Raw genomic sequence first — 69,277 nt, 5'->3', positions numbered from 1 at the left:
TGGTTCTGAGTCCTCTGTGATGACGAGGCTGCGGTCTTCACCACACCACTCAGGAGAGCAGGAGGAGGAATAGCTGCAGCTTTAGCTGACATAGGAGATGGCTGAACGCTAACTGCAGTTTAACTACCTCATCACTACAGCCTTAGTCATTTGGGTCTGACCATTCAGAGAGATGCACTGCGGCAGACCCTGCAGTGTGTGTACGTGTGTGTGTGCGTGTATGTGTGCATGCATGTATGTGTGTGTCAGTATGTGCGTGTGTGTGTGTGTGACGGTGTGCGTGCGTTTGAAGGTATGTGTGTGATATGTTATTTTTGGAGGGCTGGGCCCAGCAGGTGTACCCGTGTCTTGGCTGAGTCATGGTGGTTCTGGCAGGATGTGGGTGGGCCGAAGTGGGCTGGCCTGGGACGTGGGATCCCTCTCCACTGTTCTCCCATCTGCTCTGAGACACAGCAGGGTGGGGATGGAGGGGTGGAGGGGTGGAGGATGGAGGATGGAGCCTCAGGGACACAGATGGACAGGAGAATGGCTCGGGCTTCCTGAGGCCACTTCCTGTTCTCCCTCTGGCTGTCTGTAGACTACCTGGTAAGAACCTCCTCCTCCTTCTCCTCTTCCTTCTTCTTCTCCTTATCCTCCCTCCTCCGCCTTAACATCCTGTGCTCATTTATCACCTGGAGGGGGGAGAGAGAAAGAGAGAGTGAGGGAGAGAGGGAGGGAGAAGTAGAGCGAGAGGGAAGAGAGACAGGGAGAGAAGAGATGGAGAGAAAGGAGAGGTAGGGAGAGAGGCAGGAGAGAGAGAGAACATTGCAGTCCAACCGCAACGATGACACACGACCGCTCTGTTACCAAGGCAATCTCGGAGAATGCTGTCTCCATCCCACCTGTCTCTATCGCTTTCCTTCAGAAACGACCAAACCAGTTCAGACAAGGTGTTCTCCATACAAAATGGGAGACGGAAGACACATCATACTCGTGCTGGATTATAATCTCACACAGCCCTCAAACTAATCCCAGCTACATCAATAATGAAGCACACATCATGGACTCTCATCTGAGACACTTCAGTGGTTTCTGACTGAGAAACATCCTCTGGCTGGTGTGCTTGATAATCCTCCTATGAGTGTGTGTTCGTTTGTGCATGTGTGGGTGCGTCTGTGCGTGTGTGTGCATGTCTGTGTTTGTGTGTGTGTGTGTGTGTGTGTCTGTGTGTGTGTGTGTGTGCAGGTAGGTGACAGGACAAGGAGTGAAAGCAGAATCTGTCTCAACAGATGGGACCTAACCGAGCCTGCCAGCCATCACAGTCCTCTGGTGGGCGGAAAACAAAATGGCCACCCAGAGCATCAGGACCCAATCTCCATTATCTCCCAGGAGGAGGAGGAGGAGGAGGAGAGGAGGAGGAGTAGACCGAGGAGGAGGGGGGAGTAAAGGAGGAGGGGAGGAAGGGAGAGGGAGGTGTACGGAAATTTGAGTCATCCGTCCCAAAAAGGTCCGTGAGTAGAGACAAGACCAGCTTGTTTTAACATGGTGTGATGGAGTGTGTGTGTGTGTGTGTTGCTGCTGTCCCTGTGGGTTTGACCAATTAGGGCAGGCCAGAATCTGCCTGAAGAGAGTCATCCACACAAAAGATAATATAGAAGCACTGGGTGGTTTCTCAAGCTTAAACTTTTGCAGAACTGCCTTTACTGCAAACATGTCTCCATCTGATAGGAACAAATGCTTTTCTGAGTGTTTACACTCAACCGCAAAATTCAATTGGGGGCTTCAGTTGAGAGTCTTCTTTCATTCATTAATTTCTACACAGGGACATCTGAGGGAATGACTTTTCCATTCACTACAGCTCCACTTTAGAAAGCCATCTCTCCTGGTGGTGTTGACATCATGAAGATGCTTGCATGTCAGTGTGTCTGTGTGTGTGTGTGTGTGCAGGCTCGGACCTCACAGTGTCCCACTTTACGTGCTATAGATTAATCACGCTACTTTCACATCTGTACGTTCCCTGCTGAGGCTGCATTTAAGTTATGCAGAGAGAGAGGGAGGGAAAGAAGGAGAATAAGGAGAGGTAGAGAGAGAGAGAGAGAGAGAGAGAGAGAGAGAGAGAGAGAGAGAGAGAGAGAGAGAGAGAGAGAGAGAGAGAGAGAGAGAGAGAGAGAGAGAGAGAGAGAGAGAGAGAGAGAGAGAGAGAGAGAGAGAGAGAGAGAGAGAGAGAGAGAAAGATGGAGGAGATATAGATATTCCTCATCTTCCTCTTATCTTCCTCCCTTTCACATCGTTGTCTTCCTCTTCTTTACCCTACACTCCTCTTCCACCTCTCTCCCTCTCCCACTCTCCCGTTCTCCCACTCACTACCCCTCTCCCTCCCCCATTCTCTTTCTCCTCCTCAACCCCATCTCCCTCCTGCCCTCTCTCTCCCCCTTTCCTTCTTCTCCTCACCCTGTCTCCTTCCCCCCCTTTCCTCCTCTCTCCCTCTCCTCCTATCCCCCTCTCCTCTTCTCCCCTTCTCCCTTCCCTCTCCTCCCCATCTCCACCTCTCCCTCCCTCCTTCCCCCCTCGGAGGACAGATCTGTCAGGGCTCAGCTGATGCCCCCCCATTGGGACGACTGCTCCTTTCGTGCCTGCTGAGAGGGCGACGGCAGGCAGAGAGGAGCGGGCATCCATCACCGGGCGAGCGTCGTGCCCGCTGCTGTCACAGAGATTTCAGTCAACCCTGTTCCCCGTCAATTATCCCTGCGAGAAGCTATACTGCCTGTACTGGGCCCCTTGCCCCCACCCTCACCCCCTCCTCCAACCAGTACCCCCTCGCCTGCACCCACCTGCAGTTTCACCCCCCACCTCTTGCCGGCCTGCTCCCCCTCACCCCCTCACAACTGCCCATAACCCCTGGTAGCTTAGCAGCATGTCCCCAATTCAACACATGCAGGCCCACACATACACTCACACCAGACACACACTCACACTAGACACACACACATTCACCAGACACACAGACACTCCCATGTGCAGACACAAACACACACACCAGACACCCCCCTCCCTCCCACACACACACACATCAGCCCCCCCTTCCAGCCCCCTTGCCAGCCCACTGTAGTCCAGACTGTGTGGGGCGCACAGCAACCCAGCCCACCTCATCTCTCCTTCAGCACCATGGCAGTAAGGAGACAAGAGAGGATGATGTGTTTGGAAGCTCAGGGGAGAGTGAGGCGGAGCTACACTGTAACAGCCACAGCCTTCTGTAATGGACGAGTATATTTAGACACAAACGGAAAAAAAGAGAGCGAGAAAAAATCGTTTCTGCCTGAGGACATTTTCTTTTCAAAGGAGGATTTCTAAAAAAGCTTTCCCCCCTTGCTCGACAAAATAAGTCTAGTTTGGAACTTCTTACAATTCGTAGCGCCAACCTATTTTTTTATTTATTTTTTCATTGAAGTTGGGAAGGTGATTCCCTGATCTCTTCTACTATGGTAGAATCCTTTACTGTAGCTCCTGTTGGTTTTTAATGACAGCTGAATGGTTAGTCATACAGTAGGTTCTATGCAGAAGAGAGAGGCCCTGGGGGTGACGAGGAGATGGTTATTATTCATGCTCTTCTGGTTCTACCCATTGGCACTTATTTGCTTTTCACAATGTATGCTTCATGTTTTGGCTACCCGCAATCTCGTTGTTTATGATCATTGACCTATGCACTTTTTGTAAAGCTCTTTCTTGTAATTCGCTTTGGATAAATGTAAAATGTAAATGTTATTATGTCCATGCTAATGTAGCATCTGGGCTAATGAGTCTCAGACAGGCACTAATGGGAAGCACCACACCCCAGGCAGAGGTCCTAAACATGGGATTGGGTAATATCAATCTTTTTTTACTACTTTATTTCATATTAACATTTTCATTTAGCAGACACCTTCATCCAATCAAAGGCACCCATCTTTGCATAATTTATGCAACCATGTACCTGAAATTTTTTAACAGCTATATGTATAATCATAACGCGTGTGGGAGACCAGAGGATTTGTGACTGGAGAATAAGTAGCCTACAGCTCAGTGGTAGAGCAATCAACTGTCAATCAAAAGGATGAAGGTTTTTGAATGCTCTCAAAGCCGCTTTGGATAAAAATGCCTTCTGAAATTAGGCTCAGAAAACTACATACTTGAGTTTACCCGTTTTTGGTTTGAAACCTGACTTTAAACTGTAGCAGAGGCTACTGTTTGTTGTAGACTGATGAAGGGGAAATCGAATTTAATTTAACAGTAGGCCCTATATTTCCAAGCAGAAAATAGTACCCTTAAATCTTATTTAAATATAGCCTATGATATGAGAGCGTAATCCGTTTTCATAAATTTAATATTTTTCTGGGCAATTCGAAGTAGGCCTATACTTAACCTGTTCAAATGTAGCGATAATTTCACTTATCACATACTTGTTGACAACTTTAATTTACGTAAGAATGCTTGTCCTTGCAGCTTTGTAAGTACATTTAAAGTATAATATTTTTTAGTTTGGGTTAACAAGGCTGAGGTTGGCGTCTCTCCGCCAGGCCCTGGCAGCGTCTTGGTGCCAGTCTCCACAGGAAAGCCTCGTCAGCCATAAAACAGACGGGTACAGAGACAGGCGCCGTCGCCATGCAAACAGGATTTTCCACTTGGAAACGAAATTAGATTATTTTTGCCATTGAGATTATTACAGGCGCTGTTATTGTCTCTCTCTCTCTCTCTCTCTCTCTCTCTCTCTCTCTCTCTCTCTCTCTCCCTCTCTCTCTCTCTACAACGCCAGTGAAGAACAATATTTTACATCCAAGAAGAAAGAACACTATAAAAGAAAAATAATAGTGAGGGAAGGTCACCATTTAGTTTATATCTATTCTTCATTTACAGTTCCATCCACAGGTAGCCTAAAGAAGACAGATACCTACTTAATGGTATCAAAACCAGCTGCAGCCTGCATTTAAAACAACAACATAGTCTGCATATGCCAGGTAAATATTCCTTACCATTCGTTACAGCCTCAAACTGGGCAGATTAGATTCATTTAATGTGCATACCATTTGTAAATAATTTGCCTCCAAAGCAGTGCAATAATTTCCTTCACGACAGCCATGCGCAGGATCTAGATTCGCGACCATTTTAGCACCCCCTTTTGACTGTTGCGTGGGACTGCAGAAATAGCAGGATTCGTTGGCTGTATTTGCTCGGCGACCACATAACCTGCGAGGTCGGGGGACAAGGCCAATCGCGGGAGTCCATCTGTCTGAGCGATAGAGAAAGTGACTGTTACTTCTGTAGTGAGAATTCGTGGAAAACTATTAAGGGCGATAACTATTTTTGCTGTGATAAAAAAAAGTTTGCGTCATTGATGAGGACTGCTCTATTGTAGCCTATTGTGCTAGGCTTCTTGTTCTCCTCTCCGAATATACTCAACCGACTTCCGAATATACTCAACCGACTTCCGAATATACTCAACCGACTTCCGAATATACTGAACCGTCTTCCGAATATACTGAACTTACTTCCGGATACTGAAATGCCTTCCGGATATAGTTAAAATGTTCTCACACTCTTATATTCTCAAAGCTTCTTACTCATCCTTATGAGACTTGAGCGTTTCAAATATGAGTGTGTGAATGTGTTTCACATATGCCTGTGCACGCATTTCTGTGTTCAGCAGTATGAATGTGTGTAAACATTTCACATGTGAATGCGTTTCATATGTCTCGATGCAGGCATTTCACGTATGTGGATGTGAGTTTTCAGTAGTATGAATGTGTGTGCAGTGTTTCATAAGTGTTTGTGTGAGGACAGTCTTATTGATTTCCTAAATGGCCCCTCATAGAAAACTGGCTACACAGACGTGAGTAGGACTGTACGTGTACAGGTCAGTGTATTCTACGGGCGCTGCAGAAAACGATATGACACACCTGGTATGATATAGAATAAGAATATACTGAACCGTAACGTAATATCAAGTGTGATACATGTAGTCAGTTTGACAACTAGGTGGCGCCATTTAACTGCAAAATAATTGAGGTGGTCTGAGAGGCAGTTCGATGGGAGAATTAAAGGTTTCCACAATCCCTAAATCTTCCCTGTCCCCCTGTTGTTTATTTGACATCACACTTCATATACCCATATTTAAATCCCTTTGTGCTTTAATGTGAAGATGTCCTTTATTTTGTGCATGTCCTCCTTGTGACTGTCCCTCTCTTGTCCCTGCTTGCTGCAGTTATATTCCTGCCTGTCACCTCCCTCTGACTTATTTCATGTGTTTGTGTGTTGTTACTGTTGTGCACTTAAAACTTTAGTTTTGATCTTCCAGATTTTCTGGGGTGTGAGTCTAGGGCTGGTGTGGGGGCAGGGGCTGGTGTGGGGGCAGGGGCTGGTGTGGGGGCAGGGGCTGGTGTGGGGGCAGGGGCTGGTGTGGGGGCAGGGGCTGGGGCCGGTGTGGGGGCAGGGGCAGGGGCTGGGGCTGGTGTGGGGGCAGGGGCTGGTGTGGGGGCAGTGGCTGGGGCTGGTGTGGGGGCAGGGGCTGGGGCTGGTGTGGGGGCTGCTATGGGGCACTTCAAACTTCCTCTCCTATTTCTCCCTCTCCCGTCCCTGAATGCAACCCCGCTCTGTCTCTCTCTCCCTCTTTCACTCTCTCAATCCCTCTCTCTCCTTCTCTCGCCCTCCCTCCACTCCACCTTGCACAAAAACAGTGGGGGTCTGAGGCAAACTCCCTCCCGCTCAGCTGACCTGCCAATCACAAGGAAGAATGGATGTTGTCTATATGTCATTGGAGCATGTTAATGACCCAGGCCACCCAGGTGGATAGCTATAAATAGACTTGACACACAAAGATCTGCTAAATGTGCTGGGGCCTAATCAGAGCTCTCAGAGGAACCAAGTTTGGAAGCGAGATCTGAATAGCAGCTGTTTTCCAAACGGTGAAGTCACTGACGGTCCTGCTCAATCACATGTATATCTTGAGAACTCATCTTGAGAAGCAATTTGGCTCTTCAATGACGGCCCATGCTCACTTCGGGGTTTTATTTCTGAATGGGGGAGTCATTTTGTTCAAACTCTAATTCCTCTTTACCGTTCCCTCTTGTTATCTTACTCAATCGAAATGCTTTGTCTGTCTATCTGGCATCTTTCTGTAGTCAAAAAACCCAGTCTGTCCTCGCTCCATCTGTCTGTCTGGCAGTCAGTTGTCCTTGTAGCATACATGGCCAGTGACGAGGGTGTGTACTGTACATTCTCCAATGTGATGAGGGAAAAGCAAGGCACTAAGCATGAGTCCATCCTGAAGATAAGGATTATTCCAATCAATTTAACACTTTTTAAAAGGCATGCAAGTTTATGGTGGCATACATATTTACTAAGGGTTTACCTAGAGCACTCTCTCTCTCTATCTTTCCCTCCAGCTCCCTTCTCCTTATCTCCTCAATGTTCCTGACACAAACCACAACGCTTTCAAACTCAAATACTTCCTTATCACCCCCTCTCCCATCTGTCTCTCCATCCCTCCTTACCTCCACAAACTGCCCCTCCTCCCATCACCGCAGAGCACAGGAACACCAACCAGGGTTTTTATCATGACTCCCTGGAGAGCTTTTCACCCCCATCATGAACCAGGAGTCACAAGGCCACACCCCTTTCCAGGTCATGTGACCCAAACACTTGACCTGCACATTGCCATGGGAACAGCATCTCCTTGAAGTGGCGGGGCTTCATCTGACTGTAGGGGGTGGAGAGAGAGGGGGAACAGGAGGATGAAGGAGGAGATGAAGGGAGTCTAAGAAAGAGCTTTGATTTGATTCCTTATCTGAGGTATTTTTCTAGGTAGGTATGATTAATTTGACTGAAAGGTTTCTGAGAAACTCACTATTTTGCATCACAGAATTTCTCTTTGGAAGCCTACCCTGTTATGCACTGATGTAAACACTCACTACTCCGTATCAGTCAGATAGATGTGAAGGTGAATATCAGTCTTACACCTTATATACAGTCTATAAGGGAAGTTGAAGTTAGTATAGTACATGTACTTCCAAGCATCAAATACAACACGATAAATCGAATCAGAATGATTGGTGTGGAGAAAGAAAGAACTCTCTAAGCTGAGCAACAGATCCCCTACAGAAAGATGTGAACACAGTCTGCTCTGCCTGCCTCCCATCTCTTCCCAGCACTCCCAGCTTCCTTACTTGGCAGACAGCGCTCCCCGCGCTGCGCAGCTTTGCAAGTCGCTAATGGTCAGCACCCAGCTAAGGAGGGAGGTCCATCTCTGTCGCGCTAATGAGGGAACAATCCGTTTATTTGCCGGTGGATCCCTGGTCTGACGGCTGGCTAATATGCACAGGCCATGTGATTCTGCTGGCACTAACAATATTCGGGCCAAGAAGTTACATCTGTTTCATTTTTACCGTTCCAGCTCCTCCTCTGGTTTGTGGCTTTGGTGCTTTGCCTCTCGGAGGAATCAAGAGATTCTTGTGCTGCCTCTCTGTGACCACACTCCTTGATCACAGGGTCTACATGAGGCCATAGGCTACTCCTGTCCAGTTGAGCTGGACCAATCGGAAAAAGGAGACTGTGTCTGGTCCTGATGTGCACAAGCCAGGACAAGACATAACATATGTTTATGTCTTTGCCGTGAAAAGTCAACACTGCACGTCTTTTGGGCTGGAACCATACAGCTTTACACAGTGCTCAGTTCTTGATAATCGAACAACAAAACACACTCCCACACACAGATTCCTTGAATTATAGTTAGTAGATACATCTCAAATGCTGGTCTGCAGTGACATCATACACTACAAAATAAAGTAAAACATTTCTCTTGTAGGCCTATTACGCCTCTTATCCGGTATGTCTGCATGCCTGCAAAATGACTGCTTCGTTACTGGTACTTTCTTTTTTAAATGTATTATAACCCTACCTGCTGTGCCCTAGATTGCAATTACAATCAAGTACGCACTACAAATAAACTGTATTTTTATCATGATTGCTGTATTGTATGAGATGCATGCTCTCACACACGCCCATGCAAGTGTAACCGATGTGGATTGGTAAACTCCCATGCTCTCTCTAACCGGTGTAGTCGAGCGGCTCATCAGTGACGATTCATACCGATCTTCCCCGTACTGGGATCACCACCTTTACATGCACCGCTGTTCCCAGCCAGATCGAAAACGTTGCGGCGCTGGTGGGCCGTCATCTATTGAGGGTTACATACACACATGCTTGCTCAGTCATATCACCTTTTTTAATCTCCCAGGTAGAATGAGACAGCATCCTTTTTTATAGTTTCTTTGTTAGCTTCGTTACTAAGTGACTTCATTAATCACTTGCCTTAAAGCACAACTAGAGAAGATTCTCAGAAACTCTGCTTGTTCTTTCTCCTTGTTGCCAACCAACAGCCAACCTACCAGCATCAACACCTTCTCCTAGGAAATAAGACCTACCCAATCAGCAATCTTTAGGAAACCATGGCGATGATATTTATCTACTGAACCGCCTTGTCAAATGTTAAACTTGATCTTAGTGATCCACCTGATGCTTCCTTCCAAACACACCTTGCATTCCACACACACACACACACACAGACACACACACACACACAGACACCCACGGACATAGAACACACACTCACCAACCTTTGAGGAAGTTTGTGATGTATGAGTGTAGTTTCAAGGTACTCTGAAGCATTACGGCCCATTGGCACTTATTTGCTTTTCACAATGTATGCTTCATGTTTTGGCTACCCGCAATGTTTGGGGGCTATCTCGTTGTTATGATCAGTGACCTATGCGCTTTTGTAAAGCTCTCTCTTGGAAGTCGCTTTGGATAAAAGCGTCTGCTAAATGAATACATGTAAATGTAAATCACGGGGAAGGGGTGTGTATGATAATTAGCTGTGTATGTATTACTTTGAGCGTTTGACGAGGCCCCAAAATGTTCATAAAAAAAATCTGATAGAAATGTGGGTTTGTAATTACACTTCAGCACTGCCTGAGTAAATGACAGAGCTGCCAAACAACATGTAATTTAGTTAAGTTAAGCAGCACATAATTGTTGACCAGATATTTTCCAGCATGCATGTCAAATCCATACGAATGACTCAATTCAGCCGTGTCATCACTTTGGGCTTCTCTCATTGGTTGTTCCCTGAACTGGAGGGTACACTCTGAAGGCAGACGTACACAAAATAAATGAATCATTAGTAGGTCGGAATTGCACTGGAAACGTCAAAGGAACAATATCAATCTGGTCTGAAAATGGAAAGATAACAATACCATGAAGTCAACTTGTTATACTGCACAAATCATTGTGTGTAAGTGGTTTACTTTATGTGATAGTGAATGTAGGTCAGTTTGAACTGGCACAGAAAGCCCCTCCATCTCACAAATTCATCTCAAGGGCATTGAAGAACAGTCCATTGAAGAACAGAGCACTGATTACACAACCATTTCCTCTGGTGAGGTCTTAAACTTTGCCTGAGAAAATGATGGTAATAAATTAGATACATTAGAATCAACCTACTTGGGTTGTTCACTTTGGCCAAGCTTGAAAACCTTTCATCTCACTGATTTCTCATGAATTTGTAATTGTCTCATCACAGCCAATTCTCACTGTCAGAATGCATCCAGGAGATTTGTGTTGTGTGATGCCTGAGAGTGAGGGTGTCACAATGAGATGGCACTTCTTTTCATTTTGCATGATGAGAATCCCATAACAGGACCCATGCCTGTGGCTCTGAAATGTAATTTCCAGCCATGAACGCTGAAACAGACCCTGGTTATGATGAGGCTATGCCACTAATTATGAAAGACTGTGAATTGTCATGAACATAGCCAGCCAAAGCTGTATGACCATGTATCTCTTCATTCATTTAATCTTAAACTTGAAGTACCACAATTTTCATTTTATTTTGCTTTATTCTTTAAATTAAACAGGACTTTTGAATTACTGTCCCTGCCAGAGATATGTGGTCTCTTGACAGGCTAATATGGCAAATATGAACATGTTCTTAATTTCCTTATTGACTTAACTGGTAAAAACAAATAGGTAGTCTCAGGTTATTCATAGGACAAAGAGCACAGCAAACCTTCTAGCTGACTCTTCATTCATGTTTTATTTTTCTGAAATGTTATCAGTAATAAACACTTGCAGAGATTCTGAACATATTTTTATGCAATTTTTCTTGGCTAATTTATTTATGTCTTTATCTCTACCTTATTCTTATTCTAGCTGGCTCATTTTCTCTCTCTCCCGTTCTTTTTTTCTCTCTCTCTCTCTCTCTCTCTCTCTCTCTCTCTCTCTCTCTCTCTCTCTCTCTCTCTCTCTGTCTCTCTGTCTCTCTCTCGCTCTCTCTCTCTCTCTCTCTCTCTCTCGCTCTCTCTCTCTCTCTCTCGCTCGCTCTCTCTTGCTCTCTCTTGCTCTCTCCCTGTCTCTCACCCAGCTCATATTAAAACCTGAAACAGTGACAAGTTCTTTACAGACTTGTTAGAAGTGTGGTTACGTGCACTGAGAGCATGAAGCGTGTGTTGCTTGGTAACTGCCATGTCCTATCATTCCTATATGTCCAATGGGGAGGTTATGGTTTAGTAACAAGCTCACACGATCACACCTGACCATGACAAGCCAGATGTCATCACTCATCCCCAAAGACAGCGTGGTGTCTTAGACAGACAGGGACTGAAGGGGACAGAATGCATGGACAGCCCGGTCATTCTGGGTCACATTGCAACAGTCCTTCTTAACAGCTACCCTCATTATTTCCTCTGACGACAGACATTTACATTTACATTTAGTCATTTAGCAGACGCTCTTATCCAGAGCGACTTACTGTAAGTACAGGGACATTCCCCCGAGGCAAGTAGGGTGAAGTGCCTTGCCCAAGGACACAACGTCAGTTGGCATGACCGTGAATCGAACTGGCAACCTTCGGATTACTAGCCCGATTCCCTCACCGCTCAGCCACCTGACTCCCACCAGACAGCTTCAGAGGCCTCGGCCTCCTGTTGGCTTACGAAGCAGAGACTGCTTCATCACTCGACAATTGCCTCTGTTAGAAAACAGTGGACTTCAAAGGTCTGTGGTGACACTCACATTCACTCTAACACACACACAAACACACACACACACAAACACACACATACACACACAATAGTCAGTGGATCTTGGTTTAGTGTGACTGCTTAAATTGTTTATTTGAAGTGTAGGAAACTAATAAATGAAAATGTGTGGGTCGGATGGAAGGGTTCCGACAGACTGATTATTAACAATCGACATGATGGGCTTTCTGACCTTCTATAGTCTAGATTATGTTGGCTATACCCTGGGCAGCAACAGTTCATTTTTTCTTTATATTTTGGGGTGCATTTATTGAACAGCTGTCTCAGAGTTATTTGAATGGCATGATCAGTGACATTTGTTGCTGTGACTGGTGGTGTGTGTACGTGTGTGCATGTGTATGTGTCTGCATGTGTGCGTGTGTGTGTGTGCTAGGCGGATGTTCTGTTCTGAGATGGATGAAGTGGGTTTCCTCGGGCCTGTAGTGGCTGGTAAGACTGGAAGGCTGCGACCTTGACAGACTGCAAGGTAATGGAGCAACACAAGAGGCCAGCAGCCCAGAAGAGTCGTCTGAAACCGAAGGACACCCAGATTGAGAAAATTGACATTGATTTACACGTTAAAAAAAAAACGCAATAAATGCACTCACTTAAATAGTCTTTCGCTTCTTTCATCTTGACAAACGTCACATGCAGCTACCCTCAAAGCCAGGTTTATATAGTCAAAGAAATAAGATAAATGAATGAAATCATATGGATACAGAAAAGACCCTACATGTCCGTGATTGGCCGCTACGGTTACTAAGAAAATCGCTGTCCAAGGTGCTGATGTGTTTCGATTTTAGTTGGCTTTAGCCAGACTGCCCCCATGATGTCCCATACAGGATTATAATCTCTTACATCAGTCAGAAAGCTCGTAGACTGCTTTTGACCATGCAATCAGTCAGTAAAAACTGGAGCAACCCTCTGAATAATACTGACCTCGTATTCGGTGAGCTGAAATGTTTTGGGATATTGGTTTCCGGGATTGTGAAAGATTCGATCTCCATTGACACGCACAGTAGAACAGGACAGATTGCGAGCTGTTACGAGATAATTATGGATGTGACTCATATATTTAGTTATAAGAATAGCTCTCTTTGTCTCCCTATGACTTTGAATAATACATTTCGCCCTCGCAACATGGTGACATTTGCTCACATAGTCTCTTGGCATCTCTGAACAAATGCATGAATCCTCAATCCAGACTTGAAAGGTCATGTCATATTGATCCATATCTGAAGACGCAATGGAGCATTAGTGCTGTAGAGAAGAATGGTTTCAAGAGTTGAAATAGTGCCCTTCTTTATTAGTATTAATTTAGTTCAGCGTCCTGCTAATTTCTCATCAACTGAACAGCCTTTAGTTAAAGAATAGTGTTAGGCAACTTCACATACTCCCGGGTGGTTTACATGCGATTTTGATTTATGGTTTTTATTACCATCTGAAGAGACATTGAATTAGATAGTTTTCAGGATCTTAAAAAAAGTCGGAATATTTCCACGTGCCAAGGGTTTCTCCTTCTCTGGCTTGAATCTGCCGGTGGTTAGGAAGGATGAAAGGGTGTCGGTCTTGTTCCAGACTTCGAGCCCCCACCCTGACGCCTCTCGAGGTGGAGGTCAGAGTCAGCGTCTAACCGTGTGCGCAGACGATCATAACATCTGCCTTGCTGGTAGCCCTTGGCATTTGTGTACAAAGATAAGGCTATTGCTAGGAGAAACTCTCCATTGAAGACGTCTTTAAGCAGCGCTAACGGGAGGAAAGCATTTGGAAACGCTGGAAAGGGACTTTAACGTGCGCTAAACTCTGTCCACAGGTTTCTGTTCAGAAGACGACCTGTCAGTCTGTTTTTGAATTGTTTTCTTTGACGAGGTAGGCTTTCAAATAGCCTAAACTTATTGAACTGCGCAAACAGGCGCCTGTCTCTTTTTTAAAGAGGATGTTAACATTTGGTTAAATTATGCGACGGCAGTGTTGCGGCTTTTGAAAAAAACATCGTGGATCAGTCAGATGATTCTGGAAAACAGGCTTTTGCTCTCATTCGGAGCAGTATGCTAATTGCAAAGTGACAGGTGCACAGTCTCCGCGAGGTCGCTAAACTTGCTTTCCACGGCACAGGAGTTTCTGTCATGAATTGGCTCGTTATCATCCTCAAAAGCGAGGGATGGATAATGAAGAGTGTGTGCTGAACATGAAACCATGCCGCGGGTACATCACACCTGTTCACTGGTGACAAGATAATGGCTTGCCGGAGCGGCTGCGGCTGCGGCATCGGTCCACTGAATGAAGACAACGCTCGGTTCCTGATGTTAGCGTTGTTCATAATCCTCTACCTCCTCTGCGGGGCCGCTGTCTTCTCAGCTCTGGAGCAGCCCAAAGAGCGGGAGGCAAAAGAACGATGGGAGCAAAGGTTTGAACATTTCAGTCAAACCTACAACCTGAGTAAGAAAGAGTTGAACAACTTCCTCAAAAACTACGAGGAAGCGAATATGGCCGGTATTCGTGTGGACGCTATCCGACCTCGTTGGGACTTCCCCGGGGCGTTTTACTTCGTGGGGACCGTTGTTTCAACCATTGGTGAGATTATTTGAAGGGTAGTCTGCATCATCTTGTATCAGAGTCTAGCCTATTGATCAACACAGTACCGTTGGTATTATTTTAAAATCATGCATATCATGTGTTTGATATCAAGTTTGATTTATGAACTCAGAAGCTTGTCCATGCAATTGAAATTATAAGGTCAAGTGCTGAACGTTCTGAGTGACACCCTCCACAATTAGGCTCGCGCCAGAATGACTAATTTTGCTAGAAGGAAACTCTTCTCTTGAATAGTCAGTCAGTTTGAAACCTGCTGTGGCTGAACTTCAGTTTTGGTGACTGGTGACTATTGCGTCTTTTATCGCCAAGTAGCACGGTTCCAATGTGTTTTTACCACACCCGTGGTGAACGTAGCTCTGTAGTGAGTGTGTAGGCCTATAGAGCTTATTTTCCCGTAGGTGTTGGGAACATTATACATTCAATTTCATTTCAAGACGCGTTTGTCCAAAGAGATTTACAAATATTGTTTATAGAAAGTAGGCCTTCAACAGAAGATCAAAGTTCAAAAGTGCATATTTGGTATTTATTTACCTTTTGGGAAAGGTACATGAAACCTAAAGGATAATTGAGAGACTTGGAGGAGGACGGGAGGGGGTGTGCAGAGGCAAAAAGGCCTTTCATGCCAGAGTAGACAATGTTAAATGACCAGTGAAAGAGTGTTACAGAACATCTAGCAGCTTATAGTCGATGGCCTTCATCAGTCTTTATCTATGGACTTCCACTCGCACCAAGAGACCACAAAATGAAAAACCGAAACCTAGGCCAAATTCTTAGTGGAGGAACTTCTCAAATGTTCTAGATGAAAATCGTGTACCTTAACCTATAAGGTGCACAGGTGAGATGATGTCACTGCTGGTTGGAAGAGGAATTGACTGGGAACGTACTGTAGGTGTAGTTTACGTCACGTTACATTTCAATCTTCTTAAATGGTTGAGATACAACACTCCGTCGCTTGAAACAAAAACAATCTATGCCTCGGACAGGATTGCATTGATCCGCGAGTCAACGAGCTGGAAAAACCATTTCACTTTACACGTAGGTAGGGGCTGATGGAGAAAGCATCAGACATGAAAAGAGAAATGGGAGATATAGACGAAGGGAGAGAGTTGGGGGGAGGCGTCAGGATAACTGGAAACCGTCACCAATAGCAACCCAGATCAGGGAGAGTGCAGTGGGCGTGCAAAGATGATGAGGATGTTTCTGAAGAACTGTGCTCTGTGCTCTGGGGAAAGGTGCACATGCTGCTTATTAAGAAGCAATTATAAGCATCAGAATTGGAACCATCAGTTCCCTTTCTTGAGAGCAATCACAGCTGCAAGCTGTCACAGTCCACCCTCTGCATGAGGTTGAGTCCAGTAGCAGGTACATACTGTACACACACAGCTGCACACTGCCAGTTCACCCAGAGCATGGGGATGGTCTGTGAGCGTGCAGGGGAACATGCTGTACTGCATGTCAGTACAAACCATAATAAGTCAAAATGATGTGTGTGGATGCGTGTGTCTGTGTGTGCGTGTATGCGTATGTGGGTGTGTGTACATGTGTGTGTATATTTGGGTGTGTGCACAGGCTTCGGGATGACCACGCCAGCAACCATCGGGGGCAAAGTTTTCCTGATCTTCTACGGCCTTGTCGGCTGTGCCTCCACCATCCTCTTCTTCAACCTCTTCCTGGAACGTGTCATCACTGTCATCGCCTACGTCCTCAAGTTCTGCCACCAGCGGCGTCGGCGCATCGCCGTGCTCCCCCCAAGGAGCCGGCGACTCTCCGAGGGCTGCGGAGGCAGCCGGGGCGAGGGCCTAGCCGGCTGGAAGCCCTCGGTTTACTGCGTGATGCTGATCCTGGGCGCGGCGGCCATCTTGGTCTCCTGCTGTGCCTCGGCCATGTACTCAGCGGTGGAGGGCTGGGGCTACCTGGACTCGCTCTACTTCTGCTTTGTGGCCTTCAGCACCATCGGTTTCGGGGATATGGTGAGCAGCCAGAAGGCTGTGTACGAGGGCTCGTCTACGGCCTATCACCTGGGGAACTTCCTGTTCATCCTGACGGGAGTGTGCTGCATCTACTCGCTCTTCAACGTCATCTCCATTGTCATCAAGCAGGTGCTCAACTGGCTACTGAGGAGGCTGGAGGCACCCTGCAGTTACTGTCCGGGGAGGGGGGAGGGGGGGCAGAAACACCAGGGGAATCCCCGCAGGAACGTGGTGGGGCCCGGGCACCCGCGCATGCACCGGGATCTCTCCATTGAGACGGACGCGGTGAACGAGAGCGAGGCGGACGGGAGGAGGATGTCTGGGGAGATGATCTCCATGAGGGATTTCCTGGCAGCCAACAAGGTAAGAGGAAGGAAAGCGTGAACGAAACTAACGTGTTTGACGTTTTTATTCATTCAAAATCAAGGATCAGAAGTGTTAACTTCTAACAGTATTTGGGTGGGAGAGATGTGTGTATGGACCGAACTTAAGGTTGTCCCAAATGCGGTCATTTAAATCACTGAGATCTTCCATGTGGTCTTTGTTAAAGCAAGTGATGCAAAAACAAACGCAAGAAACAACAGTACTTAAATAATTTTTTTAACAATTCTGTGAAAAAGTACCTGCGTTATCACTTTTAGAAGATTAGGTCAAAAGAATATCTGAGTTCCTGTAATTACTCTTCGCTCCTCCTCGTTCCTTTCAGGTGAACCTAGCCATCATGCAGAAGCAGCTATCAGAGATGGCTAACGGGCATCCTCGCCAACCAGGCTCCTGCTCCCGCCATAACGGCTTCTCTGGCGGCGTGGGTGCACTGGGCATCATGAACAATCGCCTGGCCGAGACCAGTGTGGACAGATAGATCTGGAAAAGACATGGTGGGGGGTCAGACGAAAAGGAGATGTCCTCCCGTCTCTCAGAGAGAGAGAGAAAGATATCATCATTTGAAACATCCTGTATTAAACATGTAGACGGTTACACAGTGTCACAGCTCCATCAAGTTGTCTATCTCCAGGAAGACATCCCGTGGGAATAGAACTACCATACTGTAGAGTTCATCACTAGGAGACCAACCAGGCTTCTGACAGACCATGAAAACTGTAATGCTTTCAGGGTTGCTGGAAACACATCTGGTCTACATGACTGTACTGAAATGCTGAACTTCAGACTCAGTTTCCATGGTGATGGAAACTGCCCCAAGGATCTGTCGTTGAGGGTTACCAACCAACATTTTCCCTGCTGTATGGAACTCATCACGGTAGCGGTCGCATGTGTTTTAAATCTGACCTCTTCGCTAAACCCTGTCAGGAGAGACAGTTGGAGAATGTTGTCCCGAGAGGATAGAGTGGAGAGCTACCAAACGGGTTTTTTTTTTTTGCTCCAGCTGTAACTAACTTGATTTATCTTACAGCCGGCTAATTAACAGAATCCTGCTTGCTTAATTGAGGTTTGAGTGAAAACCTAGAGAGAGAGACAATGAATGCTTCACTGAGGTGTTTACGATGCACTCGCAGTGTCTAGAGAAATTTCCTGACATACTTACATAATTTGTCACCGTAGATGTCTGAATGAGACATACAGTGAATACAAGAGTATGATTAGACCGATGAAGTCGGCTAAATAAGCTCATTATGCTCGTCGGCTCTAATGGATTCTCTTTTTCATAGCTCCAGTCCATAACTGTACTTAAACACAATGGACATGACCGTCGAGGCTGCGACCAGACAACAACAGCAGAGACGCGTAACAAATCTGAGAACGCATACACAGTTTTAGAATGTGAGGCTATTACTAGAGAGACGGTTGAATATTGTGGTTAATATAATCCAACCAATGCATTGTAGAATACGTTAGGCCAAATTTACATTTGAAACACCTCTCTTTTGTCCACATCTGCTCTGCATCTGCTCTGCAAAGTTTTTTTTACAATGCGGTGATGCAGTCAAACAAGGCTATATCCAGTGCTTGCACCTTGGTGGTTTCAAAGAGGTGTTATGTTCCTGTTCTCCTGTGGAAACTGGGAATGGAGACTCTGACAGACAAGTCAGTGAAAGGTGCATGCGCCGAGCCACAGCTGCCAGCAGAGACAAGCTGAGAAAGTGTTTGGAGAAGCTGCTATAATATGCATGGGGCTGGGGAGATAATGTACGCCTCTTTGCGCTCTTTGAAAACACTTTGGAGAAGCTCAAATTACAGGGTTCCACTCCTCCTGGCACCGGCAGTGATGTCACTGAGATTCAGTGCCTGGTGTGAACTGCTTTAGCAGACCGGATATCGAACTGGTCATGCCCTCCCCAGTCCCCACGGTTATTAGTCCCAGATACGATACATAACAATGATTTAATTTAGAATGTTATACAAAGCGACGTACAAGGGGGTATTTGAACCTCATCCTGCATCCTTCATACTGCAGTCAGATGCTCTACCGGTGAGCAAAACCTATCATCTATATAATAAAATGATGGGCCTCTTAGTTTTAGATACGGCTTTCATCTCCAGGATACTGTTTCTTAGCAAGAAGCATTACAGATCTTCAACAAAGTGTGAGTGATCTTCTGTAGTTTAATCCAGCAGATGAACATCTTCCTGTATTTTTGTATGAAATGGAAAATGAATATGACATTTTCAAATTGTTACCACACTGAGCAAACGTTTAAATTCTGCTTGAAATAATTTTTGCTGTTGCTTACTATTGACATCCATTCAAAGTGATGAATGCACATTATTAGATAACTATACTTCTGAGATTCACCAAAAGTGTAGAACTGTCTAAAAGATGAATAAATCTAGATTTATCTTGTCTGAATTGTTGCACATTCTTCATAATGTTACATTATTTTAGCAGTCAAACAGAGAGCCAATTTTTTATAAAACAACAACATGTAGGTATTTGCCAGACCAGTGCACATCTTTAACAACAATGAGTTATTTAGCTGACGCTTTCATCAAAAGCAACATATAGGAAGTTGTTGAACCTGCACTTGGTCTGCAGTCAAATGCTTTGCCACTGAGCAATATCTATCCAATAAATGCCCAACATACCTAACACAGCAACCCAAACAGTGTCCTCTGTGACAGATCTTTGAGTGTGCTAGATTTTTAAACATGTTGAATATGTATGTAAAATACATGCCACTGTGATGAAAATCACACTGCAGAAACAGTGGTCACAGACCAGCCATCTACTTACAGAATAATAATTTGGTGTTGGATGTCCCTGGACACCAACAGCTGAACGCTCTGATATCTCTCTCATACCCCCTCTCTCTCCTTGTCTATCTGCCCCAACCCTTGTTACATGTAAGCACACACACATGTTCTATACACTCACCAGGGGATCTCAGCAGCTTCCCTCTCTCTCTCTCTCTCTCTCTCTCTCTCTCTCTCTCTCTCTCTCTCTCTCTCTCTCTCTCTCTCTCTCACACACACACCCACTCTTTTACTCTCTCTCTCTCTCTTTCCATCTTTCTAAACCTCCCCTCTCTCTTCCTCGCATGTCTCTGGTTCTTGCTGGAGGTGTTAGAAAGTGAGTCAGAATACTTTGTTGGACTGCTTCAGAAAAATCACAATGTCTCGTTGTTACGGCCACCCACTTTTCCTTTTCCCAATTGGGATAGTAAAGAGAGAAGATGCACGATATTATTTGCGTTATAGCCGAGTGATACGTTTGCCGCCTTGTGGAGAATTGAGATAAAATTATAGAAGGCCTATAGGTTACTGGAGATCCTCGTTGCATGTCAGTCAACCTGTGAGGACCGCAGCCGGAGAGGAGTTATTACATCTCCAATACGTAATATCCAAGCTCTGTTTTTAAAACATAAAACTTTAATGTAACAACTAGGGATTAGATGTTTATATGCTGAAAATCCATTTTACCGCCAAAATAGGCAGGTACAACACATCAAAATATTTACGATGCAATTTGAGTATTTGTAGGTTGCTTTGGATAGAAGAGTGCTAACAAAACAGTAATATAAATGTAAATCTATAAATCAAAAGGAAAGAGGTAACTGGCACTGTTTGGTAGACTACGTCACTGACCATTAAACCACAAGTACACATCTCAGTAATACAAATGAAAAAAAACTACACTAAGTGGGTTAATCACTCTTCAGAGGGTAGCCTACGGTGTGAAATGAATTTTCTGCCTTGAATGAGCTTTGATCGTGATATGGGGAGACACACTCAATAGTTGCCTCTTGAGTATATCCACCCACGAAACACAGCTTGAAAATATTGTATTGTATTGCAAAGTATAGCCAACTGTAAACTGCTTTCATCTTTATCAGCTTGAACCGATGTTCGGATAGTAGATAATGGATTTAATTAACACTTTAACATGGCGTTATTTTTGAATACCTTAAAATAATAAAGGTATGTTTACAACAATGGAATGTCTGTGGTAAATTGCTATCTTACTGAAGCATGTTGTTGATCTCATTCTTTTTACAGTCATTGATCTCATCTAGTTGACTTAATTACTTCCTAAATTAGGTTTAGGGCATTCGCCTGACAATTTGTCCTTCACGACTTGCCGTAGAAATACGTCACTTTAGTGAGACAGCAACAATGGTGAGTGAGCAAGCAAATTTATTTCTTACTTATGTTTTCTTAAAATAGTTTGCGAAATGGCCTGATAATTCACTGCGATATTGGCATTTTGGAATCAAATTTGATCAATTTGCTTGACTCTGAGACACAATACTTCTAGACATTGAATATTGTCAGACGGACAGATCATGTTAGCCAACAACAGCTAGCACTAGCTAGCTAGTCATACAGCACATAACAACTGACACCCGTTGTTGGGAGTATTTAGAGCTAGTTGTTTTACATTAGAACATTCTAATTTCCTAGCGTCTGTACTAACTCGTCGATAGGCGACTACATTTATTGTCACGCTGTTTTTATCATGTAAAGCTCCAGGATAGGTAGAAGAGGAAATAGCTAGCTACCTGTAGATGATAGTTGTCGGGAGATTGCGTGAACACAGCGATGAACGTGTAAGTGTCGTTTCTAATGGACTTGTCTGTTAATTCAGGGTCAAAGCCAGAGCGGAGGCCATGGTCCTGGAGGGGGCAAGAAGGATGATAAGGTAAGTGGCCGGAGAGAGCGAAGTCCCAGGGTCAGGGTTACCCTCCTGGTGTGGGATTCAGTAATAGGAGTGGCACGCAAATATTAAATGTACTTCATCTACACAAATCATTGTAATCCAAGGTAATGTGCACCATTACATTTCTGGACAATTATGGAACCACAACATACAAAAATAGCTATTGCCTGATTTATCATATTATCTTGGGTTGTCAGGACAAGAAGAAGAAGTATGAGCCTCCCATTCCCACCAGAGTTGGCAAGAAGAAGAAAAGAACCAAGGGACCAGATGCAGCCAGCAAGCTGCCTTTAGGTAGCCCAGCCCAGCCAACACCTCTCTCTCTCTCCCCACTCTCCCTACCCCTCCCTCTCTCTCTCTCCCCACTCCCTACCCCTCTCTCTCGCCCTCTCTTTCTCATCACTACTATCAGCAGGTTTTATACGGACATAATTAATATTCTTAACACATTTTGTTTGAACCTTTTTATAGTTCTTCCACTTACTACTTTAATAGTTCTTCCACTTACGTTATCTGGTGAAATGACTGTAACTGTGTGTGTGTTTGCGTCTCCAGTCACCCCACACACGCAGTGTCGGCTGAAGCTTCTGAAGCAGGAGAGGATCAAGGACTACCTCCTCATGGAGGAGGAGTTCATCAGGAACCAGGAACAGATGAAGCCTCTAGAGGAGAAACAAGAGGTAGGCCTGCTACTGACACAGTACTGTCACAATACTGATGCAGTACTCACATAGTACTCTCGCATTACTCACACAGTACTCTCACATTGCTGACACAGCAATCTCACAATACTGACACTGTACTCACACAGTACTGACACTGTACTCACACAATACTGACACCGTTTCATTACAGCATTTGGCTGTTGGGTTGGTGTTTTCTCCACTTAAAGGTTTTCTTGACTTGGTTAATTTCTGGAAGTTTTTGGTACGGAGGGATTTTCACCCAGATCACGATGGGTTTCTTCCCCCAGGAGGAAAGGTCAAAGGTGGACGACCTGCGAGGGACCCCCATGTCGGTGGGAACCCTGGAGGAGATCATCGATGACAACCACGCCATCGTGTCCACCTCGGTGGGCTCGGAGCACTACGTCAGCATCCTCTCCTTTGTGGACAAGGACCTGCTGGAGCCTGGCTGCTCTGTCCTCCTCAACCACAAGGTAAACAACAACAACAGATTCCTCTGGAACCAGAGTCCCTGCTCCTGCAGTCTCCCTGCAGACCCCCCCCCCCCCCCCCTAGACCCCCGAGAGAGCCACATCCTGCTGCTTCTCCATTCTGCAGGTCCACGCTGTGATCGGGGTGCTGATGGATGACACGGACCCCCTGGTAACGGTGATGAAGGTGGAGAAGGCCCCTCAGGAAACCTACGCTGACATCGGAGGGCTGGACAACCAGATCCAGGAGATCAAGGTTCAGATCACAGACCAGCCTTTCACGCATTCTGCATCTGACAGGAATCCAATCGCTCGATCGCGACGGGATTACTTGGCTACGCTACGGGTTGTTTTTATTGTGTCTTTAAGCCTTGTCTTCTTCTGTGGTGTTTGTGTGCAGGAGTCTGTGGAGCTACCTCTGACACACCCAGAGTATTATGAGGAGATGGGCATCAAGCCGCCCAAGGGAGTCATCCTGTACGGAGCCCCAGGCACAGGTGGGTTAGACCCCAGGGACAGCAAGCGCACGGAGGCTGGATTCATTTAGCAGATTCTTGGCTTCATCTTCTTTAAGCAGACACTTTCACGCAAAGCCTTCTGCCTCCTGAACTCTTCCACTGAGCTAAACCCATCCTATAATACACAAATAAATACTGAGGATTTGTTTAAAATAAATATAAGGACACATAGGAATCATTATGATCTCTTACTGATTGCTCCCCCCCCCCCCTCCAGGTAAGACCCTACTGGCCAAGGCGGTGGCCAACCAGACGTCGGCTACGTTCCTGCGTGTGGTGGGTTCAGAGCTCATCCAGAAGTATCTGGGGGATGGGCCCAAGCTTGTGAGGGAGCTGTTCAGGGTGGCCGAGGAGCACGCGCCCTCCATCGTCTTCATAGACGAGATTGACGCCATCGGAACCAAAAGGTGGGAGTGTGTGGGTGTTGGGGTGTGTGGGTTAGTAAGTGTGTATCGTATCTGGGAGTGTGTGTGTGGGGTGGAGAGATGTATGTAAGGGAGTGTGTGAATGCGTGCGTTTACTTGTGTCTGATGACTCGGGATGAAGGCATGGTGCTAGCAACACCATGTGTCTCGGCGTTAATTAGTTGGTACCGTCAGGTGACTGTGAGTTAGTGTATGAATACGTGTAAGACAGGCTTGGGATGCTGCAAGTCAGAGAGAAAACATGAGGAGAAAGTTTCCCAGCACTGTAGATGCTGTGGGGCTGTGTCTGTGGGGCTGTGTCTGTGGGGCTGTGTCTGCTCTAAGCTGGTTGTTCACTTCTGAGATCCATGATCTGCTGCTGCAGCCTCTTTTCTGTATGCGTTGTTTGAATATTGTTGTGGATAAAGGCATTTGCTGAATGAATACGATGTCTCTGCCTTAGATACGACTCTAACTCTGGAGGAGAAAGGGAGATTCAGAGAACCATGCTGGAGCTGCTTAACCAGCTGGATGGTTTTGACTCCAGGGGGGACGTCAAGGTCATCATGGCCACCAACAGGATAGAGACCCTGGACCCTGCACTTATTAGACCTGGTGAGGATAGAAAACACACACACACACACACACAACACATTCCTTCCGCTCAATCGCACAAACAAACTCTCCTCCTCTCTCTCCCCGGCTCTTGTGCTCTTTCTCACGCTCTTTTTCTCTTCCTTCCTTCCTTCCACCCCGTCTCTCTCCCTCCCTCTCTCTCTCCCTCCGGCAACTTTCTGTTGCAAATCCATATTTCTAATTCAGGGAGAATCGACAGAAAGATCGAGTTCCCCCTGCCTGATGAGAAGACCAAGCGGAGGATCTTCCAGATCCACACCAGCAGGATGACTGTGGCCGACGACGTCACCCTGGACGAGCTCATCCTGGCCAAAGACGATCTCTCCGGAGCCGATATCAAGGTGCGCGCCAGTCTGCAGCCGAGCAAGGAGTTCCCAATGTGTTGTGCTCTAGCTTACTGTAGGGGTTAATGCATTGGTTGTCATATCATATATTTACTTAGTAGACCCTTTTTTTCCAAAGCGACGTACACAGAGATCTGAACTTCTTTGTTCTGTAGGCATATGCTCTGCCACTGAGCTGTACCCATAAGTAGCATGTCTGTTCCTTTGCATTCTGAGAACATCCACGTCAGCCCTCTAATCATGATGTGTTTCATGTGCGCTACCCTAACATCATCAAACGGAACATTTTCCATATCCCCTTTATGTCATAAAGCTTCATCTGCAGGGATGGGGTCCCCAGTACACGCTCTGATACAGCTGTGCTGCCCTCTAGTGGCAGTGCCCGGCGGCATGCTGGAGCCCCAGAGCGTTTTATTGAGAAGATGCTTTTTTATCCGTAGCAAGGCCAGGGGTGGAGTTATGCCTGCGGCCTCTTAATCTGCAGTGAAGTCCTCTACCACTAAACTACACCCATCCCAGACTGCTTGGCAAGAGTGTCCAGCATTGTAGTTTCACAGTGAAGCCTTGTTTTATTTCACCTCAACATAATAACCTATATCTCGCTCTTGGTCTTCTTTTATCTCTCTTTCTTCCTTATTCTTTTCTCTTTCTGGTTCTTTCACTCTTCCTCGGTCTTCCTCTCTTCTTTTCCTCTCCTCTCTTCGTGGCTCTTCCTGCCTCATCCTCTCTTCCTTGCTCTTTCTGTCTACCTGTTCCCTCTCCTCTCTTGTCTTCCTCTCCTCTGGTTCCTGTCCTCTTCTCCCAGGCTATCTGTACAGAAGCAGGCCTCATGGCCCTCCGAGAGCGCAGGATGAAGGTCACCAACGAGGACTTCAAGAAGTCCAAGGAGAACGTCCTCTACAAGAAACAGGAGGGAACCCCCGAAGGACTGTACCTCTAACCCCTGACCCCTCCCTGTGTGAAAGAGAAGCCAGGCTCCTGCAGTTTGTCTACCCTGAGAGTTGTGATATATTTTGTGCATGGCTTAATGTTTGACTTCCCACCTTTTGTTACGTTTCATGTGGTCCGTCTAATATGACAATAAAAAACGTTGTACTGTGAGCATGTGTTGATATGTATCCATGTTTTATTTAATATTGGACATGTGACCAGTCTTCCTGTGTGGTTCAGTCGATCCATCAGTGTTTGAGCCATGTAAGAATGAACCACGAACTATTGACCCAGACAGGGTCAAGACGGTTTAGTTTTACTCATCATGAGAAGGACGAGACAAAACCGAGAAAATCTTTTTGCAATTCTCAAATGTGTAATTATTCACTTCTCTACGTCCTCCATGCTGGTGCAACAAATTACTCGCGTCGCGTGCGCCTGGCTTTCCCAGGCCTTGCTGGATTAGGATACTTATGTCCGGGTATGAGCGGCGGTAGATCCAGCTGGTTCCAAACTCTCACGGCTCACATGGTTATCGACTTCCCTGCTGGGATCCCAGGTTTTGCAGTGGGGCTGTAATGTCCATGGAGAGCAAATCGCTGCGCACGTGTTGCAGAGTTGTACGGTTGCCTAACGATTTCACATCTTGTCATAGTCCCTTTACAAGTGCCAACAGCACCTCCATCTGTTCGTCACCCCGGGATTTCTGGTCATTTACGTCTCGCACTTTCGTTTCTGGTGCAAGGTGGCCCTGCTCTTCACTACTAATTAGTTCTGAGGCTAGGTTCATGGCACTTTTTAACGTTTGGGGTTTTAGCGCTGCGGACATTTAAACGTAAATCACCACTTTCAACATGAGTCATGAAATAATCGCGGGCCAGTTTTGGCTGACCTGTTAGCGACTCTGCCAGCAGAGGGTAGCCTACTGCAGAGTTTGTTTTTCAAAATACGTTTTTCTTCATTATCCTTATAAGTGCATAGTTGTGCGTTTTACGTAAGTTATCAGTGTGGGGTAAGGATGATTAAATGAGGCGTGTGGGCAAATATGAATCCAGCCCAACACTCCAAGCTCAAAAACGACATCCACACTTTAAATTGTGTGAAAACGCTATGAAACAGCTTCTGCCCGCTGCCAGAATTTGATTTCTTGTGGGGTTTATCTCAAGAACACCCTTATTCCAACATAGCGAGCTGCTTAATCCTGCTAAACCGCTCAGGCAGTGGCGCTGCAGTTTGACACTTGGAGAAAAGCAACATTGATTTAATTCCACTTGATGTGAATCCATGTGTAACTTTGTACTCAGCAGAAAGGCCCATATGCAGCACCCCCGTTTAGGCTTGAGTGAGAATGCTGCCGCAGCCTCTGCTTGACAACTCTCAACTGCATCTTTATTAAATCAGTCACGCATTTCAACCGCAGCTCGCACATCGTAGCACATTCAGCAAACAGTGAAAAACTAAATTAATTCAAGCGTGGCGTGTAGGCCTGTGGTGGAGATTGGTTGGTGAATGGACAGAGGAGGAATATTCTAATGACACTATTCCTATCAGACTATGCCCAATCAATTCAAGGGATAGTCTGATAAGTAGTTTGACACACGCGTGCATGAGAATGTAATGATGACGGCTCGGAGTAAGATAGGCCTATATCAGAAGCATTTGAACTAGCCTCCAGAAACTTGTCGATGCCAAGTTTGTGTATATTTTCACGGGATAGCCTAATATACACTGACAAAAGTTCCTTTAGTAGCCTATGTACATAGGCATATGCCTGGCTATTTGAATTAACACTGAACACTTGGTGGTGCTTTGGTTTATCACTCCATCATAGGCTACAACTTCACTCTGTAAAAGTAACTCACCGGACAATTCTCGACACTTCACCTATAGCCTTAAGATGCAGCATTCAAACACAATAATGAATTAACCGAACCTCCATAATCATTTGAATGTTGTCTTATCTTTAGCAAATTTAATAACATGACATTAAGAGATTACATTTTGATATGGATGTGTCCACGCTATAAAATACCGCTAAAACGAATCAATTCTAATTCTGTCCCATTTACACTACCGCAGTTCTCTTTCATTCTTAAATTCCGCGTCTCCACTAGCACTTCTGGTACTGTCCGCCTCATCCAATGGCAAGTCTCGGTATTTTCAACTCTCCGCACTTGTCAGCCTCCGATTCACTATTACGCTACATTTTCTCAGAGTAAAACATTTCAATTGAACTGATCTGACCACCATCGGCACTGAGATACATTCGATTTAATGTTATTGTATTTATGGTATCTTGATGAAGCCCTACTGCCTGGTGCAATGCAGGTCCGACGTAGCCAATAATTGCCTGCAATACATAGAGTATAATATTGCGGCTCTGTTGTAACCAATCAGACGCGCTGTCACAGAACAGCATAGCAAATTCTCCAGTGTCAACGAGGAAACCTTTTTATGCACTGGAAATATCCATCCGCCAAAAGTAGTTCCGCCCATGTGGTGATTCTTGAGGCCTACTTTTCCTATAGCCTGTGCTGTCAGGTTTGATATGTGCAAAATGCAGACACGGAAGAGATATTCAGTGGGTTGAAGTGTGTTGTATAAACTTTAACTCGATGTAGGCCTATTATAGGACTTGGGCTCAATTGGGTTGTAAAATATAGTTAAAAAAATGTGTCATTAGATCCATTAGAGAAATGGATCGAGAAGGTTTCACTGGTGTGTCCTCCGCCTGGCCAAAAAAGCAACATTGCAGTAGCCATGCCATAGAAGTATTAGCATCTTATATTGAAACTCGTGAACCTTCTTACAGCTTTGTATGTATTGTACATAACGCCATTCAATATACAGACATAACACTTTTGACCAGATTGTGGCGCAGTCTGACATGGCGTAGGTAGGCTATATCTATCGGGAAAGCAATCTGTATAACCGTTCTATAGTAGGCTCGTCCACCGCTGCTGGGTCTGTGGGTGACGTGTCTCCGCCTTTTTAGGGAGGGAACTCCGGCCAAATATCTGCAGCATAGAATAAGGAAGTGAGTGATCAGTGCTAGTGTGGCGGAGGGATACAGAGCTAACCCCATTCTAACCACGGCGAATATACACACCTCTATCTTGCTGATAGAACTCCATCTAAGGAACGAGAGCATTCGTAGTCTGCTTCTTAGATAGGCTAATCAGCTCAGACTCGTCAAACATGGTATGTATTTTAATTACATAGTTTTACCAAATTATTTCAATTTCACCGTTTGGACAAAAAAGAAAAGTGTCGAAAGTGTTATTTGAACGTCATTCAATGCTGCATTTTACATCGGGGTTTCATCAGGGGTTTGAACTGGGACGATTATAAAGCTGGTTATTGTGTTTTTATTTAGTATATACTTGTTGCCAAGAGTAAGCATTGTAGTTGGACTATGCACTGGGATAATTAAATTGTATTCACCGTTTGTTTATCTAGGGCGATGCAACTGTCAAAATGGAGTGGGATTCCGTGATAAGTGCGCAATTCTGAAGGCATAGGTTAGTCGGGTCCGTGGCTATATCGGGCCATGTAGCTGGCTCTAGGGTGCCATGGTGCAGATTGAATTAAACATTGAACCGGATTAATAGAATCTGTATAAATGACAAGCAATGCTCTACGAGCTCAGTTTGTTTATGCAGTTTAGGGCTATCAAGTAAACCAGGAGAATCGTTGTTCCTGCGAATTAGTGTAGCCAAGACCAGCCTTACTACCCTGTAATTTATATAGGGTAATGCGGTTTTATTATGTTGTTTGTCCCTTAAAGAATGCATGTCATCGGCCATAATTAAAAATGTATTTTAGGGAAAATTCGAGTTCAAATTGTAGCCTAACCACGAAGAAAATATCCTCATTGTATTGTCAATGTTCCGCAACGGAAATCGCTCATCGACTTCTAACTGGGAATGTGGCAAATTTAAACAGTGTAGCCGATATACCATTGGGCCAGATTAGACTGCGAAATGGTTCTACTGTTTCTCGTTGACTGTTCTGAGCTATCTCGACATATGCTGACTTTTGAATTTGCTTGTCTTGTACAAATTTAAATCGTATGCAAATGCTGTGCTTATTTTTCAGAGCTCACTTCGCTGAGCGCTCTGACCCTATATAAGCTTCAAGTGTTGAGTTCTGGTCATAACTAAATCCTTTAAAATTGACAATATTTAAACAGAGCAATGCATCACTTTGATATATGAGTTCAAATATTGGATGCTTGTTTGCCAAGATGATGTAACACACTTCAGACACAATTCACAGAGAGAGGGAGGCACACACCAACACGGTCACTGACTCTTTTTCATATTCATTCATTATCAATATGAGGGGTGAGAAATCAAGCAAAATTAGGTGTGTCTATTAGGAACAGTCAGCCTGGTGTCACAAATCGATCAGAGACGCAATGGAAATCAGGATGTGAGAAGGGGCCTCCCAGCTAATGTATTGACCATCATCACTGAATGAACATCCAGGGCTCAGGAGAGTACAGACATAAGCTACATCTCATTTGTCCCCTCAGTGATCCAATATCCCATATCATGAAATCCGGCTGCATGTGGTCTCACATTGCACCCTGTTATTATGTCAACCACAAGGGGTTTGGATCTCTCCATCTCGTTCTCTTTCTTTCTACGTATCACTTCAGAAAAGTTTAATCCACAAGCCTTAACCTTTGTACGCTTGACTACTGCCCACTATTGAGATGGAAGTATTTACTAAGTAGGCCTAGTGTACTAAGGCCTATCCTATTCCAGGTCCAGTTTTGTTTGCGGGCCCATGTTTAGTAACTTGGAGGACATCTGATCCAGTGCATTGAATCATTTATGATTTTGGCAGCCAGCTCTTCTCCTGGGCAAGGTAAACTGCTGTCACAAGTGGAGCCTTCAGTCCGCTCTAAAGCCCGTATAGTAGCCTGTAGGGTGGAGCTACTGGGTCCACCCCCACCATCTAGAAAGAAAGTGTTCAGCATTATCATTAAGCTTTTTTTTTCTTTCCCTTGTGTGTGTGTGTGTGTGTACACAGAGGCAAGTGTATGTGACATATGTAAATCCTAGCCAATGTTTACAGTTGATCTCTCCACACTGACAGAGGACTAGTTGCTTTGCAAATTTTTATGAGGTGGCTCATAGAGGCTTAGCTGCTGTGCAGAGCCATGGCCCAGTAAACTGGTTTTCTGCTCCATGGGAGGGATGGACAGACGAGTGGTTGACCGGCTTCTTGGCAACTCTGTAAAGGCTCATGCCAGGATCCTCCCTCCTACCCCTCTTCAATCTGTCTGTCCTCAGAGAGCTAGTGCTGGGACAACACTGTCTCCATAGGACAACATGAATCAGGGGGAGTTTCCTGTGTGTTTTATACTCCTGAGTGTTATGGCTTGTCCTCGCGGGTAGATCCTGTGTAGAATCAGTTATCCGCTGACCGCCCATGGTCCTCAGACCCGGCCCACGGTGGACCACCTCCCCACTCAGGCTGCGCTGTGCAGGCAAGGGTGATGGATTCAAGATGAACTTTATTGTCCCACAAAATGGAAGTACTGGCTTGGGATTTCACCCCATGCTGCAGCCATGAAAGACAAAACATTCCACACTCAAAAGTGAATCAGAACATCCAGCAATGTTCCTAAGAGAGGTTGTAGGTCTCCCAAAGGGTGGCCCTGAGGGGCCGAACTGGAACAGGACAGACTGGGGTGTTGGTGTCTTCCCGGAGCTAAGCTCCAGTGCTGGGGGGGGGAGGGAGGATGGGCAGGGCTGGTAGTAGACCTGGTCATGCAGCTGGACTGCGAGGACTGGGTCTCTTCCAGAGGTTTGGCTCCACTGAGTCACTGAACTCAATGCCCAGGAGAGAGAGAGAGAAGGAGGGGGGGGGGGAGATTGGGGGTGATACAGGGAGAGAACAGAGGCCTGGGAGGGGGAGGGGGATGGGGGTGAGAGAAGGAGAGAGCAGAGTCCTGAGAGGGGGAAAGAGTAAGTAAGTAAGACTTCATTTATATAGCACATTTCATACAAGAATTGTAGCTCAAGGTGCTTTACATAAAATCAATAAAAACAATAATACAAGTGATAAACAATTCAAACAAAAATAAAAATCCCAAAAAGATCTCTGTTCAAGAGAGAACAACTTTAAACATGCATCTTAAAAGTAACATATACATTTGGTTCACCCCTGGTCTATATATATAAAACCATACACTCTGTTAACAGATCCTTTCCCCAGGTCAAGAGTATGGGCCGTATTCTCTTAACAGATCCTTTGCCTCAGATCAAGAATACAGATTGTTTTACATATTTGTTTAAATACTTCACGCGACCAGAGTTCTTGTACGCTATCAGAGTTCGCCAACTCTGACCTAGACAAAGTAAAATTAGCAAGTCAAATAATGACCCAAATTTACTAAACCAAGATTCTACAATAATATAACTAATAAAAGTAGGAAAACCCTTTTGAGATAAAATGACTTAAATGCTTCGGTAAAAAGGTAGGTTTTAAGCTGTCTTTTAAAAATGTCTAGTGTTTGCTTCCCTAATATTTATGGGTAATTTGTTCCATAGTTTTGGGGCGTAATTGACAAAGGCCAAATCACCAATCTTCTTATGACTGCTTCTGGTGACCTCTAAAAAGAGAGGGGGAGGGGTGAGAGAGGGAGGGGGATATGTGAGCGGAAGATAATTCATAGCAATGTGCAGTCGCATTACCCCCACTCCTCCATAGTAAAATAATTTTATTTTGCTAATCTCCCAGATGGAGAGAGGAACCGAGGGAGGCAGAGATGGCAAGGGAGAAACAAAAACCCAAATGCTATTGTGCAGAGTTTGACTGAATCATGTCAGCTAATCATATTATGATTGTTGAAGTTATCCTTTGCAGTCTGAAGTCATGTCGTTACTGGAATCAATATATCCTCAGTCATGAAATGTGTTTTGTCTTGGACTTCTGATGAGCTCTACAGAACTAAACCACACGAGCGAAGATCCACGGTCAGACTTGCCTTTCCTGATGAGCTGAGGAACGGGAACCAGAAATCGCATCATTAGCAATAGGCTACCTTAGAATGGCACGTTTTCTATGGCTCTCCCAGAGAGCTGCCTGTGTGATGTTCAGATGTGGCAGGATCCAGGCGGTGTCTGTCTCTGTCAAAGCCCACTTCCCCCTAACACGCGTGTTGTAGGACTGCAGTGGGGCAGAACTGTGTACTTTGACCAATTCACAAGAAACATGGCTATGGAAGTATTGGCATCTAGAGTAAAGTGTGTGTGTGTGTGTGTGTGTGTGTGATTCTCTTGTTCTCTTTCCCCCCTCAACCACACAACAAACCCAACATTGTGCGTGTGTGTTCCTGTTTTCCTGCCATCCGGATGACGTCTGGGGTTTGTTGCCGTGATACTGATAACACATGTTCAAGGTGTTCAAGGCCCGAGGTGTGTGCCCGAGGGAGTGGCTGGTGTTAACACGGTATTAGTGTTTTAAAGCTCTGCTGCCCATGCATGTTTGAAATCAGAGGCCCCGTCTTTGCAAGACTTCATCCCTGTGTGGGTCCTGGCTAGATCCCTCTGCTATGACTCATAATATCCATTAACAACCGGGGGGGGGGGGGGGGGGGGGTGTTACCAGGGTTGGGTGGAGTCCCTGTTCTCCCCTTGGTTCCCCTGGCCTGTTTGTTTGTCTTTTTCTTTTTTACTTGTTACACCCATTCTACATCCCACAGGGTGGGATCTGACACATGTTTTTGTGTCGGGTCAAACTGTTTCAGTGCAAAACAAGCACATCGTAGAGAGACAGGGTTTGTCATAGGACTGTGGAGGGACCAACGCACAGTCATCACTTGTTTAGTTAGACCCTGGGGGGAGAGAGGGAGGGGTGGGGGAAGGAGTGAGGGATATGGTGGCTGGGGAGAGGGATGGGGGAAGGGGAGGGATGTGGCAGAGGGAGGGATGGGGGATGGGGGAAGGGGAGGGATGTGGCAGAGGGAGGGATGGGGGAAGGGGAGGGATGTGGCAGAGGGAGGGATGGGGGAAGGGGAGGGATGTGGCAGAGGGAGGGATGGGGGAAGGGGGAAGGGGAGGGATGTGGCAGAGGCAGGCAGGAATGGGGAAGAGGAGGGAGGGATAGATGGGCGGGCAGGGGAAGCGAGGATGAAGGAAGGGCACTGACAATGACTAAGGAGATTGGTATTTAGATTAACAATTGAGTAACTTCCTCCTCCCTGTTTCTTCTCCCCAGGCCGACCAGCTAACAGAGGAGCAGATTGCAGGTAAAAACAGCACTCACTCTACAACCCCTGCCTCACAAGCCCCTCCAGGCACCCCACAACCCCTGTCTCACAAGCCCCTCCAGGCACCCCACAAACCCTGCCTCACAAGCCCCTCCAGGCACCCCACAAACCCTGCCTCACAATCCCCTCCAGGCACCCCACAACCCCTGCCTCACAAGCCCCTCCAGGCACCCCACAACCCCTGCCTCACAAGACCCTCCAGGCACCCTACCCCACCACCCCAGCATAGCACAGGAAATCTGGTTACCATCTACTTCACTAACTCCATGTTACTGAGAGGGAATTAAATGAAGAACCCTAGCTGAATAAAATACTGGGTCTGTGATGACTAGTTTACTTTTGTTGTCTTCAGTTACATAAAACTGAAGCCCTTGGTGGTTAATTAACTTGTGCAGTGAGCGCCAATGCTATAGTATACTTCAAGCATCTAGCCCTCAGTGTTTCCTCCTGGTCTCTCTGTATCTGGCGCTGAAGACTCTTCACCACTGAGAGCCAATGTGGATATTGAATGAGTTGGTAATGAATGTTACTTTCAGGGTCTAAACTTCTATCTTGGTTTCTTCTTCGCGTTGTTTTATATTTTTGGATGAAAATGTCATGATGCAGAAAATTCTGGAGTTATGTCACTCCTTCAAAGGCGTTCCACTCCATCGTACAAGGTTCTCAAGTGGTGGATTTGGTGGGGGCTGCTTTTTGACTTTCTCCTTCCTTCCTTTCTCCTCCCTCCCTCCTTTCCTCCTCTCTCCCTCTCCAGAGTTCAAGGAGGCGTTTTCCTTATTCGACAAGGATGGCGACGGCACCATCACAACCAAGGAGCTGGGCACAGTCATGCGGTCGCTGGGTCAGAACCCCACAGAGGCTGAGCTGCAGGACATGATCAACGAGGTGGACGCAGACGGTCAGTATCCTCCTCCCTCATTAGTGGAAAGGGTAAACCTGATTGGTTGGAAAGTGAGAATTGTTCCCTTGTCTGTCAGGACTGGAACATCAAGTCACTCCTGCCAGCAATCCTGATAAAAAAAGAAAATAAATGCACGTCTGGGATTTTTCTGTCTTGGTCTTAGTATCGTATTGTGTACAGTATAGCTTCATGACTGCACCGCGAGCAGTTTAGTCACTGTCAGCGATGATGGATGACATCGCGACATGGCGTGTGAAAGGACAGCAGAGTCCTCGCTTCTGCCTTCAGCACTAGTGAGAGGATCAGACTTGGTGACAGGTCGTGTCACGGTGTCAGCATCAACAGGGACGCTCAGGGGAAGGATGGAGAGAGGAATGGAGATATTGAGGGATGGAGGGACACACAAGTCATCTAAGTGACTTCTGCTGACTTGAAATGGGGACCAACCTACCAATGTGCGATGTTCCTGTATACTGCTGGACCACCATGCTGGTTGGATGCCTCCCGGTGTGACAGGAGAGGATCCAGGATCGGAGATGGAGTTATATTCTTCTACTTCTTTCTCCTTCTCATCCCCCACCTTTCACCTCCCCATCCCCCTATTCTCCTAGCCATCCCTTCTTTCTCTGCCCCTTTCTCCGCCTCATCCCTCTCTCGTCCCATCCTCACCTCCCCACATGTCCTCCCCTCCACACATGTCCTCCCCCATCCGCCCTGCCCTCCTCTGCGTTGCCTCCCATGGCTGATGCAATCTAGGTCAGACGCCAGCGAAGCCAGTCATGGAAAATAAAAGTGATGACATAATCCACTCTGCTGCTGGAGCCGAAGTGTGCTACTTCACACAGTCGGTCAGTGCCCTGTGATGCTCAGCCATGCTTCAGGACAGGGCCTGGGAAAACTAGGACCTGACAGAGACCAGGTCTGTTTGGGGGAACGAACATAAGATCCACTGGTGGGTGCAGCCGAGCTGTCCACAGATGAATGGGGAGACGAGTAGAAAGGTTTTTTTTCCTGCGTGAGGTGAGAGGACTTTGTGACGAATGTTTCTAGAACGGTCCTTCCGATTTGTGAGTGGTGTGAAGTTGCGGCAGGACTGCATCTGCCTCCTGGGGTAGACGTCAGCAGCGCGGCCTCTCGCATGTAATCGCGCCGTCACCCACTCGTTCGCTCGCTCCGTCTCCCTCGCTCCGTCTCCCGCGCCCACGCTCTCCCTCGCGTACATTGAGGCGGGCCCAAGATTCATCCAGCTGAGCAGATCCGATCTCACTGCTGGCCTCCTTCCCTTCTCTCCCTCTCTTTCTCCCTCCCCCTCTTCCTTTTTCTTTTTCCCTCCCTTTCGCTCGCTGTCCCTTTCTCCTCCTCAGTCTCTCCCTTTCTCTTGCTTTTCCCCTCCTCCTCTCGTTCTGTCTCTGTCCCTCTTGATCTTCCTCACTCTCTCTTGCTTGTTCTCGTTCTCTGTCTCTTTCTGTCTATTCCCCTCCCTCTCCAGTAGTTCCTCAACTGATGAGTTTTCCTGTTCAGGCTGGTTACAGGGTATCCCCAGTGGCAGCCTTGTACTCCCGGGGCTGTCTGGCCAGGCTAGATACCATGTCCTTAGACTGCTAGCCCAGGCTGTTAGATATCCTTCTCTGACCCCTAGCATAGCTCTTCCCCTCTGCCTCGCATCTCCAGCCTCTCGGTTTCCTCTTGGTGCCGTGCTACGCTGCCTTAATCCCAGGCCAAGCGATCCCATCATCCCCACGCCGAGCTAATCCCACATGGTCCCGGCTTTCCCTCTGAGATACTGACCTGCCTTCCAATCCCAACGCAGATCAATGCACTTTATTTTTACCTAACCTTAATCACAGGGCCTCTCTCACACACTGCCGCCGCCTTCGCCACCATCTTGTCTCCTGCGTGCGTGGATCGGTTTCGGTGCGGCGATGAGACCACCCCCCGTGCGCGACGTGAGAAGTAGATTACAGATCACTTCCAGTCCAGGGTCTTATGATCACGACCCAGTAATCCCAGCTGGAGCATAAACCTGGTTATTGACCTCCAGGAATTCTGACCTCTGTTCATCCATTTATCCCCCTACTCACCCTCCCAGACTTGACATGGAGGCCCACACATCACCTTAGACAGGCGGTCTGGGAGGGATGAGGAGTTGGGAGGGAAGCCGGCGCAGTGTGTGACCTCTATCTGATGGAAAGAAAGAGAGGTCTGATTTATGGTGCTCTCCTCAGGGGAAGCCTGCACTATGGATGAGCGGGCGAAGATGGTGTATGCGCCGTGTACACACGCTAGCATACACATCTTTTCTGCTGTGAAAAGACCTGTTTACGTCTGTGCTCATCCTCCGAACGTGTTAGTCAGGGAGCTGCTGCCTGCTGGAAACCAGACCACCATCTCACTCACAAGCTCCTCCTTTATTACAGGAGAACTACTTTACCATTTATGTTTGTTTTAAAAAACTACAAAAGGTACGTCGGTTCCTCATGGTTTTTCTGTGTCCTTCACAGGCAATGGAACCATTGACTTCCCAGAGTTCCTCACCATGATGGCCAGAAAAATGAAGGACACAGACAGCGAGGAGGAGATCCGTGAAGCTTTCCGGGTATTTGACAAGGTAAAATTGATTAGTCACATTCGCTCTACTTGAATACCTGTCTATTACTACTAGTGCTAGTACTAATACTTCTTACACTAAACTGTACTACTTTACTACTTCATGGAAGTTGAGGGAAAGAAATAAGAAGCTTCATCCAACCAGTTAAATCTCATACTGCAAAACAGGTGTATGCTCTTGAGATTCGCCAAATACTTCCTTTTTTCCTGACATAATTGTCCAACTGGGATTTCCATGTGCTCCAATTCCAGGATGGCAACGGCTACATCAGCGCAGCGGAGCTGCGTCACGTGATGACGAACCTGGGGGAGAAGCTCACAGACGAGGAGGTGGACGAGATGATCAGAGAAGCAGACATTGACGGAGACGGTCAGGTCAACTACGAAGGTGAGGACGAGTTGGGGCTGGGAGCTGGGGTTAGGGTAAGGTTAATCTGGTAGACAACAGTGTTAGCACAGACACTTAAGAACCACCATTCACTCTCTTTGTCTTGTCTCTCTCACTCTCTTCTCTCTCTACCCTCCCCACACTATACATTTTTCCACACATTTCACAAGAGACTGCGGTCATTTTCTAGAAGTCTGTTGACATAATATCAACAGTTCATAAGGCTGGAAAGTGTCACTTTCTAGCTCTCACTGGGCCAATAAACTGAATAAGGCATTTCTCATTTTCCTGCATTTGTTTCTCCTTCTCTCCCTCTATCTTTCTCCCAATGCAATGAAAGCTGTTACTCTCTCTTGCACCCATTCAGTCTCTTATTTTATTGATTCATTCTCCCTATCTCTCCTTCCCTCTGTCTGTCTCTGGTTGTTGTTTACACAGCATGGTGACTTTTTTTAATCAGATGAGCTTAATGAGATGAACATGGAAGCCGTTTGTAAACGGGACACTAATTTGGATGTGTTCTGAACCTTGTATACTTGATTAAAAGATTAATAAACCATTTAGAAGGTGGTTTGCCCTTCTGGCATTTTGCCAGGAAAAGTGTTGTAATCCTTGTATTGTTCTCTCTCTCTTCTCAGAGTTTGTACAGATGATGACTGCAAAGTGAAGCTTGGCCACCCTGTTCCGCCCCCTCTTAGAAGAAAAAATATATATAATGTTTTACTTACCTCTTGGGAAAAAAAATGTTCATTTATTCATACTGTTTCTGTATAGAAAATTATTGAATGTTGAAATAAGATATCCTTCTGTCCACACAGAAAAAAAGAAAAGAAAAAAAAAGATCCTTAAAAAAAAAAAAAGACAAAAGTACAAAAATATCTGCATGAGAAATGGTTAGTGATCCTGTCCCCAAAGATAATTTTAGCATCAGTACTTTAAAGAGAAAAAATGTATCTGCTACCTTCCAACTGAAGCAAAGCATTTGGTGAACTCCTTCCAGTTCCATTTGCTGGTGGTGAAGTTTGGGCTGGCGGCCACCCTGTCTTCTGTTCTTCATGCATGCAGCTTGAGACTGCAGCCCTTCTCCTGCCAGTCACAGCGTGCAGATTCCACTGGCCTGTCCTGTCGTTGGTTTGGTACAGTTTTTTGTATTTGGGAAAGGAACCTGGTTCTGATTCAAGATGAAAGTGGAACGGGACTTAATTGTATGCTAGTTAAGAGATATAAAAATACATAATGTACAAAAAAAGACATATATATACATTTTCAAATGTTTGGCATGTGTTTTTTTGTTTTTTTTTATGTTCTTTGGACGGCCATCTACTATTTGTGTGTCCTTCCTTGAAAACAGGAAGTGCTTCAGAGTCTTACAGTGAGATTGTCTTTTTTTCTTTTTTTTTGCTGAGATGGAGTGACCTCTTTCTGGCAAAGGAGAATCACTTTCTTCATGTTATTCTTTTGCTCTGTACCTTGACTGGGACGCGAGCAGGGTGGGAGGCGTTGTGGTCTGTGTATGCAGGCTGTCAGGAGTATTTTATTTGCTGTTCCGCTGGGTTCAGTTTACATCCATTCCAAGTTGTACATGCTAATAGTCTTTCTTTTTTTTTTTTTTTTTTTTTTTCAAATAAAAAAAGACCATGAACTTTAATCATTGTGTCAAGGGTGTACTTGTATGTGTTACCGTAGCTGTGTTTTATTTTTTATAAGTATAAACGGGAGGTCCAAAATCAGAGATATATATATATATATATATATATATATATATATATATATATATATATATATATATATATATATATAATGTGTTTAAATTGAATTTGTATTCAGACAGTACAAACCACATAAGCACTGAGCTGGCCACTTTTCTAAGGCAAGGTCTTCTTAGACCAGAGAACTCTTACGAGTATGAAACCATTGCTTCTCCAACTGAGACACACAGGCACACACATCTACGAATCTATGACTCGTCTTTCCAAGATCCAACGGGTTGCCAGGCAACAGGATCATGCTCTTGCTGGGATGGTGTAGTGAGGGATGGAGGGAGGGAGGCAAGTGGGAGTTTAAATAAACCCTAGCGATGCCATTAGGCCTCCATGATGGCTTGTCCTAGTAAGGAGAACAAGGGTAACGTGTGTTAGCTTTTACAGTAGCAGTCACGCCAGACAGTCCAGCTGAGAGGCGGTTCGCTGTTATGCACTGTTACCTATGAAGTCCCATCACCACATTGTTTGACCGTATTTGGCCTGGGATTTCACCATATTAGGCGTGGAGTCGAGTCGGACTGTTTCACCCTACAGGCTGGTCTCGGCCCCAATCTGACTTTGTGAATTAGTTTCAGCATTTCCCCCTTTCCTGAAGGCAGAAGCTGTGTTTTGTTAACAGACAGGATCTGCTTTCCATCAGGGCTGGATTACACCCCCTGCGTGTCGTGTACAGTACAGACCATGTGTCCTATCACGGACTGTTTACTGTCTTAGATCAGCTGTAGCTCTACAGCAGTACTGGAAATACATTTGAGAGGTTAGCAACACAAACCCAAGAGAGAGAAACAGATAGATAAATAGCCCAATACGTAAATTGATAGATATTCACTAGATAGATAGATACATACATACATACATACATTTATACATACATACACACACAGATACATAGATAGATAGAATAAATGAATTAAAGAACGACCCATGGGTAGTCAGGGTAAACATATCTTTGACACTGAACTGCCCGTCTCTAGAAACCAACAACCAATGAGGCGGAGTGGAACACCCCGTCAGCAAATCCCCGCATGGATCTGCATGAAGCGCTTGCGAGTGTGAGTGAGTGTGTGCTCAGCTCCCCGCAGACCTCCCCTCTGCACTGACACCTGAGACGCTGCAGGGTTAAATTAAGCACATCAATATTTCACGTGTAAATGAAGCAGCGCACAGCGAGGCGGTAAGGAGAGACGTGGCGAGCAGGGAGAGACCGGCCTATCACGTATCACAGCTGCTGGAAACAACTGACACGCTGATGAGACGGCCCTGAGTGTGTGTGGTGTGTGTGTGTGTGGCAACAAAGAGCTGTGTTTGTGGGTGGAGAGTGTCCTGCTGTATGTGTGGCAACAAAGAACTGTGTTTGTTGGTGGAGAGTGTCCTGCTGTATTAACGAGTCATCATGTAGACATTACGAGGTTAACTGAGTCAGGAGCAGCATCTGTTCTGGGAGGCTTCCAGGACTTTCTACAGCAACACACACACACACACAAAAACGTGCGCACAACCATGCACACACGTATACACACACAGACACATACACCTTAGCTAAGACGCTCTTGAAGAAGATAAAGGTTGAATAAAATGCATACACACAGAGACACAGGTCGAACTAGACGTCATCTATGCTGTTTCCATCCCCTCTCACACAGCACCACTGACTGTTTCACGATGTACATATTTTTTTGTGTCGATGCATTTACTGGGTCATGGAGGACGGTACAGGAGGCACTTCTTAATTGTCCAAGCTCCAAAACTTTCATTAAGCTTCCCTCACTTCATCATCATTAACCTACATTAATTATAGAGTGCTGCCACAGTCACCATCATGATTAGATTTGGGCTGTGGTTTCCTGGATGCTGGAGGCCCTGGTGTCCATTCTGGCAGTGTGGTGTTAATGAAGAGCATGCAGGGAGGATGAGAGCACTGCAGGGTGATGACACAACCCTACCCACTGCAGCCTTGCCCCCAGCCCCTCCCAGCACCCCACCTCTCCTTCCAGCCCCCAGCCCCCCACCCCTCCTTCCAGCCCCCAGCCCCTCCCAGCCCCCCCACCCCTCCTCCCATTCCCATTCCTCTCTTTCGTTTTCTTGCTTCATCCTTCTGGTGCTTCTCTCTCTCTCTCTCTCTCTCTCTCTCTCTCTCTCTCTCTCTCTCTCTCTTCTCTCTCTCTCTCTCTCTCTCTCTCTCTCTCTCTCTCTCTCTCTCTCTCTCTCTCTCTCTCTCTCTCTCTCTCTCTGGGTTGAGATACTGCAAGACGAAGTCATGATCAGGAGTTCCCTCAGTCGCCAGGGCATACAGTACCTCTCTCTCTCTCTCTATCTCTCCCTCCCTCTCTTTCTTACTCATTCTATCCATCTTGTTCTCTCTCTCTCTCTCTCTCTCTCTCGCTCTGTCTTTCCCCCTGCCCGCCTGCTCTGTTTGTCTTGCAGTGCATTTTCATTTTTATGAGCAACAATCACTCATCCGTTCTTATTTCATGCTTTTTTATTACTATTCCTTTTTTTTCTCCACCGGCGAGTGTCTACGTGGCAGGGTTTCTCCTAATGAATCTGCTCTCCCTCCATCCACCTAGGAGAACACAGAACCATCCATCTCTGACCCAAAACATCCCAACGCTGTCACGACAACAGAGCCTCTGAACTCATGCAATATTCACAAGCGATGATATAAGATCTCTGCTAATGAAAAAATCAGCCAGCAAAACAAACAACCTCTAATAATGGCCGGGGAGAGAGAGCGCTCTATCAGCTGGGTGAGCACCCTGAGCACACATCCATCTGGAGTGAGACCCACCAACGCTGACATCAGGTGCAGGTCCATCTCAGTGGTAGAGCATTGGACTGCATATTAAGAGATTTACACACCTCCTCCAGCTCCACTGTGGGGCTCACCTGCACCTAGAGATCCATAGTCTCTTCACAAGGGGTGACTTGTCACACCACCAAGACTTACTTCACAAACTCATGCTGTACTGGGTCCCACAGCAGTTACTGCAAACAACAACACAATGCCAAGGGAGACGACACAGCTGCCACGTCCATTGTGTGTGTGTGTTTGTGAGAGAGTGTGTATGTGTGTGAGGGAGTGTGGTCACACGCATGCACGAGCACACCAACATGTACTCACACACAGTGCAAACATAGTGCGACCGCACACACACACACACACACGGAGGGGGATGACTTAGTGGCAGTGGATTGCGTCAGCGTCAGCAGCTCTTTAGAGGGATAAACCTCCAGGAGGGAGGGAGAGAGAGAGGTGGAGAGAGAAAGGAAGAGAGAGGAAAAGAGCAGAGAGAGGGAGGGAGGGAGGGAGGGAGGGGGAGGGAGGGAGGGAGTGCTGAGTTGGGATCCTCCTGCCAGGGATTTCCTCTCAGTGATGTGTTTCCCCCTTTGCAGCATAATCTTTCCTGGGTTCCACATAGGCCAGACCAGATCGCTCTGGCTCTCCAGCTCTTGCAGGCTGGTCAGCCAAGGACGGGAGTAAGGGACTTGATGGATGCAGGAGGAGAGGGGGTAAGGGGCTCGGTCTTGCAGCAGCAATGCAGAGGTAATAAGATCCAAATCCAAACTTAATGCAGTAGCAGCAATGCAGACGTGATAAAGAAAAAGCCAAGGCAGTAACATCTCCTGAAGGTCAGACTACAAAGTCCCCACCAGCAAAAAGAGACACAAAACATCAATGCATTACATTTTTGATTATGAAAAATGTATCTACTGGTGAATATGTAACCTGTCTCTATTCCTGCAGACAGGAAAGGGTGGTGGTTTTCTCAGTCCTTCTTCTGAAGCGTTATTCACAGCCGTGGTACTCAGTGACTGGAGAGGAGAACACCACCACAACTCAACACCTAGATAAAGGAGCCATTACTATGGTTACGGATGTCTCTGTTATCTTGAAACTGTAAAAGGGAAACACAAGCACTTGTGCATCGTACTCTCCGAATCGAGCAAACACAAATATCCTCACTGTTGTTGGATTTCTGAGCAGAGCTGACCAGGGGAAAAGAGTCTGGGAACCATCCCTAAAAAAGTTCACGTCATCTTCTGATTGAAGTATTCTATAAAACCTGAGACCAAACAGCCTGCGCTTCCCCCAACAGCTGTCGGGAACAATTCAATTACAACCCAACGGTCTGTCACGGTCTTGTTTATTCCTGAACTTTAATATGCCCCCCCCCCCACGCCAGTATTTATGCATGCTCTGACAGCTGAGTGCCAAGGCAATTCGCAGAGTCAGTGTTTTCTCACTGCGACAGACCGGGTCACAATTTCTGCTGTGGGAAAGTGCTGTCAGGGGCAGTGAGAGCCATGGCAGAGGGGACAGCAGGCGAGCGCTTCTCTGGACTTCAGTATATTGTCTGTGAAAGGTGCTGACAGACAGTGGTGTTGAAAGGGCAGCACATTCATTCCCAGGGACGGGACCGGACAGGTCAGACACCAGTGAGGGGCTGAATGACACAGAGAGAGCTGTCAGCAGGAGACAAAAGCCTCACTCTTCACAGAAAGTGCTGGAGCACAAAGGTCATGCAGAGACAGCACAAAGAGAGGAGGCGCTCCATCCTGTTTTGTGGTCGTATTCAGGAGAGACAGATGAGAGGCCCTATTTTAACGATCTGAAAGGCAAGTATCAAACGCCATACGCAAGTAACTTTGGGGGCGGGACTCCGGCGCTGTTGCTATTATACCGGCGGGATAAATGACTCTTGCGCCCGACGCAAATCTAAAATGGGTTGGTCTTGAGTATCATCATCAGCGTCATCTCACATTCCCTTTAAGACCAGGCATTCTTGTTCCATGGAGGATTGCTATTATAATGGTGGATTTGCCAGGCGCACGCCAGGAGCGGTTCACAGCGGAGGAGACCGACGTTCTCGTCAGGGCCGTAAAAGATAGAGAAGTGACATTGTTTGGGGATGGGAGAAGAAACCCAGCCAAATTAGCTTCGGTTAAACAGGCGTGGGAGGAAATTGCCACAATTGTTACAAATCAAGTTCACATACATCGAGATTTCTCATGAAAATATTTTTAATAATTGACATGAAAGGAATATATAACACAACCATACAATTAATCAAAACAATGTAACACTTCGCAGGAAGAAGACCCTGGCCTCGCCAGCAGTGCGCACGGTCCAAGCATGTGCCCTTAAAATAGCATCTGAATAACGCGTCACTGACTTTAGACTACGTTTTTTCTCCCGAGGTGTCTAACTATTGATGTCATTCATGAGCGTGTGTAATCACAATCTGGCTTCTCTGTGTGTGTGTGTGTGTGTGTGTGTGTGTGAGTGTGTGAGTGTGTGTGTGTGTGTGTGTATGAAAGGTGCTGATGAGCAGGGTCAGCTCTGAGGACTGATCACAGGTAGGCAGAGCTGACAGGCCTCAGCCTTCACACCTCAGTCATCAGAAAACACACGTCTTGGAAGTGAAGTGCATCAGGGACGTCCACCTCACCCACCATGTCCCTCCCGTCCTCCAGCAGCCAGGCCGGAGCCATGCAGGGAGGGTTTGGTGATTTAGCGTTCTTTACTCTCTAATTACAGCTTCCTCTAATGAGGGGGAATCTCTCATTAGTCACAAACGCCAGCCCGAAACTTAATCGACGCCCTCGCGCTCCCTGAAAACACGAATCAAAGGGTGAACATCTAACAAGCCCGAGGTCTGAAGCAGAGCCGGCTTCTTCAAGCTTCACCGTCATTGTGTTCCACCACTTCTTCTCTGTTTCCTGTTTCCATCTCTCAGAACATCAGAGGATCTGTGGTCTACTGCCCCCAAACCAGCCAGTCTACGAGCCACTCATCCAGCCAGTCAGTCTTAGGTTTCAGCTGGAGTGCTCTCGTCAGATCAACCGGACCCAATCGACCCAATCGACTCCCGGCCCCAGGTAATGAACAGATGGTGAGGCGGGGCGGGGCGCGGTGGGACGTGGCGAGGCGGGACGAGGTGAGGCGGGACGAGGCAGCCATTGAGGTAATATCCGTATAGGGCCGTCTGCGTGGTAATGAGACACTGGATCCTAAATGATAACACAGTGTTTCTGCTTGGTGCACACACACACACACACACACACACAGACAGACAGATACCAGAGCCTAAATGATAACACAGTGTTTCTGCTTGGTGCACACACACACACACACACAGACAGACAGATACCAGAGCCTAAATGATAACACAGTGTTTATGAGCTGCCATGTGAGAAGACTCATCAATAATGCAGCTGGGATGGCTGATTGGCTACAGGGACTTGGTCAGAGATCAGCGTTGGGGTGAGGAGATGGAGGGAGAGAGAGGGAGAGAGAGAGAGGGAGAGAGGGAGAGAGAGAGAGGAAAAGGGAGAGAGGAAAAGGGAGAGACAGGGAGGAAGAGACAGAGAGGGATGGAGGGATGGAGGGAGGAAGGGAAAGAGAAACAGTGCCAATAGCCATCCATTTACTATAGGAATTTGCACTAGTGACCACCCTCACAGTACATATATAGAATATTCTAGTATACAGACATCCATAATGTATGGGTAGACTAGGCCCATCCCCCTATAATGGGGGTTACTGGCATAGACATCTCACTACGTTAACAACAGTCTCTCTAGGAAAACAGGAAGTTACAAAGTCGTTCATTAACATCATGATTAGATAGAGTCTGACTGCTTTACAGTAAGAGGCACTTTGTAAAAGCTCAAAAGCAGAGCAATCGCTATTGGTTCCATACAAAAAAAAAATAATACCCAAACGGTTTCTGTTGGGAAAATGGTCAGAATTCCATTAGTGACTCTCCTCTCTCCTTGTAGTGTCTCTGTACCCGAACCCATCAGACCTCCTTCCATTTCACAATAAAAGCCCTTTCAACAAAAGCTTAGTGTTCTTGCATTAGGTCCCTGACAGATAATGGAGCAGAGCGCTTCCTTATAAAGACACTTGCACAAGTAACTCCATTCATCCCCGCTTCTAACATGTATGAGACGGGTGGATGGGGCCATCTCTTTCTAAGTGACTTCTTTATGTGTGTTCCCCTGGCCGGTCTGTGGGCTGGCACCAGCCCTGGGGCAGGACTGAAGCTCAACCAAGCTCAGGGTAGAAAGGAGGGCGGAGGTATGGAGAAGAAGACCTGTTTAGCCCTCCTCCTCCTCGTTGCAGACAGGGTTATGTAATGGTTAAGAGGCCAGAGTTGGTGTTAAAGGCAGGGAGGCCAGAGTTGGTGTTAGAGGCAGAGAGGCCAGGGTTGGTGTTAAAGGCAGGGAGGCCAGAGTTGGTGTTAAAGGCAGGGAGACCAGAGTTGGTGTTAGAGGCAGGGAGGCCAGAGTTGGTGTTAGAGGCAGGGAGGCCAGGGTTGGTGTTAAAGGCAGGGAGGCCAGAGTTGGTGTTAGAGGCAGGGAGACCAGAGTTGGTGTTAGAGGCAGGGAGGCCAGAGTTGGTGTTAGAGGCAGAGAGGCCAGGGTTGATGTTGCAGCCTCGAGTGACGTTAGACTGCGGAGCTATTGTCAAGGAAGGCTGTGTGTAGTGTGCATGTGCGTACGTGTGCGTCTGTGTGTGTGTGTGTCTCTATATCTATGTGTGTGGGTATACAGTGTGTGTGTGTGCGTGAGTTTGTGTAAACAGTGTGTGTCAGTCTGTGAGTCTGTGGACACAGTGAGTGTGTGAGTATACAATGTGTGTGTGTGCATGTGTGTGTGAGTGTGTGGAAACACTGTGTGTGTGTGTGTACAGCATAATACAGTGGCAAGATATAGCCATGTTAGAACAGCACAGGGAAAATGGAGCATGGTCAGAAGTTCATACTTATTTATTTATAAACAGGCTGAGCAAGGCTCTGGGGCTGGTATTTAACATACTCACAAGGAACGTGCTTACTCGTGTTGACTTGAGTACAACTGATGTTCCTTGTCATTCATAGAAAATTAGCTACCTTGTTGGAATTGAGCAGGATCACATTGATAGCATTAGCATCAGAGCACAACAATGACTTCTTTGACTCTGGGACAGCCCAACAGCAGGTACATTATGTATTTGGTTGGTCTCATGTCTTCTGACTTCAACACAGGGGTTTCTCCATCATTCTAGAATTAAATTAGCTTCCCACAGCAACAAAGACCCAAAGTTGAACTGAGGGCCTCGTGGCGGAGCTGCATCCCCAGGCCCTCTACAGCCTCACTGCTGCAGCTCAAGGCTTTTATCACTGACAAGAGACTTGATGAATATTCATGTCCGCAACAGGCTGGAGAGACAACAGGATTTGTTAAGATCTCCATTGTGTGTCAGACACACAGAGACACACCCTCACACACACATACACACACACAACAGGCTTTTAGTTTTCACTCTTTACTACAAACCCTCCCTTCCTCCCACTTCAGTAGGTCTGAAGTAGGTTCCCTTATAGGTCATTACTGTGCGGGTTCCATCTGATCCCCTGGCCCTGTTCTGTGTACATGTAAGCACACACATGTTCTATACACTCACCAGGGGATCTCAGCAGCTTCCCTCTCTCTCTCTCTCTCTCTCTCTCTCTCTCTCTCTCTCTCTCTCTCTCTCTCTCTCTCTCTCTCTCTCTCTCTCTCTCTCTCTCTCTCTCTCTCTCTCTCTCTCTCTCGCTCTCTCTCTCTCTCTCTCTCTCTCTCTCTCTCTCTCTCTCTCTCTTCTCTCTCTCTCTCACTCTCTCTCGCACACACACACACCAAACATACACATGTTCTATACACACACCAAACACACACGTTCTATACACACACACACACACACACACACCAGACACATTCTTTACACACTCACATATCCACGCAGCCAGCAGGACAGCTCTTACACCCTGGTGAGCTACAGCCACATTTCAAAATTGCTTCCAACAAAACAGCAACGGGGCTGACAACAAAAGGCTCAACTTTTCCGAGTGAGAGAGGCCGCCTTTGTTTTCCCTTTATTGTCCCCTAACAAAGTCTTGTCGGTTGACCTTTGTTGTGTCATAAACAGAAGCGTTTCTGAGTAATCTGATATCTAGGAACAGGCCCATAAAAGAGGAACTTGTGTCAGCGAAACAAATTACACAGAGAAACACAGATGAATGACTGTGACACGACAGTGCTGTATGAGTTACTGGGACCAGTCTGAAACAGCCTCATTAAACGGGCAGTTGGAGTTTGCTGAAGCAGCTCAGTGGAGAAGGAGCCTTCCGGAAAGGCCTGGTTTCTCCAGCTATAGGGGACTGCTTTGAGCACAGCCACCTAACGCTGCTGTTTCGTCATCTTCAACAAACGTGCAACCAGACAGTCAGAGGATGAGAGAGACAGACAAAGAGAGAAAGAGGACAAGAAAGAGAGACAGAGACAGCGAGAGTATAGAGAGAGAGAGAGAGAGAGGGAGAGGGAGAGAGAGAGCTGAAACAGAAAGAAAAGCAGAGAGAGAAATGAAGAGGGGTAGTAAGCGAGAGAAGCACAGTAGGAGAAGAAGGAGGATGGGTGGTTCAGGATGGAGGGACAGAGAGATGGAGGGAAGGATAGAGGGATGAATGGAGAGAGGGAGGGATGTAAGATGGAGAGATGGAGGGAGGATGGAGGGAGGATGGAGGGAGGAGATAGGAGAGAGGGAGGAGAGTATGAGGGAGGGAGGAGAGGGAGGAGAGTATGAGAGAGGGAGGGGAGTATGAGCCTTTTACTACGTTCCCACTCCAGTATCATCCTCCTGACAGCCCTAAGACTGCTGCACACAACACTCCAGCGCCAGTCCCCCTCCCTCCCTCACCCCCCCCCCCCCCCCCCCCCCCTCCCTCACCCCCCCCCCCCCCCCCCCCCCCCCCGGTCCCTCAATGGCTAAAGGATCTGAAAATGTTTCTGTGAGAACAGACGAGGCTGGATTTAGGGTCAGATCCTTCCCCTTCAGTTGACCAGAGAAGTATTTACTGTGCCTTGCTCAGTAAAACAATGTCCTGCTCCTGAAACCTGACTTGTGGCTCATGGTTTTCTTCTACATCCTCCTCCAGGAGGCCCTTTCCAGGAGACTGCTTTGTTCTACTGGGACTATTCTGGGATGGAGTCTGCCACCTGTTCTTCTTCCTGAGTTTTTGATAACAGTAGCCTTGAGCACCAATCACATTTCTCACTGGACATGGTCTCTCGAAAATGCTGGTTAGGCATTTTCTCTCTCACCCAAACACCTCTCTGCCTCTGAGCTGCCCCTCAATGTGTGTGTTTGTGTCTGTCAGGAGGAGAATGTATTTGTGTGTGTGAGCGTGTCTGCGTGTGTGTATGAGTGTATGAACGAGTGTGTGTGTGTGTTGTCCTTCAGAGTTGAGTGTTCCCCTGCATGTGATAGTTTGATTATCTCTACAGGGCATCTGGATTTATAGATTCTGAAGTACCAGAGCCATTAATTAATTAGTGAGTGTGTGTGTGTGCCCAAGCAGAACAGGTTGAAATGCAGAAAACCACCTCACCCTGATGATCTGAGGCATCTCATTAAACCTGGCCTCTCTCCAGCCTCGTTTCCTCAGCAAAAAATAACAAAGGAAAAAACTGCTCTGCAGTTTGTCAGAGAGCTTCCTAAAAGGCCAGGGTTTTCATGTTGGAAATGTGGGAAATTCCTCAGTGGAGTTTTACCCAGAGATGAAAGGCTAGAAACACCATACCTGTCTAAGATGTGCTGCGTCAGCATCCTGTCAACACAGCCAATTAGGACTGCAGCCAAAAGGCTGGATGAGCTTTCTTCTCAGTCCACTGAGTCTGTGTCCAGCACAGCACTGGCACACAAACACACACACACAAACACAGACAGCCCCTTCCAGATGAGTTGAGCTAATTCAGGCTCAGATAGATTAGCAATGTGCCCCAGCACAGCATCTACAGATTCCAGGAGGCCGGTTGAGCATTTGACTACATTTCCATATCAACCACGTTCTCAGCCTGTGTGCTTAAGCAAGGAGGGTCAGATTCAGAACATGTCTATGTGACTCCCATGACTACAACACTCCACCAGCAGACTGTGGGTCACACCTGCATGCAAGTGCTCCTTTCCATATCAAGCCTGTCAGAAGAAGGTGACCTGTTCTGGGAAACCGAAGCAGGCCTGTCACCTCCAACTAGCCCAGTGAGCTGACAAAGGTAACTTGAGGCACTTACTGGCCAGTATGAAGTGTACTCCCCTCCTCCCTTCCCTCCCCTACCTCCTCCCCTCCCCTCCCCTCCCCTCCTCAGACAGCTGAAAGAGGGTGGGTGTGCATGACAAGCGATACAGCGAGCTGCTAATGAAGAATTCTAGGGCACTGCAATAGCACCACTAACACACCTAGAGAAGGCTAATTTGGTTGGGAGAGCCACGTGTCTGTGCCAAGCCGGAAATAATGACCCTGGAGGGCACAGTCTTGGTTAGCACTTCCCTTCTCCAGTAAGGAGTAGCTCCACTGCTCTTTGTCATGAAATGTGCGACTATGAATCTGTCCCTTTTACGTTCTAGTACCAGCACATGCCAACTCACGCATTCAAACACACACCCACGCGTGCACACACACAACGGCACACACACACACATACGTGCTCACTCACAAACACACACACACACACACAGAGGCAGGGATATAAGTAATTTAGCGCAGTGTCACACTTTCACGGTCTACTTAGCCCCAGTGTTGCAGTAAACACGTCCCAATGACCCTCCTCTTTTGGTTACTCATGAACTATAGATGGACCAGAGGCCAGCCCAGCACTCATCCATCTGGGCCTCATCCCAGCACTCATCCATCAGGGCGTCAGCGATCACTCCACCCAGCAAGAACCAACTACCAGCCTCCTAACAGACTCACTGGTACAGAACTGGAGAGTTAGAGAGATAGACAGAGGGAGTGTGATAGAGAGAGGTAGAGAAACAGAGATGGAGACAGAGAGTCAGAAAGAGGGAGAGAGACAGAAAGAGAGAGGGAGAGTATGATAAGGAGAAAGAGATCAATAAAAAGTGAGAAATGAAAAAAGCGACCGAGAGAAACAGAGTGTATGAGCTGAGCTGAGAGAACTCTCTGGAGAGATGTGGAAGTGACACACGATCCTGCTGTGGCCGCTGGTGTGGTGATGATAGGGATCCTCTCCCCACACACCCCATGCAGCAGTAGCTAGCTGACATGGCCAGTGAGCTGCCTGTCACTAGACCAGTCTCCTCCATCCATCCATCCATCCATCCATCTCTTCATCAGCTGGGAGGCTTACTTCAGCAGGGTGCCCAAGATACAGGAACCTCCTCCCTCTTTCTGTCTTCTAGTGCAGCCGGCGCCAACAAGATGGAGGTCTACTGACACTCGCTGGCAGAAGGGGGGTACTGCATGCTGAACTCCACCAGGGGTGAAACAAGTCCACTTCTTACTGCATGATAGAAGTGGTCGTCTTCACTGACAGATGCTTTTATTTCTATGGTTAGCATGAGTATTATGAAACCTCTAGATCTGAGCAAATATTAAAAAAAGAAACAGATTTTTCTGCATGGTTCCTGAGAAGAAACGGTTTTATGATTCATGGAGGGGTTGTAATAGGAGGATCATTTGACCGTATCCTGAATCGATCTCAAATATGTGTTAATTTACTGAGTGCCCCACTGGCAGAAACCACGGCTGAAGAGTTGACCAGCTCAGCAGACTCTGGGCCATCATCAAAGGGCAATACTCAGCACTTTCTAAACAAGCCCCTCCTCATCCAGATGGACCCAGCGGGCCTGGGTGAACCTCAGAGATGACTTTGGTTTGAGCCTCATCAGACAGGTCTGGCTTAACCGTGGAACCTTCTGGAGTCGGGCAGCTGGGCTTATAAAAGGGGGGGGGGGGAGACATCATGATCATTACAGGTGCTGAAACGTTGGATTCAGATTGTTCTCGAAGCACACTGAGATGTGGATTGACCTGTGCTCTGAGGATGGCTGTTTAGCTGACACTGCCAAGACAAGCAGATTCATTCCTCACTCGATCAGCAGACATTGGCGGATTATTCACGGCTTGCATTGTGTTACTCACTAGTAGATAGACCTTTTTACAGGCTTTCACATAGGGCTTCACATATGCCCATAGAACTGCAATGAAACCCTCCGGACAAGGAAAACCTCCCAGGAACCTCCTTGGGAAGAGCGGGTCAGCGAGGGACCCCCTCTTCTTGAGATGGAGGCATGAGGGACAGCCATACCTAGCAGTCTCATCAAGGTCCCTCATTCCCATTTGTACGTTCACAAGTGAATCTTCCAGTACAAAATGAAATAATTTATTTGCTGTACATGCATTGGCACAATAAGGTCATACAAGCTGCATTCGTTTTCAACATTTAGCACATTCTGAAAATAGGATTTAGGTTTTGGATGATGCAAGGTAGTGACAGTCTATTTTCTACTTAAAAAATGTAAAACCTACTTTTGTAACATATTGATGGTATTGCAAAAGTAAAACTTTATACAGCCTAAACCTAAATATCTTACATCACTTCTGAGTACAATACTGTTGGCAGTTTTTTTTTTTTTTTATACAGGTAGAGATAAATCTGTCTCTTCAAACCTATAATTCTTACACACACACACAATCAAGCAATCACATGTGCCCATGACAGCATGGACCGGTCAGCTGTCCGACCAGAGTCATCACTGATCGTAACATTAGAAGATAACACTCAAACTCACTGTACAAAACTGAACTCATTATACTGATGAGAACACATGATAACTAGTATCTATTCTGGACACCTGGACTACCACTTAGGCCAGGTGTCGAAGGGAGAGAGGGAGGTGAAGAGGGAGGCAAGTAAAGGAAGGGGGAGGGAATGGAGGGGAGGGGAGTATGGGGAAGAGGGAGGGAAGTAGAGAAGGGTGGAAGGGATCTATGTGTACAGCCAGCTATGAGTACATTGAGCTTTCGTAAGCGTAGTGTTTACACGGGGGTCATCGTGAGAAGATGAAAGGCAGATGGCACACATGCATGGCAACAACAGCAGGCCAACAGTAGAAGTATATCAAGCTCACAGTGAAGTAAACTCCTCCATATTCGGGTCACCTCCGTGGAAGAGGGTTTGCCTTTGTAGAATAAAATAGTTGATAAGGAGACTTTAATTCTCCTATTGCACTCGTTGACCTAAATTTAACATACCCGTTTTTACACTAAGCCATAGAGTAGATTCCATGTATCAACCTATTCAGTGATTATCATCCTGTCAGCGATGACCCTCCCCTAATGCGAGAAAGGCTTCACCACATCTACAGGACTATATTCAAGACTTAGGCACCATCTTGTTAGAAAGGCACACAGCGCCCACTGGTCATCGCACAGGTCAGTTCACGGCCACCCTCCCTTTTTAGCAGCATGGGATCTCCAGTTCACAGAATGACACTTGGTGGCATCGAGGAACATCAACATACAGTAGATACATATTTTAAAAAGGAGACTATAGGAGGTTTTCCAGTTAGGGGAGCGGGAGGAAGGGATCCGCCTCGTTGGGTGTCAGAGAGCCCAACGAGGGCCGTGTGAGGGCAGGGTGACCTGGGGGACTTTAGGAGTGCTTCACGGTGTATTTGCCTTTCTGCAGCTGGGAGATGTAGAGCTTGGACTTGGTGCCATCCAGCCGCTTGAACCACACCTCTTCCTGGTTGATCGTGGTGATGATGGCACTGAGGAGGGAAGGAGCAGTGGAGGAAAAGAACTAATTGCAGACAGAAATACATGTATGAAAACACTAGCATGCACCAACAAATACATTCTCCCAGTTGCAAAAAGATGGCTGAAAATGCTTCCACAGCCAGCCCAGACAAACACACACAGATATATAAAACTGTTCCCATACACACACACAAATATATCTAAAACTGCTCACACACCTGGTGGGGTATCCGTCCTTCCTGTGGATGCAGATGACCTGTCCTCTGCTGAACCACTGGCTGTCGTAGAACAGCCTCCCATCCTCAGACCGTGCCACATGGTGATGTCGCTCTGGCTTGGTGGGCACTGGACGGGTACAGAGAGGGAGGAGGGGGAGGGACGGGGAGGCAGAGCAAGAGAGAGGAATAGGGAAGGAGCAGAGATAGAGAAAGATGGGGAGGGAGACAGAGAGAAAGGGAGACAGAGAGAGAGAGAGCACAGTGTCAGGAGCTAAAATAAGAAAGATCACGCACCTCCCAGATAGGACATATTCAAAGTATTTACTTATTTAAGCAGCTGATGAAACTAAAATGTATGTATGTATGTATTTCAGAGGGTCTCCTACCATCCACCTTGACTCTGTGGGGCCCCAGTGATGCCATTGCCTGAGACACACACAACCAACCAGTTCAAAGGTCAAAGTCCAACCACCTACCAGCTCAAAGGTCAACCACCTACCAGCTCAAAGGTCACCACCAACCAGCTCAAAGGTCAGAGGTCAAATACAACTAAACCAGACACAAAATACCATTGTCGTGGTTATCTGACGAATACCTTTCTTATGGCGGTCCAGTCCTCAAGTATATCCAGGTCTTGTAGCATGTAAACAATATATGGACGTACAGGGAGGTTAAGGAAGTTATACTGCGCACACTTGAAACTACCATCAACACTGGCGGTCTCTAAGGAGGATATCAACTTAAACTTCAGAGGAAACGCAAGGTGTGGAAATGAAAAGATATCTGAGACGGCCACAGGCTTGTTCTTCTTGACAGGACAGAATGGATCCTTCTTTTTATTCTTCTTGGAGTGCAACCCATCATTCCACAATTCTGTAACACAAAAGCACCAATCATAATGGGTGTACGTAGTCACACGCTTTTCTTAAAATAACTGCAGTGGAAATCTCCCGCTCGTAACTACCTCTGACATCCGTAATACACTGTGTGCTTCTGCCATGTGTTCATCCCCCACTTGTAGCGTGACTGTGTACATGAGTTTCAACATGATCGATCCCATACCTGAGGTGATGTCAATGCTGTGTCTATCTTCCTCCAGACGTCGGATCTTCTCCTCCAGTTCACTTTGAACGGTATCAAACAGAAGTAGCTTCTCACTCTGGAAACACAGGTAACAGATCCACATGTCACACTACGAGTGCTAAAATCACGGTACTGTCAATGGCATGCGGAATCTCTAAAGGCTCTGTGAGGGTCATCGCCATTCTTTGTCATCTTTTACATCAGGTGCATATTTATATACTGCGTGTTCTTTCAATTTATTATGCATTATTATTATGCGGGGTCAGATGGCTGAGCGGTTAGGGAGTCGGGATATTAATCAGAAGGTTGTTGGTTCGATTCCCGGCCGTGATAAATGACGTTGTGTCCTTGGGCAAGGCACTTCACCCTACTTGCCTCAGGGAGAATGTCCCTGTACTTACTGTAAGTCGCTCTGGATAAAGAGCGTCTGCTAAATGACTAAATGTAAATTATTCTTCCTGATCTGTTGATGCTGCTATGATGATAGTGGAATGCACATGGTTGTCAGGGAGGATAAACACACCTGATAAAAACAGCATCGTCCGACATGGGCTCTTTTACTGACCAAGCACTACACAGAGAAACTGCACACCCCCTACAGACCACCGTGCCTACCGCCGAGCCTGAACAAATGCCTTCTCAACACATGCTCACAATGCACAGCATCTCCTGTATGGTGATTCATCAGCACTTTGACACATTTGACCCCTCACCTCCCAGTGCTGGCAGGCAGCCTGGATCTCACAGTCGTACTTGTTCTTCACAGACTCCAAACACAGCTCACGGTAAATTCCTAGAGAGAAAACGGCATTCCTCCAGGTAAGGCATCTATTCACCCTCTTATCATCTAGTGTCATTAAAGTCTCTTGAATATAGTATACTGACCTGCTACTTTAGTCCTGATCTGCATGTTTTCCTGTAGGTTGGCCAAGGGGTCCAGATACTCCTGAGCACAACCAGATATGACCTCCTGTAGCTTTAAGTCCACCTGGTTCAGTCTTTCCTTGTACAGCCTGGACATATACACGCCCACACACAAATATACATGCACGCCACGCAGGTGACACACACACACACAAACACACACAAGGTATATTTTGAAAACGTATGTACATACAAGACATACCAGATACTGCAGTGTAAGACAATAATGCACATTTTCTGGCTATTTAGCTATCTTACTGCTCTTTCAAGTCAGTGAACTGTTTCTCCAGGGTGGTCATCTCGTCCAGACATTCCATTCGCCTCCTTTCACAATCTTCGTCATCCATCTCTGAACACACAACAACAACCGTAAGCGTTCGGCAATGCATGAGGAGTTCTAATAAGGCAAGTTTACAGGTTGCAATCTACAAAACTTCCCTACCGGAGCTATCTCCATCTTCAGACACAGACGAACTGACTGTGTCATCTTCGTCGGTGCTGCTGGCGTCTTGCTCAGGGTAATCGACCTCCATTTCCTCGTGGTTGCTTTCCTTCTTTTCTCTGGAATGTACTGGCATTATGCTGCACAAGATCTAGCTAGTACGAGACCACGGATACGGACAATCTGCTTGTTTCTTTAAATAAATGCGCAGCTTATGTTCAACTCATACAGAACAGCTTACCGGCTAAGTGGTTAGCTAGCTAGTAGTTAGCTAACTACACAACTAAAACAGAAAACATGGCCACTTCCATCCACCAATCGACAACGGTTGCAGGACGGGCACTTCGCCGCAGGGAATTGTAGTCTTTTTTCTTTTTTTCCACCGCTGCACAAATGTTAGATCAGAACAGTTAAACATAGTGCGAAATTTTAAACGTCTTTATTATACGTTTGTGTTGTCTTCCTTTATTTCTGCTGCTAGATCATACAAAACTAAAGAATTATGGCATTTTCCTGTAATTCTTTTTGGAACCAGAAGAGAGCAATGCAGTCCCCTTTAACGTCTGATAGTTCCTATGGGACTGGTGGGAGCAGGTATGTCACTAGTATTAAACTCTTTAAATCTGTCCAATATTTACTGGGCCACCCCTCAAAAATTACTTTGGGTCAGAAATTATTCATAGCGGGATATACTCATTATAATGCATATAACGTATGCATGGGAATTAAATTGGATTATTGGAGCACAAAACCATAATTCTCGATGTTGATGATAAAACGTTGATGATGAATTTGGGTTGAGGTTGGTTCTAACAGCTTTCTGTTGTTCACGCTGTAGGCTACTGCAGAACAGAACCTCATGTTTACCGCAGTGGGGCTCTTTCAGGGTTAGTGCTTATTTAAATGTAGAACATCCTACCCATACAGTGTTGGTCTACATAATAACTTTTTAGGATTTTGATTGTGTATCAGCGAACAGCAGAGGTCTCATGGAGCGGTAAATCCAGCAGTAGTCCAGTCATTTTATGAAAAAAGGTAGGAAAAATTGCAACAGAAGCAAACTCAACTGATTTTGTATCCTCAATATGTCCTGATTAAGGGGGAAAAAGCCCCGAAGAATCCCATTAGGGGAAAGTTTCGAAAAAGACCCAAATATAGCCTATTCATACACCTATTCATTCTTTTTCTCACGTGAATGGGGTAACATTTTTAACCTTTAGATATCACCATGAAAATTTCTGAGTTGATTACTTACATCAAGACAAACAAATGTATTACAAGTTTTTTTTTTATTGTTTGTTAACATGGACAAACGGTGCATAATCCAATTAGGTATGCGCTAATTTGCATAAATACCACATATCTAAACATTGGATATAGCCAGGTGAAAATGTCCCATTAGTCAATAGAATCCTGCTGTTTTTTTGTTTTATTATTTATTTAAGATAATAAAAACAGGACTTCACAACTGTAGGAGTTGTGAACCTTTAGCAATCATAACTTCAACAAAGATCTGGCATCGCACACAGGAGCACACACCATATAGGGCCAACAGTCTATGACACAGACACACACAGTAACATGGAACTGTCTAACCAGTATTTACATGGAAATGATGTTTTAACCCCAGTAAAGTTCAGTCCTAGTGGCACCAGGGCTTTGGGCAGTCAGTTTGTTTGATGGGGTAACAGCACGTGCCCCCATCACCATGGGAATACTTGCCGAATAGATGGGTATAACCCCTACTCCGAAACACACCCACACTTCCCCGAAAGCCTGAACGCATTCAGTCTGAAACCCTGCAAGCAACAGGGGAGGCACACTCTCAGAGGTCTGATCTTAGTTCATGGTTTCAATTAATTTGCTTCTGAAGTCCATTTGCCCAGGGGCTTTCTCATTTTACCTTTTAAAAGATGAAACATGGTCCCTGACGTAGCTGTGTTACCAATGCCCTTTTTGTTCACCATACATTTTACTACCTTTGCTCACGCTCGTACACAGATTACACATCTGCAGTGCTCTGTGTTTAATGAAAGGAAACTGCAAATTGAACTACGACAATCAAATACATTTCCAGAATGCTTCACAAATGTCAAGGGAGTGGCCTAGGCAAAAATATGCAAAACCTTTTTTTTTTTGTCTAATCAATCAATAAACATCGCTAACACCTAACCTCAGACGGAAACCAGTCATTCATCTGTAATTCAGGACGAGAAAGAGAACGTAAAGATACTTCACATTACATATTCCAGGGGCACATTTTGAATACCATTGTAAGGGTAAAGTCCCTTTGTTACAGTGGCAACTTTTGACTCACCTCCTTCAAGTCGATGTCAGGACCATGTGACAACCTTTCTCAATGAAAAACCCTTTTTCACATCACTTCCACCACACACTAACCTATCTAAAAGTGGAGGAAATAACTGTGAAATGGGGGTTTATATTAACCTGACTTGCCAGATAGCTTGTAACTCTCTGGAAAGTCGTCCTTTGAAACTGTGAAAAAGAGCAAGCACAAAAACAAATGGCAGGTCATTGGATGAACAATCTATCACTGTGTAACTTGTAGCTGCCAGTAGTTCCTCAGAGGACGCTGATTGGTCCAAACCACTGTCCTAACCTGAACGTACAAGAACCAGGAAATAACAGTCAATGAGAGACGTACATAATGTGACAATAATGCCATAAACTGACTACACATAGTCAGTAATGATAATTGAAAATGTAAAGAGACATGCAGAGGAGAGATTTCTACCTGTGCCCTTGATTTACAGTCAAATACTCTACAACTGAACTATACCCATCTGTGTAAGAGCTCTATGAATACTATATGCCACTAAAGTTTAACCAATCTGTTGTAGCTTGCTGCACATGAACAAGTCAGGAAAGGCTTGTGGATCAAGCCAAATGTATGTCTACCAGGTAGCCAGGTACCATTAGTCATGTAGGGGGCAATGTTGAGTAGCCAGTGTGCATGACAACCGCATGTAAACAAAAGACAAGTGCAGTTAGGCAACAATCAAAACACAGAACTGGAAGTTCCATTCAATGTGCTGTGTAAAACGTCTGACCATACAGACACAACAAGCACAATCCCCAAAAAGTTAGTACATGAGAAAGTACACAATGTGTACAGCTTCTGTCCTTACTATCACAGAGAAGAATATAAGGACTCCTCCAGGGACAGGTGACCCGCAGGGACGCAAGCTGAATGTTCTCTTCATGAAATTCAGCAGAGTATGACGCACACTCGCACCCTGCTGAGACTGCTCCTCAGGGAGGGTGTGTGTGTGTGTGTGCGAGCGTCTATACACCTAAGGCCATCTTTGAGTATCAGCATATAAGAGGTGTGATTGATGGTCTTGGAGACGGTTGCTATGTTGATATGGGCGTATCAGTGGGCAAACAGAGGAAACCCTGGGCTTTTTAGTCCATATGTCAAGAGCAGGGCGCCTGCGTAGATACTCATACACTTAAAGCCTCTACAATACAGAGGACTTCCCCTGCTCAACATCCACAAAGATTCACATCCTTAGAGTTGAGTGGCATGGGTAAAATTCAACAATTTCCCAAAGGTTACCAGAGGCTGTCTCCCAAGTTTTGGGAGAATACAGTATGTTGTGGGAGAAATCATAATTCTGTGGACGTTTGACATTTGTGTTAATACATTTGTAGGGTTATTCCAAAAGCATCTCAATGTGACATAGTGTCACAATATGTTTCTTTTGCAAGTTTCCATGAAGCAAACTTTAAGGTTTCCTTCTTTCAGAAAAGGAGAAAGAATATGTTGAAAATAAAGTCAAAGGAGCAAAACTAGTTAAATAAACAATTATAACAGAGATAAATGCAACATTGGCTTCAACCAGGTTGAGGCCAACTCATTTCATACTGGTTGTGTGAAATGATAGCTTAATACTGTACATCACACAATTGAAATTGTGCTTAATGATTTTGTATGCACAACTGACAATGCATATGTTTGTACTTATATATTGAAAATATACTTAACGTCGGCGTACATTTTTCGCTTGGGCTCAGATAAGATGCAATGAAGTATGCAAACCGTGCAAATTAGCATATCCAGAAGAACTCTGCAACTTCCATGTATATACCATGGTTGCAGATATCTAATACATCTGTTCATCTGCACACATTTTCTCAGCGCGTCACATTTATAACTAGAAATGTGACATTTTGTTTTTACAATTTTGGTTCCAAGTCAGCTACCTAACTTCAGTAAATGTGGCACAACTTCAAGTAAAGTGTACCTGGGTTAGCTCTACCCATGACACAGGATATTCCACTCACTCGTCTAAAAGCAGCTGTAAAGAATTCAAGGCTATTCGTTTTTGTTCATATCTCATTCATTAATGTTGGCTAATAGGAAACTACAGGTTTTCATTCTTACTCTACGGATCTATTTAGGGGGAGTTTTCTCCATTAAAAACCCCAGTCTATGAGTTTCCCTAGATAACTCAACGTGGAAATCCCCTAAGCAGCCTCCTCCCCAAGCTTTAAATAAAAGGCACCTCCCTCGATCCTCTCATACTCAATTCAAAGTTAGTCACAGAACAGTCTACTTCAGTATCAGCCATATTTGCTATGGATGTCTATAGAGAGTCGAGTCACAGCCAAATGGATTACTTTGATGAAATGGATATTAAACATGGTAAAGTGTTACCTTGCCATGAAGATCGCTTTGATAGCGGGTTGGAATCGTTAAAAGATGAGGAATATAATAACCTTGCGAAAGAGTTGGAGGATTTAAGAGTGGTCGCTATAGAAACAATGCCAAAGGAGTGCGGTACTGAACCCTGGAAAAAAGTAGTGACCGATGACGGAGACACGTAAGTACATTTTTTTAATATTATTGCAGCTTCAAGTAGGCTAATGCTTTTGGTAATAAATAAATGTTTTTGCAAATAATTCAAGGATTCTTGTTTTAAGACCGCCTTGTGCATACGCATTAAAATGCACTATTAGATGTCATAATAGTAATACCAAGTTAAGATGGAAGAATTTAGCCTCGGACACATTCCCTAATAGAAGTTTGCAAGTAAACAAACAAGCAAAAAACTCGACTCGGTCGAGTGTACCTTACTTTGGCACAGAATCTAACATGGGCGGCGCTACATTCAACAGTGCGCATTCAGGAAAGTCCCTGGCGCTGTGCCAGGAACTGATAAAGCATTATGTGTCGAGCCACAACTAGTGGAAATAACCCAGAGAGAAAAAAAAAAATCCATTCTTGCGCAACGCTTTAGTGCTCAGCTTTGTTCTTTTTTTCAGTCACTTCCTCAGCGTATTTTAAAGCACATTTTTTTAAACAAAGCTTTCCACCCACTTTTTCACAGGTTCCTCCACCTTTCCATTATTCATGAAGCCACAGAATATGCGTTCCAGATGATCAAGCTGTCTCAAAACGAATCATTCCTGAATGTACAGAACAACCAGAGACAGGTAAACCCACGAGAATGACCACGTGTCAAACATAATTAACTTATGTGAAATTGTATACACTTCCAAGCCTTCTTTATTACTTTAATTATGATCACCTGCTTTAAACTAAAAAGTACATAAACAGCTGTAAGTCCCCATCTAATGCCATGAACAAGGCATCAGACAAGGATGTGTCATTAAAGGCCTTCATCTTCTTCTCCCTTCAGACTGCGCTCCACCTGGCTGTGGTGACTGAGCAGCCTCACCTGGTGGAGAGGCTGCTGAAGGCCGGCTGTGACCCCAGGCTAGCCGACAATAGCGGGAACACAGCCCTTCACGTTGCCTGCAAGAAGGGTTCCCTTGCCTGCTTCAGCGTCCTCACCCAGAACTGCCACCATCACCTCAGCTCCATCCTCACCATGCCCAACTATAGTGGTGAGCCTGCTCCACCATCTTTAAACCCTCCCACGCCATGCTTATTAGCTTTTAGAACTAGCTTCCATGTATCTCACTCATCTTGATATTCTGTGGTGTTCTGACCTACAATCTTCTCCTGTTACAGGACACAACTGTCTCCACCTGTCGGCCATCAACGGCTACCTGTCATTGGTGGAGAATCTCGTTCAGTTGGGGTCAGACATCAACGCACAGGTAGGTGTCATCCCATGGGAATCTCTGGTGTAAAACCAAACATTTCTAAGAATGGAGAGATGAGAAAAGTTGAAAAAAAGACAAGTGGATCTAACTTGACTGTGTTCCTTTTTCCTGTAGGAGCAGTGTAGCGGTCGTACAGCCCTCCACTTGGCCGTGGACCTCCAGAATCCCTCCCTAGTCCACCGGCTTCTAGCCCTTGGGGCGGACGTCAACAGTCTGACATACGGGGGCTTCGCACCATACCACCTGACATACGGCCGACAGAACATGGAGATCCGCCACCAGCTGTACGAGAAAACAGATCAGGACCTCCTGGAACTGCCCGAAAGCGAATCAGAGGAGAGCGAGGAGGAGTTCATGTCAGATGACGAGGTGAGCTCAGCCCCATCACCCTCACACACATCGTTTGCTCAATCTGTCCTCCACTGCCTCTGGACAGACTCTTGCACCCTGTCCATTTTGCACTGTTAATGTTCCAGATTACATGGATTATGACATAATGTTACTTACATTATTATTTCTAACGGTATGTTTTTTTCTCTTTGATCTCTCGTTCTCTGCAGATGTACGATGACATCAAGTTTGGGGAGAAGTAAAGATGTCGTCTGCACCCATGTGGTGGTGTGTCGCTGCTGCTGGCTAGTCTGGCATACGGTCAGGAACGGACGGTCTAAGTAGGCAGGGTGCCCAGCTCAGAGCTGGCCATGCTGCCCAGACTGAAGAGGCCATTCTGATTGGTCTGGATGGACCAGTCAAGTCCAAGATGTTCCAAGGCACCAGGCGTCTGACCTCAGAAGAGAATGCTTCAGTGTTCATGTACTGTATATAATGGAAGATATTCTGTAACATACTGTAAATAGACAAACCAGAGATATTTTTATATATTTTGAAATATATTATTCGTGAATAAAACATCTTTTTATTAAAAAATAATTCTGAATTGGTTTTGAATATCAATGGATTCTGACTAGTTGCTTTCATTTTGTGAGAGAAAGTGATACTTCATGGACTTTTTGACACAGTTAGACCGTGTCTGTCTCTTAGACTCACTGCTTCACACTACTTTACTGGTAAGGAAAACATCACAGTAGTAACGTACAGGCTTCAGAAAGTCCCACTCAAAACCCTTTGTACATTCTGGGATTTCCTGGTAAGGGTGAGGGCACTGGTTCCCTGAGTCATGTTATCAAACTCTCCAGGACAAGCAAGAGCTGATGTAATATTTCACTAAGATGTTCCTTAGAATATGTGACTGGGTGGAGTGAAGAGGAAGTCAGTGCCAGGTCACTGTACTCAGGAACACATTTTTTGAAAAAGAGGAAATCTGAAACTTTTTGGATCGTCATCAACCTCTGTGTCATGATGCCAAGGAAGCAATGTCCAGCCAGGAGGTAGCTCAGCTGACAGGATATAACTAGTTAGCAACAAGGGAATACTGCTAGTTGTCACAGTTAAAAGGAACAATACTTTGCTCTCATTCAAATACACATGAATACTAAAACGAATATATACTACTTCTGTTGTTTATCTTCATTAATGCTAAAGAGAGGAAATCCCCCCAAATAACCTGTAGAAGCTGCTTTAAAGGTGTAAACATCAGCTTTCTTGTTTCCAGTGGGTGTTAACCACCATTTTGTCTTGATCTGAATATGAGCTCTATGTTTTCTTTGGCCCAAAATAAAAAACCAGCTTTCTTCAGTATTGGCCAGATGTATATCTATGTAAGGTATTTAAGGTTATATTTAAGGTTTTAAAGGAGACTAATGGTTCTACTTGGATATTTTGGAAATAAACATATCTATTTCTGATATACTGTAGGAACAGGAAATGGTTTTCGAATTTTGAGTAGAGAAGGTTAAGTAGGTCACAACTACTGTAGTCGTGTTAATGGTAGTACCCATATCATGTAATCTAGAACACTGAACCGCAACAGGAAGTCACAGCTGAGTTTTGCACAGATCAAGTCCCACAAAAAAAATTCCCAGCTTCTAAATCAGTCCAACTGAAGAGAAGCTTATTTAAGACACACGTCAATGGTGGTTGTGTAAATGGTTCACTTTCATACCTGGGAACACAGACATCTGAATGAATATTAACTAATAATACAAGACCTGCAGTACACTCTTTGCCTGGTGTCATGCTAAGTAGTAATAACAAATAATATAAATAGTAAAAATAATATAAATATTAAAGATCTGAATTTCGCAATAACGCTTTTAACCAAAGTGACATACAAGAAGGGAAACTTGAACCTTAGATTTGCAGTCAAATGCCCTACCACTGAGCTACACCCATCTTAGTGATCATTTGGATAATGTCTGTGCATCAGGATAAACAATCTTGCAGATCAGATTTGACTCCAAAAAGGTATTTATTGAATGGAACAGGGTAAATATACAGTAAACAAAAAGTAACATAATTCCATCTCTGGGGCTTACTTGTCCCGTTCTCTTCACCGATTGGCTCTAAGACAGGAAGGAGGCATGTCTCTGTCTCAGTCTCTCTTTACTGATTGGCTCTCAGACAGGAAAGAAGCAGATTTTAGCGTCAGTATCTCTTCACTGATTGTCTCTCAGACAGGAAGGAGAAAGTTCTTAGCATTAGTCTCTCTCAGCTAGGGACACCAGGTGAGAGTCCAGCTCAGACTCACTCAGAATCCTGCATGCAGAACAGCACATGTTTCATTAACAAAACAATAACAAGACTTAACAAAGAATGTGTGTATATGTATTCCTTGTGAGACCCCATGGCTCCACCGCTTAGTGCAGCTCAACATGGCAGTGAACACATTTCTATTTAAGCCATTTGTCGTTTACTTCTCAGCTAAACAACTTTGCACTCGACACTGCAAGTCATTGGGACCTGAACAATACATCTCTCTTTATAGTTACATTAATCCAAAATGAATCTAATGTTCATCAAATATACAGTTTGACAATTTTATATTGGTCTGGGCCTTCAAATCGTCGATATGGCCACACTTTCTTTGAGATGGTCTTAATAGATATGTTAATGTGAATGATTTACCTGAACTTGGGGTTTTCTGTTGTGACAACCCCCACCTCCAGCTCAGAGGGCTTGAAATCAATGGACAGGACAGTCGACAAACAGGTGATAGCCGTCTGAGAGAGCAATAGAAAGAGAGACAGAAGCGGAAGGAAGAGTAAGTGATTCCAGCAGAGGGATTTCTCAATACCCGCCTGTGAATGTCAAAGCTATGACTTTTCAGTGACACACTCCTATGTGGAATTTGTTTTTCCTGGGACTCTACCTCAATAGTTTGTTCAAAGGTCCAGTCGTGTTTCTTTTTCACTTTTTTCTCCAGGAAGCTGGTTGCCTCTGTCTGTTTGGCGCCTGTAGCAGTGGCCTTGAAGCCACAGAAGTACCCCGCTGGATCACACTTAAACACTTGGGGAGAGCTCTCCTCATCCACACCTATCACTATCATACCTGCAAGACAGGAAGGGATACAGTTACATCTCGTTAATTCAGCAGACGCTCAGGGAGACCTGGTCCTCTGTACTTACAGCAGCCTAGCGGCCTCATCTCTGCATTCTGTGTGTAGACCTGGGAGATGTCGGCTAGCCTCTTACACAGCATGTCCACCGGGATCTCGTAACCGTACTTGTACTGCCAGTTAGAGGCCTCGTAACGGGCCCGCTGCACCTGCGATTTACAGTCCGCTGAGGTGGGGTGGGGGAGAGAGAGAGGAGAAGGAAGAGAGAAGAAGTAGGGAGAAGAGAGGGCGATGAAGCAAAATAAAGAGCAATTTAGGATCTTCCCTGTTTCACAATGCACATGTAGTCACAGCTTGATAGGAGACAACGAATATCTGGTTCTTTGAGTCACTTGACTCTGCCCTCATCTTGACCATGATCTTCATAGCCTACCTGTCATTCCTGACATCACACATCCGATGTTCTCTGTAATTCTGAACAGGTGAGTGACAGTAGAGGCGTCCAGCAGCTTGTCCTAGAAAGGCTAAAGTTTCAACTGACATCATTGTTTAAAATATATTTTTTCCTGATGAGTTTGTAAATATTTACCGGTACTTTCTTCTGTGTAACTACCACTGCACAGTCTTTTCCTCTGACTGCTACAGATGTGAGACCTCCTTGGTTTATGGCCTTGAAAGCATACTCTGTTGAGATGCAAAACTGCGATTTTAAAACCTCAGCACTTGAACAGTGACAGTTCATATAATGTCATTGCTGAGACATTGTATGGAACTACCTTCAACTGAAAATAGCAGGTTATCATATATAAAATATCGGCAGATGAAGGATCCCCGATAAAGTAATAATATTTGCTAGTTAACAACTACATCCACACGAGTCTGACAGGTCGCTGCTTGTGCTAATGGAGTTAGCTAGCTAAGTTTACGCTAGTGCTAACGATGATGGTTTGGTAGTAAGACTCCTTTGAGCTAACATGTAATGAAGAGCAACATGCAAAATATATGCAGATACCAATATGCGTACTTAGTTGCTATCGTAAACTATTTTAAACATATTACATTTAAGTTGTCTCCTGCAAAGTGTCTTGCTAACTAGCTTGCTAGCAGCTATCTAGCCAACAGTGATACAAAGACAAAACACTTGGCTAGTCGGTGTTATCTGCAATTATATGTGATAAAAGCCAACACTACTAACCAACTTGGTACAGTCTACCCTCTGGAGAGAATATTGTGATGTGACGATCAAAACCTGCACTAGAGCCCCGTGACATTTTAGCAAATTCGCTCGTCAAATGTTTCAATCTGCACAACCTCATTCACAATTCATTTCCCGGAAGTCGTTAATACATCAGTGTGAAATACAGACGCTAAAATGTGTTGCTATGTTACAACTACCAGCCTCCCCCCTCCCCTTTCTCTCGATTTCTACATCTCAGTTACTAAAAGTAGCCTACAATAAACATTTTATAACAAAATGTTTCAAATGTGTTTCAGAATGTGTTTCCTGAAATGTTATGCCTAATGCATTGTTTTCTCCCCCCTCTCTCTACCTCTCTCTCTCTCTCTCTCTCCTCGTGAGTCTTTACAGGTACGCAAGACTCCATATCCCCCTCAGAAGTATTTACTCCAACTGAAGCACTTCTTTGACCCTTCTCCAATTGAAAAGCAAGTGGTTTCAAGTTTGTGAGATTATATGTAGTCTACAGTAGATATATATCTGGTATTCTCCAGGTATTCTCCTCTAAAATCCACTTTATTTAGTGTAGAGGATAATCCCCATCTCAACTCATTTTGGTCTATCTCTCTCTTTGGATAGGAATGAAGGTGAAGTGGGGGAGTTTTAGTGAAGGAAACATTTCACAATGTGAGAGTTAACATCTGAATTTCCATCTGTTTGTAGAATAAACAGTATGTTACTTTTGTGATAACAGTGATACTGCATGATAGAGACAGGGTTTTTCCAGAGCCGACTGGTGACTATTCGATCATTGTCAATGAGGAGTATGAAGTCAAGGCTAAATGTGAAACAATTAACAAAAAATGTTGTGTATCCTAGCCTACATCACACACACATGCATACACACGTATACACTCACACACACATGCACACACACACACAGGTTACACATGCATTCACGTGCCTGTAAGCACAAACACGCACAAAATTGTCGATGCCAGTTTAGTCAACACTATGGCATGTTACGGCTGGTTGGAATGATCATATTACAACACTAGAACTTTACTGTGACACATTCTGGCCTCTCAACCACACACACACATGTTTTCAAAACATTTTCGATGTTGTCATATACTAGGGAAATACACAAACAATTTAAAAAACCTCAGGATTATACTGAAGCTTGTAAGGACTTGATGTGAAGCCGATCTGTGTCAATCAATTAATCAAGAAGGCAAGCAATGTAGTATCTATCGGTCTATCGGTCTGTCTGTGTCTGTCTCTGTCTGTCTCTCTCTCTCTCTCTCTCTCCCTCTCTCTCTCTTCTCTCTCTCTCTCTCTCTCTCTCTCTCTCTCTCTCTCTCTCTCTCTCTCTCTCTCTCTCTCTCTCTCTCTCTCTCTCTCTCTCGGTCTCTATCTCTATCTCTATCTCTATCTCTATCTCTATCTCTATCTCTCTGTCTCTGTCTCTGTCTCTGTCTCTATCTCTATCTCTCTCCATCCATCTACTGTACCTATCTATCCAACAGAAAAGCACCTGTCTGTGCCCCCTCCCCCGTGTATTTCACAATGAATGAACAGACAGTCAGTTCAGGTCTGT

At 45.6% G+C, this 69,277-nt stretch overlaps 6 protein-coding genes and 1 long non-coding RNA gene across 11 annotated transcripts; 4 read left to right on the top strand and 3 right to left on the bottom strand.

Moving 5' to 3' along the window:
* The first annotated feature begins 14,320 nt into the window (after window positions 1-14,320).
* LOC136947340 (potassium channel subfamily K member 13-like) lies at window positions 14,321-17,510 on the top strand. The gene is made up of 3 exons (XM_067241366.1): window positions 14,321-14,657; window positions 16,248-17,011; window positions 17,355-17,510. The coding sequence occupies exons 1-3, from the start codon at window positions 14,321-14,323 to the stop codon at window positions 17,508-17,510; spliced, it is 1,257 nt and encodes a 418-aa protein (XP_067097467.1).
* LOC136947341 (uncharacterized) lies at window positions 17,059-21,951 on the bottom strand. The gene is made up of 3 exons (XR_010877010.1): window positions 21,914-21,951; window positions 21,604-21,717; window positions 17,059-17,512 (listed from the first exon to the last, which is right to left on the bottom strand). It is a non-coding gene; the product is annotated as an uncharacterized lncRNA (long non-coding RNA).
* LOC136947339 (26S proteasome regulatory subunit 4) lies at window positions 21,199-25,920 on the top strand. 2 transcript variants are annotated; one of them, XM_067241362.1, is made up of 11 exons: window positions 21,199-21,220; window positions 21,690-21,743; window positions 21,959-22,055; window positions 22,317-22,441; window positions 22,735-22,920; window positions 23,045-23,173; window positions 23,318-23,414; window positions 23,653-23,842; window positions 24,303-24,454; window positions 24,662-24,816; window positions 25,625-25,920. In XM_067241362.1, exons 1-11 carry the CDS (start codon window positions 21,218-21,220, stop codon window positions 25,757-25,759), a joined length of 1,323 nt encoding a protein of 440 aa, XP_067097463.1. In that variant the 5' UTR covers window positions 21,199-21,217; the 3' UTR covers window positions 25,760-25,920. The 2 variants fall into 2 exon arrangements, with proteins under 2 accessions (XP_067097463.1, XP_067097466.1); XM_067241365.1 differs by lacking the exon at window positions 21,199-21,220 and having other exon boundaries at window positions 21,712-21,865.
* A 2,889-nt stretch (window positions 25,921-28,809) lies between these two features.
* Window positions 28,810-38,982, top strand: LOC136947203 (calmodulin-1). Of its 2 annotated transcripts, XM_067241120.1 has the most exons (6): window positions 28,810-28,950; window positions 33,985-34,015; window positions 34,791-34,934; window positions 37,439-37,545; window positions 37,797-37,932; window positions 38,571-38,982. In XM_067241120.1, the coding sequence occupies exons 1-6, from the start codon at window positions 28,948-28,950 to the stop codon at window positions 38,597-38,599; spliced, it is 450 nt and encodes a 149-aa protein (XP_067097221.1). In that variant the 5' UTR covers window positions 28,810-28,947; the 3' UTR covers window positions 38,600-38,982. The 2 variants fall into 2 exon arrangements, with proteins under 2 accessions (XP_067097221.1, XP_067097219.1); XM_067241118.1 differs by lacking the exon at window positions 38,571-38,982 and having other exon boundaries at window positions 37,797-38,000.
* Window positions 38,983-52,888: 13,906 nt separating this feature from the next.
* On the bottom strand, window positions 52,889-57,271 carry LOC136947325 (breast cancer metastasis-suppressor 1-like protein-A). Of its 2 annotated transcripts, XM_067241337.1 has the most exons (10): window positions 56,951-57,271; window positions 56,767-56,857; window positions 56,470-56,597; window positions 56,298-56,377; window positions 55,564-55,660; window positions 55,285-55,374; window positions 55,097-55,161; window positions 54,888-54,927; window positions 54,502-54,628; window positions 52,889-54,294 (listed from the first exon to the last, which is right to left on the bottom strand). In XM_067241337.1, exons 1-10 carry the CDS (start codon window positions 57,084-57,086, stop codon window positions 54,177-54,179), a joined length of 972 nt encoding a protein of 323 aa, XP_067097438.1. In that variant the 5' UTR covers window positions 57,087-57,271; the 3' UTR covers window positions 52,889-54,176. The 2 variants fall into 2 exon arrangements, with proteins under 2 accessions (XP_067097438.1, XP_067097439.1); XM_067241338.1 differs by lacking the exon at window positions 54,888-54,927.
* Window positions 57,272-61,486: 4,215 nt separating this feature from the next.
* On the top strand, window positions 61,487-64,004 carry nfkbiaa (nuclear factor of kappa light polypeptide gene enhancer in B-cells inhibitor, alpha a). The gene is made up of 6 exons (XM_067241339.1): window positions 61,487-61,797; window positions 62,305-62,410; window positions 62,617-62,824; window positions 62,952-63,040; window positions 63,161-63,415; window positions 63,607-64,004. Exons 1-6 carry the CDS (start codon window positions 61,553-61,555, stop codon window positions 63,637-63,639), a joined length of 936 nt encoding a protein of 311 aa, XP_067097440.1. The 5' UTR covers window positions 61,487-61,552; the 3' UTR covers window positions 63,640-64,004.
* Window positions 64,005-65,406: 1,402 nt separating this feature from the next.
* Window positions 65,407-67,826, bottom strand: LOC136947382 (proteasome subunit alpha type-6-like). Of its 2 annotated transcripts, none has more exons than XM_067241438.1 (7): window positions 67,696-67,826; window positions 67,090-67,184; window positions 66,934-67,015; window positions 66,571-66,726; window positions 66,315-66,493; window positions 66,071-66,165; window positions 65,407-65,701 (listed from the first exon to the last, which is right to left on the bottom strand). In XM_067241438.1, exons 1-7 carry the CDS (start codon window positions 67,814-67,816, stop codon window positions 65,644-65,646), a joined length of 786 nt encoding a protein of 261 aa, XP_067097539.1. In that variant the 5' UTR covers window positions 67,817-67,826; the 3' UTR covers window positions 65,407-65,643. The 2 variants fall into 2 exon arrangements, with proteins under 2 accessions (XP_067097539.1, XP_067097540.1); XM_067241439.1 differs by having other exon boundaries at window positions 66,637-66,726.
* Between the last annotated feature and the right edge of the window lie 1,451 nt (window positions 67,827-69,277).

This window comes from Osmerus mordax, chromosome 8 (genome assembly GCF_038355195.1).
Source record: "Osmerus mordax isolate fOsmMor3 chromosome 8, fOsmMor3.pri, whole genome shotgun sequence".
Classification (NCBI taxonomy): domain Eukaryota; kingdom Metazoa; phylum Chordata; class Actinopteri; order Osmeriformes; family Osmeridae; genus Osmerus; species Osmerus mordax.
This window is presented reverse-complemented; position numbering and strand designations above follow the sequence as displayed.

Excerpts from the sequence above, each read along its gene's own strand:
- LOC136947339 (XM_067241362.1), top strand. Across the intron at positions 23,174-23,317 it reads ACCAGATCCAGGAGATCAAG|GAGTCTGTGGAGCTACCTCT; the intron begins GTTCAGATCACA and ends GTTTGTGTGCAG. Across the intron at positions 24,817-25,624 it reads TCTCCGGAGCCGATATCAAG|GCTATCTGTACAGAAGCAGG; the intron begins GTGCGCGCCAGT and ends CTCTTCTCCCAG.
- LOC136947203 (XM_067241118.1), top strand. Across the intron at positions 34,016-34,790 it reads AACAGAGGAGCAGATTGCAG|AGTTCAAGGAGGCGTTTTCC; the intron begins GTAAAAACAGCA and ends CTCCCTCTCCAG. Across the intron at positions 37,546-37,796 it reads CTTTCCGGGTATTTGACAAG|GATGGCAACGGCTACATCAG; the intron begins GTAAAATTGATT and ends CTCCAATTCCAG.
- LOC136947340 (XM_067241366.1), top strand. The coding sequence starts at position 14,321 with ATGGCTTGCCGGAGCGGCTGCGGCTGCGGCATCGGTCCACTGAATGAA. Across the intron at positions 14,658-16,247 it reads GACCGTTGTTTCAACCATTG|GCTTCGGGATGACCACGCCA; the intron begins GTGAGATTATTT and ends GTGTGTGCACAG. Across the intron at positions 17,012-17,354 it reads ATTTCCTGGCAGCCAACAAG|GTGAACCTAGCCATCATGCA; the intron begins GTAAGAGGAAGG and ends CGTTCCTTTCAG.
- LOC136947325 (XM_067241337.1), bottom strand. The coding sequence starts at position 57,086 with ATGCCAGTACATTCCAGAGAAAAGAAGGAAAGCAACCACGAGGAAATG. Across the intron at positions 55,162-55,284 it reads CAAGCCTGTGGCCGTCTCAG|GTCCATATATTGTTTACATG; the intron begins ATATCTTTTCAT and ends ACCTCCCTGTAC. Across the intron at positions 54,629-54,887 it reads CCACAGAGTCAAGGTGGATG|TGCCCACCAAGCCAGAGCGA; the intron begins GTAGGAGACCCT and ends GTACCCGTCCAG.
- nfkbiaa (XM_067241339.1), top strand. The coding sequence starts at position 61,553 with ATGGATGTCTATAGAGAGTCGAGTCACAGCCAAATGGATTACTTTGAT. Across the intron at positions 62,825-62,951 it reads CACCATGCCCAACTATAGTG|GACACAACTGTCTCCACCTG; the intron begins GTGAGCCTGCTC and ends CTCCTGTTACAG. Across the intron at positions 63,041-63,160 it reads GGTCAGACATCAACGCACAG|GAGCAGTGTAGCGGTCGTAC; the intron begins GTAGGTGTCATC and ends TTTTTCCTGTAG.
- LOC136947382 (XM_067241438.1), bottom strand. The coding sequence starts at position 67,816 with ATGAGGTTGTGCAGATTGAAACATTTGACGAGCGAATTTGCTAAAATG. Across the intron at positions 67,016-67,089 it reads TTACACAGAAGAAAGTACCG|GACAAGCTGCTGGACGCCTC; the intron begins GTAAATATTTAC and ends TAGCCTTTCTAG. Across the intron at positions 65,702-66,070 it reads ACAGAAAACCCCAAGTTCAG|GATTCTGAGTGAGTCTGAGC; the intron begins GTAAATCATTCA and ends TTCTGCATGCAG.